Below are 72,089 nucleotides of genomic sequence, written 5' to 3' on the forward strand. Positions count from 1 at the left end.
AGTATAAATTTTATATTTTTAATTTGTCTCTTTTTTTTTTTGACAGTATCTCACTTCAGGATGGCCTAGAACCTAAGGAACCTAAGGCAATCCTCCTCACTCAACATTTTAATTCCAAGTTGAACCAACACATCTAGCTAATTTATATTTTAGAAATAGAGGTTAAACCAATAAAATTGAATGTGTTTAATGGACTAAATGTCCATCAACATAGACCAAAGTAAATTGATTTCATGTCCAGTGATTCATTTAGATGTCTAAGATGACAATAACATATATTTTCAGTTTTGTGAATTTTAGAAATAACTTATATCTCCATTCAGATGTCTAATTTTATAAATATGAATATAGTTATTACATATTTTTTTTGTTTTTTCAAGGTAGGGTCTCACTCTGGTCCAGGCTGACCTGGAATTAACTCTGTAGTCTCAGGGTGGCCTTGAACTCATGGCGATCCTCCTACCTCTGCCTCCCAAGTGCTGGGATTAAAGGCGTGCACCACCACGCCCAGTTTAATTATAAAATATTAAAAAAATAAAATTTGAACTGATGTTCCCAAGATAATACAAGGCATATTATTAGCTATCTTACTGGAATTGCCCAGAGAAATTAAAATAATAACAGCAATAATTTACTGCTTATCATTGATGAGCTAATGCTAACCTAAGCCATAGTTCTAACCCATTAGGTGCATAATGGCAAGTCTAATACTTGAAAACAATTGAGGTTACAGTAACATAAGAAACCAAATAATATTAGGAAACATGAATGCACCTGAGCTTCAGCAAATGAGCCATGTGCTGTGCAATCAAATGCTTTGCCTATCCTAGCATGGTCTGTTGAATCTACTGGTAGAATACTCTGGTGTGTTTTGCATGAGGGAAGGGCAATCATGGCTATAGAAACAGGTTCAACAGGGAACATTATCACCAGAGATTGCATGAGATTAATAACAAATTAAAGAATGTTGATAGGGAACAATTTGAACAAAATGATTAATTTGAGCTAGTCTATTATGAATTCCTTTGCTATCTCCACATTTTAAAAAATCAATTAGACCTTAGTATGTGATAGTCTGGGAATAAGAACTGAGCAGTAAAGGGAAAAATATATCCATGTGGCAGTTTAAATGAGGAATGTTCTCAACTGACTCACATGCTCAATTGATAGTTGGTGGCAAAGTGGGGGGCGGAGTCTTGCCAGAGGAGGTGTGCTGCTGGATAGGAGGCCTTCAAAGTGTCAGAGCAAAGTCTCAAGCTGCTCTGCCTGTGTGTGTCCTAGGAACTTTGAACCTTGCCTTTAGCAGTGGAAATGAGGACAGATTCAGATTCTGGGCAGAAAGATTGCATTTCCTTCAACTTAGATTGGGCCAACTGTTCTTCAGTAGCCTGGTGGGAATTCTGACTGTTTATAAAGAAAGAGACCTGATGGAAGAATACTGAAGGAGTGTTCTGTTCCTTACAGTATGCTCACCCCACCCCCTTCTAGATTAAGGAATTTGCTAGTGTTACCAAGATGGTACTGCTTTTGGAAATAAAACAAATGTATGGAAGAGAAGATTATTATAGATGGCCCTTAGGTGATGTGGAACAAGTCCATGGACAGGGTTTGCAGGCTAGACAGGGTCTTGGGATGGCCCATGAGTAAGAACCATGGTGACAACAAGATGTTGAAGAGGACTGCACTATGGGATGGCTGCCAAGAACTGCTGGCTCTCGTTGGGGTGGATCTATCTGGAAAGCAAGCAGGTCTACTGGGCAGAGTCTGAAGACTGTTGCAGCATTTTATTATGTGTCTCAGACAATGCACATGGAGTTGCAAAACTTCATGCTTGCCTGCGGACTTTCAGTCTTGCATTGGTTTAGTCTTTCCTTGATATTCCTTTTATTTATTTATTTTTTTATTCTTTTTGCAGTAAGAATGCCCACTCTGCTCTATGATGTGTTGGATGCATTATATTTGTGTTTTACTTTTACAGGCTCACAAAGAGAGTTTGGATTCTCAACTTTTGAATAGTGTTGGGACTTGTAAAAACTATCAGGATTTTAAAGAGAAGCTGAATTCATTTTGCATCATGAAACAGTCATGAATCCATGGGGGCAAAGGGCAGAATGTGGTAATATGAATGTAGAATGTCCTCCATGGATTTGTATGTCTTCAATGCTCAAGCCTTAGCTGGTAACACTTGATGAAGTGGAGGCTAGCTGGAGGATGTGTGTTACTTGGGGTGGGTATAGCAGTGTTATACACCAGTTCTGTGACCAGCAGTAGCTCAGCTCACCATGCCTGTTTTATGACAGCTATAGCAGCAATATATGATATTCAATCATTTCTTAAGACAATGACAATAGTTCTCCAGGGAATAAATTTTCACAAATAATAGCAAACAATTAATATGTTCATCAAAAACATGGTAAGCATAGTAGTCGGTGGGGGAAAGAATAAAATAGTTACACAGTGAAAAATGACCTTCTACATTGTGGAGAATCAATGAAATCCACTTGTATACTAAATAATACTATGTGTCATATACTGTGAAAAGGGATCAAAAGGTTTATATTTATTTTCAGTGCTCTACTTTCACTGTGTATAATAACTTAAAGTTAATAAGATAATTAATTTCGATAGCCAAAAAAATATAATGGATAGAATTAACTCAGTCTCTCTCAAAAGAAATATTTAAAAATAAATGAAAGAATATGTCATAAGAAGAAATGTAGAGAAACAATAAACAAATAAATGAAGAATAACAGACATCATGCAAAATTACAGTCCCCTGACTTCCAGTTAAGATGGTGGCAAAGTAACCATGACAAAGTAGCCTAGGAGAGAAAAACCAAAAAAAAAAAAAAAAAAAAAAAAAAAATCCTGCAAAATACACACTTTTACTAAAAAGTGAGGTGTATAAGAAATTAAAACAGCAGCAGAGAAGTAGAAGAGATCCAGAGCATCCAGAGCCCACACAGGGAGGCAGAGCAGCTCCAGTAGCAGTAGAGGTGCCACGTCCGAGGGAACACAGTGGCCAGGCTCAGCTTGAGCCCCAGGAAAGGCAAGTTGAGGGGATTTTCCACTCACACTGGAGCTCTTTGCAAACTTAAGAAATGTGAAGGGAGAATGGCAGTGAACAACAGAGGATCAGATCATGAGGTGGAGGGTCACATAGACCAGCAAGAGAACTAGAGCCACCATCTATAGATTCCCCTCCATTCTCCGCCATTGCCAAGCTTAGGCAAAAATAGCAGCAGTCCAGCAACCCAGCCAGTCTGCTTGAACCCACAGTGCACCAAAGAGGGACCCAAACAGGAGCGCAGCATAGCCGAAACCAAAATCATCCCAAAAGGTAACTGGAATTACACCAGGTCAGTGCCTGCCTAATAAACCTGGTATATAGCCCTGAAAAGGAAGTGCTAATTGCACCTCTCATATCAGGATAAATTATATGTTAAATCTGATGGATGGTCAGATGTGCCATTCTTAATTAAGCTATATTTATAGCTTGTTATTTGTGCTTCTTGATTTATAGTGGCTTTGTTTCCTCTTCTGTTATATAATAGGGAAAGTTCTCACTGGGTCACAAGATGACTTGGAACCCTCTACAGACCAGAAATCTTAACCTCCTAGTTGGTGTTATTAAGTGTGTGGGGCACCACATGCCCTAAGGGACAGTGACTATATTAGAGGATCTGTTTATCATAATACCTACTCTTGCATAAATACTCTGTACTGTTTTTCATTAAATGTGTACATTGTTTAGTCAACTTTTAGAATCCATCTATGCTTTGTTCCACTCAGCCTACTTGAATACTCTCATAGTAGGCAAACCCAACATCTAGGGGTCACTTTTGTAGATACTCTGAGAGTCCTGAGAGCCACACCTAGCACCTTAAGCTCCTACCCTGAAGGTATATAACATCAGATTGATTAATACATCTAATAATACCTAGCTAACTAGAAAATCCATGCATTAAATTAATCAAAGATACAAAAATATATACATTGTAACACAAGAAACACCAAAAGCAAGACAATATAAATCCACCAAAAAGTATTAATGCATCAGAAATGGCCTCTGGTGAGAACAAGTTAGAGGAAATGCCTGAGAAAGATTTCAAAAGAATGATTATAAATATGTTCAAAGAAGTCAAAGAAGAAATCAAAGGAATCAAAGAAAACACAGGAGATCAATTTAAGGAACTAGAAATATTAAAGATAAACCAGTCAGAATTACTGGCAATGAAGAAAACAGTTAATGAAATTTAAAAAGCAAAACAAAACAAAAAACAAAAAACAAAAACAAAAACAAAAACAAAAACAAAAACAAAAAAAAAACCTCTGTAGAAAATCTCACCAGTAGAATGGATGAAGGAGAGGACAGAATATCTAAGCTAGAAGATCAGGTGGCAGATCTAATACAGTCCAACAAAGAGAAAGATAAACTAATAGAAAAGTATGAATGGGAATTTCAAGATATTCTGAACACTATGAAAAAATCAAACATAAGAATTCAGGGTATAGTAAAAGGAGAAGAATTCCACTCCCAAGGCATAGTAGGTGCCTTCAACAAAATCTTAGAAGAAAACTTACCCCAAATTGGGAAAGGGGTGCCAATGCAGATACAGGAATCCTTTAGAACACCAACCAGACAAAATTACAGCCCCAAGAAATTAATAAGAATATATTATTAAACATGAAATCATGAAGGCCTTAGGTCAAATTTTCAGATGTTAGGTTTGGGGATTATCCAAAAATTTACAAGCAAATCTTTTAAAAAGCAAATGTATGAACAAATCTAAGTTAGTTCATTTTAGTATAGAGTAAAACACTACTTAGACATATATTGTGTTTTGTATTATTCTTAACAAAATATATGATTCTAGGTGCTTTATGAAGACAAGAGTTTTATTTAGTTTATAGATTTGGAGACCTGTGGGAATAGCACTGACCCCGTAACAACAGAGGTCAGGTAATGGCCTCACTCATGGCAGATAATAAAAGTGTAGAATACAAGGAAATAAAAATAGATTTTTGACAGGATAGATCCAGATGGAGATCTAGCAATAAAACTCATAACTACTCTCAGATCTCATGTAAAATACATCAAACATTTTGGACCCAATAACCTAATAGTGTCTCATTGGGTCCCATCTCTTCACTTTTTTCTTTTGAATCATATTCCAACCATAGCACTAACGTAAGAGATTGTTTATGTGAATAATAAGCAGTTTTATCAGAGGGAATGGATCAACATCAGAGAAAAAACCTACAATGTATCATCAAATACATCATTCAGTGTTATGATATGAAAATGTACAGGATGAGTCAAGGCTTCAGAGAAGGTAATCATGTTTCTATGCATGCAAGGAAGTTATAGAATATCAGTGAGTTTTGAGAATTTGACAACTGTGCCTAAGTAGATGGCATTGTAATAACAGCACTCCACAGGTGGCAGGCCATTATCCTAAGCCAACGTTCCAATTGTTTTGTTAAAATTAAAATAAATGAAAATAGAACTGTGGAGGGGTGATGCTTACATTTAAATACAAAGGAATAAAATGGTTATTAAAGTAAAATACCATCTCTTCTGCAACTTCTATGTGGGACCTTTCCAGTTTGCCATCTGGCTTCTGGGTGACAGCAGAGTTTCCAGGGAGGTCTGCAGTTTTAAGAAAAGATTGGTATCTTTGTCTTCCCAGTCACACTGATTGCTAACTGATATACCTGTCAGGTCACTTATCTCTGAGTTAATATTAACCATCTACAAACAATGGATTAAATACCTGGCCCAAGGAGACTTAGGAATATGTGATAGGATATTTGAATTGGCAACAAATTACTTTAGTTGAATAACTTATTATTAATAGAAAAATTTTATGCTTTATCTATCCATTAAGAAGATGACTTAATAAATATGTGATATTTCAATATAAAATGCATTTATATATTTATGAATTAATTAGTTCACTCATTCTTTTCAGGAATTTCAACCAAGAACCATATGCATGGTAAGGAAACATCCTACTATTTAGCTATACTTGAAAGTTGGATCTGCTTTTATATAATTCTTATACACACTCCAAATGAGTCTTGATATAATGTAAAGACTTTTCATACAGTGAAAAATGGACTAATCCAGGAATATTACTGCATTCCAAACAGACAGGAAATGTTAATACGCACTGCATCAATATAAATTTGCCACTTTAGATACATTTGAATTAATTAGTTATGTCTACTTGGAAAGAAATTCTTTTCCAGTGAATTTCTCCTTTTTCAAAACTATTTGTTTTGATTCTAATAATAAGTCTTGAAGCAGCTGAAAAGCCATGTGAATGGGAGTCACCTGCAAGAATATACACTTGAATTATTTTTTCCTGATGTTTCTGTTAGTTACCATGGTGACAATCTGTTCAAACATTTAATGAGAAAATAGTGGGTCATACTTTCCCTTCATTTAAATAACAACAGAACTTCTACTTTTAATTTGAAAAAGGATTTGTACAATTTAGCTTAGAAATTGAGTAAGTTTATGAGGCTTTTACATGTTAAATACTGATTTTGCTGCATTTTAAAATAACTTAAATTAACAATGAATTTCACTAAAATTATTAGTGAATTAATTATAATTATATAAGTATACATATATATTATATATAAATTATATAATTATAAATTATATATATAATTAGTGAAATAATTATAAATTATATTTTTTATTTATTTGAGAGGAAGATAGAGAGAGAAAGGCAGGTAGAGAGAGAGAAAGAATGGGTGCACTAAGGCCTCCAGCAACTACAAATGAACTCCAGACACATGTGCCACCTTGTGCACCTTGCTTATGTTGGTACTGAGGAATTGAGCCTGGGTCCTTAGACTGCAGGCAAGTGATTAAACCACTAAGCCATCTCTCCAGCCCACTATAAAGTATCTTCTATGAGATCCTATCTTAAAAACAAAATGTTACAAAACAAAAATACATTAGAAATTATTCAAAAATATCTATTATATTTTCAGTACTTGTACACTGAGAGGAGTTATGACAGGTAATATGCTCATGAATGTAATATGCAACATGTCACATGCAATATGGTACCTTACCTTCAAAGAAATATACGCTATAGAATCTTGACAAAAGAATGAATTGACAGTAATAACATCAGGTAAACATAGATTTTATTTTTAACGTCATGAGTTACTTTTCAAATAAATATGAATTTTCTCATTGAATAGGCTTATGATTAGAGATAGTTTTAAAGCAGTATTAGTGTTTATCTGAGATGACTGTTTTGGCGTGTCTAAGTAGTGTGTTTAGTGTGCTCAATTACAGTTTATTGGTCAGTTTTACTGATACTGTTAAGAATGTGGGTGATTTTGAAGATTAAAATGATTATGAAAAGAAAACTGCATTGAATTCATGTTGGTACAACTAGAATCTAGAACCTGGAATAATTCCAATAACAAAAAATTATGCAATCTATATGTCAACATTTTCAATTTCATGTAGTCTCCTTTGCTCAGAACACTCGCTCTTTTGACAGATAATGACCACTCTGCTAATTTTTAACACAGTGATATCACAATGATTATAGGGATGGTACTGGTGACCTACTAGACATCTTGTGTTTTACTGATAGGATTTACAGTTCAGTAATTGGTTATAATTTATTTATATATTTATATTTATGTATTTTGGCTTGCTTCACTTTCCACTCTTTCCTTGCAATTTTGCTTCTTTTAAATTCACTTTAATATGTTTGTCACTTAAACATTTTCTATCTCTTTTGGTCATGTAACCTATTCACAGGAAATTTTCCTTTTTCTTTTATGGTGTGTGTGTGTGTGTGTGTTTGTGTGTGTGTGCGTGTATCAGAGAACAACTTTCAGGGGTTTTCTCCTTTCATCTCATTTGAGGCAAGGTTCCTATCTTCTTCCTTGCTCTCTCTCTCTCTCATTTTATTTTAATTTTTGTTTTTTGTTTCTTATTGCTGCTCTCTCTTTTGGTCCTCAAGCTTCAGAGATATTCTTCTGGGTGCACTTCCCTTCTCATTCGTTCTGTATAAACCCACAACAGTTTGTGATTTCCACATGGGTTTAGGGATCTGAACTCTGGTACTCAAACATAAGCAGCAAAAGCTTAATCCACTACTCTTACCACCTTTATTCTATTCAAACTACTTTTATTTGAACCAATTCCAAAATTATATGAGGTACATTAAGCAGATAACGTTATGAATGTGTATTAGAGCTAGATTGAGCGATACAATATTCAATTTCTTAATCCACAAAATTCTTTTAAAATGCAATAGAATTGCATAAGAACCTCCAGAGAGCTGAAAGTGTGACAATTTTACAAACATTCTCTTAATATGTAACATGTTTTTCATATGAAATGATACTCACTTTAAGAAATTTGTCAATATTTGGTTTTGTATTCTCCCTTTCTCCAAAGTTTAGACACTGTTTCTCTGAAAATTTTGCTGTCTATCCTTTGTAATTAGTGCATTAGTGTTTACATCCTCTGCCAAACGTGTACTTCTGCAGGGGCAGAGCCAGGCTTGGGGGAGGCCAATAGCTCTGCTCTCCTTGTCAGAGTATTTGTGCCAACTCAGAAATCATAGGCAATTTCATTGGCTATGAGAGAGTTTATGTAGAGAGACAGCTGGTAGTTCTGGGCCCCCAGAACTTGTCAGGTGGAAAGGAGGAGACAACCATTCTCAGTGGGGTTGAATTTTTACAAAAATCTCTTATCTGTCTTATTGGATCAATAGCCCTAAATAATCAATTCATATAAAAACAGATGCAAGCAGGAGAAATAGCCTTTGCCTTTCCTTGGGATATCAGTGAGTGAGAATAAAGTATGTCGATTAGACCATTCCAAGGAGTGTTGATAATGGAAGTGAGGAGCACATATGCAGTATTGCAGTGATACTTAGTGCATCTATTTCAATCTAGAATTCATAAGTATATTTAACATTTGAAATAGATTGAGGCCTTATTCATCTGTCTCTAGGTATCACATAAATAATTTTGGAGTTATGATAAATATTCCATTCCCAAAAGGCAAATATTAGCATAAAGAGGACAATGTTCCAGTTGGGAAGAACTAACCTTTGGGAAAAGGAAGTCTAATCCTTAGGCATCACACTTATAGGAATCTGAGGTCAAAAATCTTGTCAGGTTAATACAGCATTTATTTAACAATCACAGAATTTGATTTAATTACCAGCAAAATTTGTGTTCTACAGAACATGCCTTGAGGGATGCTTCCCTAAACTATGAGCTGAGTGTCAACACCTATAACAATCTTCAAGTAAGTATATATTCCATAGAAACCCATACTCTTACACTGGATAAGTGGACATGTAGCCTCCATTTAAAGTCCACTGAATAAGCTTCATAACATAGTCCAAAATATGTTATTTAAAATTATTTTATTTTGAAAAGTCTACAATTGATATCAATTAAAGATTTTCTACGAATCTGGGCACAAGTATCGCAAGCAGTACAGTTCCAAACTGTGCTTCTGGGAGTACAGAAATGCGTCACTGTCTGCTTTATGATGGAAACCACCCAGAGAAATCCATTTCTCACTTTGCTGGACTTGTTTTGTCTCAGAGTTTTTTCTTGAGCAGAATTTGTTTATGTGACACAGACTGCTGTAAATATATAAAAGTAAAATGACTCCTAAACTCATTAGACAATTGGCCTATAGCATAGTGTATCCCAGAATTAACATTCATTTTTGAAACCTAAATGGTTTAACTTATTGCTAAACCAGTTCTTTATTTCATGGACTATAAACTTCACGAAATATTGAGCTTTGTGGACTATGAAATAAAAGCCTATAAAAATGTCTTGGAATGTGTAATTATCTGCTAGATCAGGCACTTTTACCCAACTCATAATAAAATACGTTGTGATGTTTCCTTGTTGGAATCACTTGATATCTAAAAACAAGGGAAACTAATTGGAAAATAGATAATACTATCGTGATATGCAAATAAAACAAACGAATATCAATTAATAACATCACAGCCTCCTAAATTTATTCAATGCAATTAAACTTTCCTAAACTCCCTTTATACCTGCTGCAAAATTCCAGAAAATGAGAAAACAGTTTTAATTACAGAAAATAAAATAAAATTACTACCTCTAAAAGGTCTAAATCTGATGTTGGACAGGTTTAGAAGTGATTTTACTTCCTCTTCAAAATGGACTCAGAAATTGCTTGGAGTATTTAAATGTTATCTTTTGGTGAGTATTACATTTACCTTCTCATTGTTAGGACAAGCACCAGACCAGAGCAGTTTGTGGGAGGAAAGGATTTTTAGGCTTATAGTTTCCAGGGGAAGCTTTATCATGATGGAAAAACTGGCTCACTTTATCATACATCCACAGCAGATAGAGAAGCCTGGATCTAAACACACAGGACTGGAACTCACCCCAAAGTCTGCCCTGGTGACACACCTCCTCCAGCCGAGTGCCAACTCCAAAAGACCTGAGGCTATGGGGACATCACATTCATGAACTAGGATGGTTCTCTCCTGTTCTCCTAACCCATTGACTCTCCTGAAATCCAGGTTTATCATCACAATAACCTCAGATGAAAAATGTCATTCAACAAAACCCTGAATTTGTTCTGCCCATCCAGATAGCTAGTTACTTTTTATTAGTATCTCATGCCAACCAATTAGACTAATACTTGTGATAGAGTTCACATGCAGGCCCTTGGTGATTTCAGGATATTAAGGAACTTGTTGATTTTATCCTATTCATTCATATTCTGACAACACCCTTTGTACCTGTGCTCAATATTTCCAAGAAGACATACTGACTCAAGTCTCCTTCTTGTATCTCTTAGTATAAAACTGTCAGTATTTGTTAGTTACCTCAAAACTCACAATTCACATATGTCTGGTAAGATGGCTCTGTGAGTAAGAGTGCTTGCCACATGCATGAGAGCCTGGGCCTGAGACCGCATGAGTTCAGTAGTAGAGAACTCAGGTAAACAGTGAGGTACATCCATGCATCTCTATAAACTTTTAGAGTTTTCTAGTATTCCTTCTCAATCTCCCTCTCTCTCTCTCTCGCTCTCCATATATATATATATGTATATATGTAATTTTTTAACCAAGTATCTTAGTATGGGTTTGAGGAACCCTCCTTAAAGAATAGATACTGTGTTCACTTCACTCCTTTCTTCATTCTTCATGTAAACCTTATAGCAGTGGTCATTACCAGAACAAAACCTGCATATTATTGGCTCATGAACAGATTGTCCTGGATGATACAGGGAGGCAAAAAAAAAAAAAAAAAAAAAAAGACATTAAATTATAAAAAGGAACAGTAGAAAAGAAGAGAGGGTTAATTGGACAGCGTTGGGGAGGAGAATCCAAGAAGGATGCTGAAAGGGGGTTATGTAAAAAATAAGAAGAAAAAGAAGAAGAGGAAGAGGAAGAAGAAGAAAGTTGGATGTGGGTGGTGCACACCTTTCATTCCAGCACTTGGGAGGCAGAGGTGGGAGGATCTTCATGAGCTCAAGGCCACCCTGAGCCTACAGAGTGAATTCCAGGTCAGCCTGGGCTAGAGTGAGACCCTACCTTAGAAAAAAAAAAGAAGGAAGAAAGAAGTTGTTTTTTTTTTTTTTTAATTTTAAAAAGTATTATATTGCATGCTGTCATGGTGGATGACTTTAATCCTAGCAATCAGAAGACAGAGGTGATTTTGAGGCCAGCCTAACACTATAGAGTGAATTCCAAGTCAGCCTGGGCTAAAGTGAAACCCTACTTCGAACCTTTCTCCCTCCAAAATAATCATCATCACTATTTATGGCAAGTTAAATTGAAAACTAAATTTCAGAATATATTTCTTAATGTCTTCAAAGGAATAGAAATAATTCTCTGCATATTTTAGTTTTAATTTATTCACTGAATTACTAATAAACTTTGTATTTTGATAACTATTTTCTTAATTTTTTTTTTTTTTTTTTTTTTTTTTTTTTTTTTTTTTTTAGAGAGACAGTGAGTTGGAGTGCCAGGGCCTCAGCCCCTGTGATCAAACTCCAGATGCTTGTGCCACCTAGTGTGCATATGCAACCTTGCACTTGCCTCTCCTTTGTGCATCTGACTACCTTGGGAACTGGAGAGTAGAACAATGGTCCTTAGGCTTCACAGGCAAGTGCCATAATCTCTAAGCCATCTCTCCAGCCCAACTATTTTATTTTTGATGAGCACTGAAATCTTAGTTTCTGACAATATCTGTCTAAGGATTTGGTATTGAAACTACTTGATTTTTGGCATTTACAGGTAGTTTGTAAGATGTCATGAACATGTGACAAACACAGATAAACTGATTCAAGTGATTTAGCCCTAAACTGTCATGTCTTTCCCTAATACCTCTGCTTCCCACTGTTGAGTTTTATGTATCATAAAACCTGTATATTAACATAATCGGCAGGTAAGTAGCAATAATCATCCTCTTTAGATTTATTTCTCACAAAGACATTGGTGTTACTTTCACATGACAGATACTAATATATGATATGGAGCACTATACAAGAACGACAATTTCTTTGGCTGGTCAGACAGGTAAGGGAAAAGGGTTCTTGGTAGGTGGCTATATTCTAACTGAAGATGTCAAAGAGCATGGCCCCACTTCCTCCTTCATCCTGCTCGAGAGTTGGCATTTCAAGCATTCTAGGACTTGTGCAATCCTGCCTATATCGTGGAACAATGATTGCCTTCACCTTAATTTAAGCTGTCCAATCATGGATTCTGGATGGGTGAGCCTCCCGTGTTTGAAGAAAGTCCAGCAGCCAGGGCTTGAGGCTCTCCAGCTCTAGAATCCCCTCCTCAATAAGCAGTCTGTTCTCTCTACATTCTTTTTCTCTTATTTTGAAATAACTTTTATTCTCTTAAATCCTTTCTTGCCTTTTAATTCTTTAATCAGCAGAGTAAACAAATCAAATTACTCTAGATGGTATCAGTATTGCTTTCGAATATGTCCTAGATGCCTACCATTTATGAAATCACATTTAAAAAGAAAGTACATGAGCCATGCTAGCTGTAAGCACTGGAAATGTCAGGCAGTAATGTAATTCCCTGAGTAGATTTCTGTGCCAATACATCAAACCATGGACTCAATGTATTCCATTTCAGCCTATTATCCGAATATCTCTGCCTCTTTGTTATTGTTCTTGATGATTTCATTCTTTTTTTCCCTTGCTTTATTATTTTACTCTTCATCAAGTTTCTAATTCTCTCTTTCTTTTTCTCTACCCCCCACACTCCCTTTCTCACACTGTTTCTTTCTTATTCTTTCTCTCTGTCAGCCTCTGTCTGCCCCACCCTCCTCTCTCTCTCTCTCTCTCTCTCTCTCTCTCTCTCTCTCTCTCTCTCTCTTTCTCTCTCTCTCTCTTTCTCTCTATCATCTTATGAAGCCTAGCAGGTTAGTCTCTAATATACTAGCTCAATCTAGCCTCAAGTTCATGATCCTCCTGTCTCAAATGCCAAAGTTCTATTATTATAGGTTTATACTGCAAAACAACATCCAAATCTTGACTCATTCTCTCTCTGTCCTCTTACCTTTGTCTCTTTCATCCTTTTTCTCATTATTTCTATGTTTCTTTCTTTCTTCTGTAGAGTCAATGACTCATGATACCATGGCTGGCCTCAAATTGGTAATTCACTTTCTTCAGGGGTTTCCAACTCGATTTTCATGATATTAGAAATAAATGTGCTGGAGTTTGAGTGGAGAATTAATGCCATGACTTTTCCTGTGCTTCCTCCTGCAGTAGCAGTTGTAGTAAAATCAACCATAATGTTCAAATTATATAAAGTCACTGTATGCCACGGATCAGAGCATTCATTTTCTGAGCATCCATTTATATGAATTGTCTCATTTCATCTTTATAACCACTTTAGGATTGTGCAATAATGATTTTAATAAACACAAAGTTTGTATCCATTTAGCAAATACATAGTTACATAATCAACTAGTAATTACTGCTTTCAAGCTTATCTTTACAGATAATTAGCAATAAACCAATTTTATTAAACATTAGCAATATCTTGTTTTCTTTAAGTTATTTTTACATGCAGTATTTATTTCTCCTACTCTATGTTCAAATTTGGCTCTGAAGTTAAAACTCCGTTTTTTCACTTTAAAAATGGTGACTGTGTTTGGTGGGAGCTAAGAATGAAGTTGTCATTTCACAATGAGTCTAAAGAATTATAGGATCATTCTTTCAAATCTTCAGAATATAGTACATGACACTGCTATTTTGCTTTAGAAAGTATGAGTAACACAAATGTAGGAAATATTATTAATCTATTTATCATTTAAAATGAGTTTGGATAGGATAGAGTGATGATCTAAATTTGAATAATGGTAATAGTCTGCCATCAGTTTCCAGGGGGCACTCATTAGTTATGACAAACTGGATTCTCACTTGGATGTGGAGTTCCACTATATTAAGGTAATCTACTAAAAGTGAAATACCGATTTTTTTTTTTTAACTAGAGCAGTTTTTGTAACAAGTTGCCTGAAAAATATCATACAATGATCAAATAAATTATCTTTATAAAGTACTTTAAAAGTAGTCAGCAGATTTTTTAAGTGCCAATTAGAATTATTTTCATATTATAGAAATAATCTATTAAAATTATTACTTAAAATTATATGATTATTGATTGTGTATATAAATGTAATTTTAATTTATGATAGAAACTTTTTTCTAATTTCAAAAAGAGTATAACAATCACATAGTTGAAAAATTAAGAATTTAATTTTAAATGAAAGTTATGGTATTTTGAAGTAGAAAACAAGCATAACTATTATATGAGAAACTTAACTCTCCCTATAATTAAAAATCTACTAGTAGAAAATGAAGTATTTTAAGACTCTTAACTCTTGAAGTGATAATACTCTAGAATTTGACACTAGGGATTACTAGTAACTTGAAGATAGCAATTGTTTTGTACTATTGTGTGTTCAAAATTAACATACCTCTCTGAATCTCCACAGTATGTGTTTAGAAGCTTTGCATGCAGAGACCATCAATTTTACAGACTGCTTTGTCCAGTAATTGCTGTTGTTGAATTATGCCAATGTAGTCTTGGGCATTTTTACTTGTTACTTGGACAGTGTACAACTTTCATTCTAAAGCTTAGCTAATAACCATCTGTCTTTTGGAAAGATGTAAAATAAAGCTAATGTGTTTCTAAAGTGCCATGTAAATTGACTCTCAAGTTATTTTAACTTGTTTTCTATTCATCTTAAATTTTGCAATAAATCTTGGACATTCTTTAAAATCTGAGTGTGAATTAACTATATAATTTATTGACATAAATTTAAGGTTTAATGACATATAGTCAACACTGACATCTCCAAATAGTAAGAGTAGGCAGAAGTTGGTCTACTGTGGCCTTTGTGCTCATTGTCTTCAGTGTTTCCATTCTGCTTATCTAAGGAGACATCTCATTTTCTGATGTCTCAGGCTACATTACCTAACGTTATTTTTTTTACACTGGCTAAGAATATCTCCTATATCACATTGTAACAGTTTTTTTTTTTTTTTTTTTTTTTCTCATTGCTAAGCCAAATAGCTAAGAATAACTGATGGGGTGGGGAAGGGCTTATTTCTGGCTTCCAGGTTTGTGTGCGTGTGCGTGTATGTGTGTGTGGTTTTTCAAGGTTGGCTCTCACTCTAGCTGCCCAAGCTGATTTGAAATCCACTATGTGGTTCCAGGGTGGTCTGGGACTAAAGGCAATCCTCCTACGTCTGCCTTCCATGTGCTGGGATTAAAGATGTATGCCACCACACCCAGCTCTGGCTTCAAGTTTTGATGGTAGGCTTGCAGTTTTTCTGGTAGGCCTCATCTTGGTGGGGAAAGCAAGGCATTAGTGACTAGATAGCCAGGTGTCCTATCTTCATATCATCTGGGAGGAAGTAGAAAAAGTGAGCTCAGTGTACCACTGGACTCTAAAAATCCAAAGCCCAGCTCTGTGACAAATTTCACTCACCAAATCTCCACCCAACAATGGCTTCACAATCTTCCTAAACAGTGACATCAGCTGGATTAAATATTAAAACACATGAGGCTACAGAGGACAATTTTTTAAACATTTGTTTATTTATTTATTTAAGAAAGAGTGTGAGAGAGAGGCAGATAGTAAGACAATGGGTGTGCCAGGGCCTCCAGCTGCTGCAAACAAACTCCAGATGCATGCACTATCATGTGCATCTGTCTTTATGTGGGCTCTGCGGAATCAGATCTTTGCAGGCAAGCACTTTAACTGTTAAATCATTCCTCCGGACCCAAATGGACATTTTACATTCAAACCACCAAATATGAATAAATCAATAAAAGGGTGAGAAAAAAGTATTATCACAATTACTGCATTTTTTTTCAAAATTTATCTTTATTACACATATATATTCCTAAAATAAAGGTAAAACTAATTCTTCTACTTAAGAGAAATTCAATATTGTAGAATTTCATATACATAAAAAACATTAGTAAATTGAGGATGGAACAACAGTTCAGTAGTCAAGGCACTTGCCGGCCAAGCCTGACGGCCTAGGATCAACTCCCCAGTACTCAAATACATTCAGATGTATAAAGTGACAACTGCATCTGGGATTTTTTTTGCAGCAGCAAGAGGCTCCAGAATGCCCATTCTCTCTCTCTCCCCCCTCTCTCCTTCTCTTTCTCCAAATATATAAAAATATATGATGGAGGGTGGATTTATGAGGGGAAAGTGAGGATGGAGGAGGGAATTATCATGGCTTATTGTCTATAATTATGGAAACTTAATAAAAAAGTTAAAAATGAGAAAAATAAATTAATTAATGATGGGAGGTGATTGAGTGGATAAAACACTGGACCTACCAGTGGAGGCTTTAGAGTTGATTTGCAGCACCCATGTAGATGCTTAGCAGCATGAATGTAATGCTGTAACTCAGGAGGAAAGACATGATCTCTGTAACAAACTGGAAAGTCTAGACAAAACATATCTGTGAGTCCCTACTCAGTAAATAAACTGGAAAGTGATTTAGGAAAATACCTAGTGTCAGCCCCTGGTCTCCACATACAAGCAAAGACATGTATAGGTATACTCACACATTTGTACATATTTGAACACACATACAAGGCTGCATGCACACCACATAGGCAAACAAAAGTAAATAAAATACATAAAAAAGTGAATAAATAAATATGAGGGAAAACGTATGTCATTGTACTGTAAGTAAAATCTAATACAGATTTAAAATATAATGCAATACATGTGTTAAGCCAAGAAGCCACTCTAAATCATATTACTTCATGTCACATACTGGCTGGTTCCCATTGCAACTGTTGAGTACATAAGGCAGATGAACTCTTTAAATTTCCATAAAAGAAGTGACAAAAGAAGAAATATTTACTAAAGAAATTTATGAAAATTAATCTGACAAATACCAACAGTGTTAAAAGTCACTGAAAAGGGATTATTCAAATAGATATGTTTTTGTAAAGTCTATTCATTGAAAGGTATTAGTAGAGGGGTGCTCTAGTCAGCTCCATGTTGATGATACAAATACCTAACAAGACACAGCTTATGGGATTAATAGGTTTATTTCAGCTTACAAATCCAAGGGAAGTTCCATCAGTTGTGGAAGAAGCTGGTTCCCTTTCATAGATCCAAACAGAGAGAAACCACCAAACAGCCAACAGGCACCAAAAGCAAGCAAGCAAAAACTGCCAAAGCTCAAACTGTTCTCTCCACCCTTATAGCTGGAATGAAGATCCACTGCCAAACAAACATACCTTGATACTGGACTCTAGAATCCTCCCCCAGTGACATTTTCTCTAGCCAGATGGCTGGAAACCCAAGTTACAAATTTATGCTTAATAAAACTTCTGAGACTATGGGGCTGTACATTTATACTATCACATTCAAACTACTACATGGGTTTTAAATGTTTGAATTGGCAGGAAAAAAAAATTAGGCAAATACAAGTGAACTAAAATCATACAATACAGGGGAGATTACCTGGATATAAAGGTACTGGACAGGGTGAAGAAAACTTACCCTACAGCCATGGGCTCTGGCTAATAAATCTTAGTGCCAGAATTCCATTATACTCCATGGTAAGCTATTGATTGTGGAGCTCCATGAGGTCCCCAAAACAATATAGGTTTTGCAAAGGCACTTGCTTATGCACTAGAGCGAAAAGTTAAAACCATATTGTTCAAGACAAAACAAGCTGCCAATATACGATATCAATAGGTCATGATGAATCTTAGAACAAAGCCAGCTCCCTACTGGCTAGCTCTCATAGTGCTGGAAATTCCATGTGAGCTGCGGAGTGATAATGGCCATCAGCAGCATAAAGAAGTAAGGGATCTTTCAAGGCATAGAATCAACCAGCCAGCAAGTATTATATACGTGCGCAATAGTGGCACACAGTGTATGTGGGCAATCAATGACTGTATATGAGGCCTGCTCAGGTGAAAAGAACTCATAACTGGCACTGAGAATCACATCAGAATCCTAGGGATAGGAAGTTTCCACTGCTCTTTGGCCAGGAAGAGTGGCTATCCCCATTAAAAATATCTCTTAAGTAACTATGTTTATCCCCTTTAATCCATGCTGCTCTCACTCTCAGTTGGTGTGGCGGTTTGATTCGGTTGTCTCCCATAAACTTAAGTGCTGTGAATGCTAGGTTACCAACTGATGGAGATTTGGGAATTAATGCCTCCTGTAGGGGGTGTATTCTTGGGGGTGAGCTTATGGGTATTATAGCCAGTTTCCTTATGCCAGTGTTTGGCACACACTCTCCTGTTTCTATTGTCCACTTGATGTTGGCCAATGGGTGATGTCTACCCTCTGCTCATGCCATCATTTTCCCCTGCCATCATGCTGGTTCCCTCTTAAAGCTAAATAAACCCCTTTTTCCTTCAAGCTGCTCTTGGTTGGGTGATCTCTACCAGCAATGTGAACCTAACTGCAACAGTAAAGTACTACTGAGGAGTGGGATTGCTGGTAGACACCTGACTATGTGGCTTTGGCCTTTTGGAGCTGATTTTCAAGAGGAATATGGAAATATTTTAAACCTTGGCCTAAGAGATGCCTTGCAGGTAAGTACAGCTTGATTGGCTATTCTGGTCAGAACAGCAAGACATGAATGCGGTAAGAACTATGGACTGTGAGGTTTGGCTCATAAGGATGAGAAAGAGCTTTGTTTGGACTGGGCTAGCAGTTTGTGTGAGAAGCTTGCTCTTATGCCCATGTCCTGAGAAGCTGTGCATAGTTTCTTTGTGTAGAAATGAACTGGTATGAGCAGAGGGATATGGCACAGAAAGAAAAATCTTTGGGTGAACCATTGCCAATTCAGCTGCAATTGAGAGATTACAACTTTTGAAACTGCACTAGCTGACCTGCACTGGGACAACAGGAAGAATGTAGACTCTTTTGGAGGGGCCTGAGTGCTCAAGAGGTGTCTTGTTCTTCAAAGTCTTCTTTATTTCTCCCTGGATTCACAAATCAGCACCATACCTGGTATTGTGGAGTATAAGAAATGCAGAAATGAAATTCTATTCTTTCTCACGCAGAAGGGGAAAGTGCGGGGGGTGGAGGTATTACCATGGGATATTTTTTTATAATTATGGAAAATGTTAATAAAAATTGTGAAAATAAAAATTAATTAATTTTTTAAAATGCAAAAATGAGAGGGTCATTGAGTTTACAACAAGGTTGTGTGTTTTGGAAGTGGTCATGGGCAGTGTGAAGCGGGTTTGCTGGTTTCCTACATGGAGACCCCATAGAGCCATGAGAATGAACTGTAAATTGCATTGGAGACCCAGTGGAAATGCTGGGACTACCAGATGGCTGTTAAGGAAAGCTGCCGATCATGATGAAATTTTCCAGGATTGTGAGTAGCCTAGATGGAGGAGCAGAATTGGAATACCAGAGACTTGTTGCTGTTTAGAATTATCAGACTTGGAGATTTGTCACTAGCTAGAGTTGTTGGACTTGGAGTTACAGAGTGTGATGATTGTCCTGGTTGTTTTAAATCTTGTATCGGCTGAATGTTTCTTTGTTATGCCCAGTGCCGTCTTTTGCAATGTGAATATTTTTCTAGGTCATTAGGGGACTTGGGGTGGGTTCTGTATTATGGCTCAGTTAAAAGACCTTGGACTAGAGCTGGAGAGATGGCTTAGCAGCTAAGCGCTTGCCTGTGAAGCCTAAGGACCCTGGTTAAAAGACCTTGGACTGGGGCTCTAGAGATGGCTAAGCAGTTAAGGGCTTGCCTGTGAAGCCTAAGGACCCCAGTTCAAGGCTCAGTTCCCCAGTATGCCATATGCATAAGGTTGTACATGCATCTGGAGTTCATTGGCAGAGGTTGGAGGCCATGGTGGGTCCATTATCTTTCTCTCTCTCTCTCTCTCTCTCTCTCTCTCTCTCTCTGTCACTATCAAATAAATAAATAAATAAAAATAAAGCAAAAAATAATGACCTTGGACTATGGCATTGTATGAGCATCATTGGATTTGATAAAAACTATGGGGACTTTTAAAGTTGAACTGAATGCATTATATTTTATATCATGTATGTATGTCAGTTTATGGAGGCCAGGGGTGGAATATGGTGGTTTGATTCAGGCATTCCCCATAACCTTAGGTGTTCTGAATGCTAGGTTCCCAGCTGATGGAGATTTGGGAATAAACACCTTTTTGAGGGTGGTGTTGGGGACAGGATTATGGGTGTTATAGCATGCAAATATTTAGCACACTCTCCTGTTGCTATGGTTCACCTTATGTTGGCCAAGGGGTGATATCTACACTGTGCTCATGCCATTATTTTGCCCTGCCATCATGGAGCTTCCCCTGTAAGCCAAAATAAACCTCTCTTTTCCTACAAAGTGCTATTGTTTGGGTGATTTCTATCAGCAATGTGAACCTGACTGCAACAGTTGGAGATTTTGTTTTTTTCAGATGGCAGTGAAATTCAGGGCAATATGGCAAATAATGATTCCAAATGCTTAGTGTGAGATAACTCACTTCTATTACATCTTCCAGAGCCCAGGAGACATCATGGACCAAGTGGAGATTTAAATATGAATTCTGATCTCACTACTATCCTGAAAACAAACTCTAGGGAACTAATGATAAAACTGAGAACACTAAAAATTCATCAAGCAGAAATCCAGACGTTTCAGAGAGCTAAACACTAAAATAGTCTTTATAAGATAGCTGTCAAGGCTCAGGGAACATTGTGGAAGATGGGGCAAAATGATTTTAAGAGCCACAGAATGGGAAGGTATATCCTGGCATATCATCACCACTCTCCCCTGCAGAGACTAAATGATACATTCATGACCCCAGCGTGAGTAGTAATAACTCCACTGTGCATCTTTCACAGAAGAATAGGAGCAGAGAAAAAGAATATAGAAGGATAACCCAAGAGGAATATGCAATTTGTTCACACAGTAGAGTTCACAATTAATAAAAAACATTTTTAAATACAATAAATAGGGCTGGAGAGATGGCTTAGCAGTTAAAACACTTGTCTTTGCAGCCTAAAGAACGATGTTTGACTCCCCAGGTTCCATGTAAGCCAGACACGTAAGGTGACATGGGTGCAAGGTTGCAGTTCACAAGGTGGCACACACATCAGCAGGATGGTTGCTGTGTCTGGAAGCCCTGGAATATCAATATGAAAATTGCTCCCCCCTCTTTTTCTTTCTTTCTAACATAATCTCTCTCATAAAAAAAAAAAAAAGTTAAAATAATGGAGGATTTCCTGATAAGATGATGGCATAGGAGCCATGCCAAACCAGCCCAGGGAGGGAAATAAGCAAAAACACAGCAAAACACACCCTTCTTCAGAAAAGTGAAGCTGTGTATGCTGTTATCAACCACAGGAGAGAAGCAAAGGAGACTGGGATCTTTCAGAAAAGAGGAAATGGGGACTGGAGGGATGGCTTAGTGGTTAAGCACTTGCCTGTGAAGCCTAAGGACCCCTGTTCAAGGCTCAATTCCCCAGGACTCACGTTAGCCAGATGTACAAGGAGGCACATGCATCTGGAGTTCATTTGCAGTGGCTGGAAGCCCTGGCATGTCCATTCTCTCTTTCTCTCGGCCTGTTCCTTTCTCTGTCTGTTGCTCTCAAATAAATAAGAATAAATAAAATAATTTAAAAAAAAAAAGAGAGGAGGAAATGGGCCAGAATCCTGGTGAGGCACCTGGCTGGCACAGAGCTCCTGTAGCAGAATCTAAGCGAGGGGAGATTTTCCATTCACATCAGCCTCCTCCCTAAGTCAAGAAACCTGAAGGGGAAGACAGCAGGGACCAGCTCAGCAGCTGCTGAAGAAGAACACAAATGCAACCAGCTGAGCAGCTCCAGTACAACTCCAGACACCCTGCACCATCCCCTAATTGTCAGAGCTGTGAACCTCATGAAAACTCACTCAGCCTCCAAGCTGCTGGACAGCCAGCACAACTGATCAGAAAACCAAATCCACTGTGCAACACAGAGGGATCAAGGTGAGCACTCAGCATTGGTGAGATTAGAAGCCAACCAGAAAGGTAATCAGGCTGACTGACTAAAAAGCAGGTACAGAGGCCTGCGCTAGAAGTGCTAATCTCTCTTTCCATCGCAGGGCTGGTAATGGCTTACAAATTCTTGGTTGGCTTTAACATTCTCAAGTGAGCTGTATCTTGGGGTTGATTATTGTTGCCTTTGATGCTTCCTGATTTATCGTGACATTGTCTTTTCTTCTGTCATCATTAAGAGCCAGGTCTGATTCAGACCCAGGCTGACTGGGAACCCATGTCAGAACAGAAATCTCAACCTCCCAGTTGACAGGACTAAGGTTGTAGAACAACACACCCTTAGGGACTTTTGCTTTATAAAATTTTTTGCTTGCTTAATTCCCACTCTTGCATAAATACTCTGTGATGGTTTTGACTGAATGTCTATATTGCTCAGTTGAATTTTAGAATTTGCAGTAAATTCCAGAGCCACCCTACTAGAATACTTGAAAAACAGGCAAACTCAACCATTGGGTTACTTTTGTTGTTTTCTTGGAGTACAAGAGCTACACTTGGCCCCTTATATTCCTACCCTAAAAGTATTTAAAGTTGCATTTATAAGTCTAAGAACTCTGCAGATAAGTAGAAAACCAAAGCATCAAACGAATTCAGGATTCAAAAATATCTACATTATTATGCAAAAAACAGAAAGAATCAGTACAATACAATCTCACCAAAAATTATAAATCCATCATAAATGACATCCAGAGAAATTGTTTTAGATGATATAAGTTCAATTCAAGACATAGATAAGGAAATAGAAATACTGAAGAAAAAACAGGTAGGCATAAATACCAGCAATGAAAAACACAGGAAAAAAAAAAAAAAAAAAAACTACAGATACTCTGAACACTGTGAAAATATCAAAAATAAGAATTCAGGATATAGTAGAAGTAGAAAAATTTCACCCCAAATGTATAGCATGTGTTTTCAACAAAATCATAGAAGAAAATTTTCCCCAAATGTCCATACAGATACAGGAAGCTTTTTGATCACCAAACAGACAAAATCTGGAAAGAACCTCTTCTCACTGTGTTGTAATTAAACTACCAAACATGCAAACCAAAGAAAATATACTGAAAGCAGATAGAGAGAAAAAGAAGTAACTTATAAAATTAAGCCCATCAGAATAACAGCAGATTACTCAACATAAACTTTAAAAGTCAGAAGGGCTTGGAATGATATATTCCCAGTTCTGAAAGATAACAAGTGTCAACCAAAATTACACTCATAAAAAATACAAATTGGAAATGAAGAGATCAAATTGCAAAGCTTTTGTACAGCAAGGGAAACCAGGAATAGAGCAAAAAGGCAACCTACAGAATGGGAGAAAATCTTTGTCATCTGACAGAGTATTAATATCTAGGATATACAAATAAGAAGAAATAAAGTAACCCAATGAAAATGATACAGAATATGGAGTGACATGGCTGGAAGCTGGAAGAGAGTCTGTTGCAGTCCGGTTCGCATTGCTGTTAGAAATCACCCAACCAAGAGCAGCTTCTGGGAAAAAGAGGTTTATTTGGCTTACAGGCTCGAGGGGAAGCTCCACGATGGCAGGGAAAAACGATGGCATGAGCAGAGGGTGGACATCACCCCCTGGCCAACAGAAGATGGACCACAGCAACAGGAGGGTGTGCCAAACACTGGCAAGGGGAAACTGGCTTTAATACCCATAAGCCCACCCCCAACAATACACTCCCTCCAGGAGGCATTAATTCCCAAATATCCATCAGCTGGGAACCTAGCATTCAGAACACCTAAGTTTATGGGGGACACCTGAATCAAACCACCACAGAGTCAGTCCCCAGATATTTAGCTCACCTAGTGCCAGAAAGTGATGAGCAACTGGGGGAAAATGTCCACTATCTGTGCAATCAACTCATAGTCTAAACTACTCAGCAGCAAATAACCTGACATGAAGCTCACCCAAGTGCAATAGTGGTACACAGCCATGGTGGGAAACCAACTGCTCTTGATTTGTCTAACTGATCTTTTCAGTGGAGCAGATCGCAAAGCTGCATCTGGGCTTCAAGTCATAACCATATCCAAACTGAGCCCGCTTTCCATTAACAAGCTCTCACTAATCATGGGCTACAACAAGGCCTACACTTATCATACTCTCTCTAAAAATCAAACGTTATTCAATTTATCTGGCACTAACTTGATTTCCCATTGGACAATTTGCTTCTCTTTTTCAGATGGGTGCAGATGCTAAGGAGAGAACCAGCTTATAACACCTCAAAAGGGCCCCAGTTGAAACTAAGAATAATTGGGGAAATGAGTAAGAGTGCTGCTTTCTTGGCAAACCTGGTACCAGCACAAGGGTGAAGAATATAAACACACAGAACACTCAACTCCTATCCAACCAGATGTTCAGAGACATAGAGGCTCCCAAGACCTCATTACTGAAGCAGACCTAAAATGAAGTCAACATGGCTCAGGGAAATTTGTGGAAGAGGGGGCGGAAAGAATGTTAGAGCCACACATTGGGTCATGATACACAGAGACATTGCCTCCTACCCATAACTGATTGATAACCCCACAATTCATGTCCCATATTTCCCAATGATGAGGGTCCCTGCAGGGGTGGGGGGACAGGGAGGAAACTAATAATGATACCAACTTGATTGTATACAATGAGTACAAATCTAATAAAAGAAAGAAAAAAAGAAAGAAAGAAAGAAAGAAAGAAAGAAAGAAAGAAAGAAAGAAAGAAAGAAAGAAAGGAAGAAAGAAAGAAAGAAAGGATCTGGGTGTGGTGGCACATGCCTTTAATTCCAACACTTGGGAGGCAGAGGTAGGAGGATCGCTGTGAGTTCAAGGCCACCCTGAGACTCCATAGTGAATTCCAGGTCAGCATGGACTAGAGTGAGACCCTATTACAAAAAAAAAAAAAGAAAAAAGAAAGAAAAAAGAAAACAAATTAAGTTAGAAATGAAAAAAAAAATGGGTTAAGGAACTTTAAATAGAGAGTTCTCTAAAGAAGAAATACAGATGGCCTATAAACATCTAAAAAATATTCTATATCCTTAGCCATCAGGGAAATGGAAACTGAAAGTTCTTTGAGATTCCATTTCACTCCTGTTAGAATGGCTACCATCAAGAAAATAAATGACAATAAATGTTGATAAGGATCTAGAAAAAGAGGAACTTTTCTATGCTATTGGTGGTAATGTAATCTTGTATAGACAATGTGGAAGTCAGTGTGGAGGTTCCTGAAACAGCTAAAAATAGATTTGTCATATGAACGAGCTATACCACTCCTAGGTATGTATCCCAAGGATTTTTCTCACTACGTTAGAGATACTTGCTGCTCTATTTATAGTAGTTAGGAAATGGAACCATGCTAGATGTCCCTCAACTGATAAATGGATAATGAAGATGCAGTACATTTAGCAATGGAAATCTATTCAGTGGTAAAGAAAAATGAAATTATGAAATTTTCAGGGAAATGGATAGATTTGGAAAGGATTACAGTAATTGAGGTAATCCAGGCCCAGAAAACCAAGCATCACATATACTCTCTCATATGTGGATCCTAGTTACAAATGTTCAGCCTTTGTGTGTGAGTGGGAGTAAAAATCACTATCAGAGGCCAGTAAGATAGGAAGGGGCTATACGAGAGGGAGAGGGGAGTACTTAATAGAATGGTATTGTATGTATATAAGTAGACAAACAGATTACTGTGGGTGGAATGGCCTAAGTGAGGTCAGGAGAAAAGATTGAGTAAAAGAAGGGTGGGGGGGTTATAATAAAAATTCAAGATATTGTGAATAAACCACATGATAACATATTTTTTTGGACAATGGCACATCCAGAAGCTGATTTGCTGATTAGTATTAATGTTTAGTCACTAGTTTGTATAATATTTAAATTTGTTTGATTAGCTACACACATATTTTAATCAGTACTCTAGTTGCTTTGATACATGCCTGAGTCTGCCTAGGAATTAGAAAATGCAGTAAGGAAGTTAAAGCTTCTTTTAACTTCGGCAAATGTTTCTAAATACTATGTTCATGTTCCATTTGGCTCTGCTAATGCCATTTGAAAAAAAGTTGAGCTTTAAGTTGAATAATTACTATAATAATTTGACACTTCGGTGTTTCTTCTAAAATATAATTCAAAATATCCTCTTACTGTATTCCCTCCCACCCCAGAATTTGTTTACAAAAAGAACATTGTGCTTTGGGTAAATCAAGCAAATATGAAAACAAAATCATGTAGCATACAAGTAACCATTGCATTCTTTAAATATTCTCATCTATGATGTGTTTGTGAATAGATAATGCAAGCAAATACATGAAAAAAATACTTACTAGACCTTTTTCAGTACATGAACCAAAATTATATGCTTGATCAGCACTGCATTGCTCCCAACACTCTCTTGCAATGCCAGCCGTGATGATGAATTTGATCAATAAGAGTCAATGACTTCTTAAGATGAAGAGATGAGATGCTGCCTCCATTGCTCTTAGTTTGAATATTTTTTTATGTTTATGTGTCTATAAAACCATAGAAAACTAATGTGTGTGAAGTAGTGTCACAAGAAAATTCAACAGAGTATTAATTATCTCAAATAAACAGAGAGACAGATGGAAACATTACAACTTCAATATGAGGCTCAATATTACTAAGGTATGTGATATTCATTATACCATTACTTTACCTGGTTTTATTATATGTGATATTCAAAACTATAAACTGTTCAATAAAATGCCTTAGGAAGAAATCCAATGTTCTGTAATGAACTACCTGAATCAGAAAAAAAATACATATATTATGATGTTTAGATTTTTTTTAATCTATTTGTCATTGCATTTTAGGAAAACATGTTTCATCTTTATTTCTCTCAGTGTGTATCATGTTCATGCATTTGTTTATGTGTGCCTGTGCATGTGTATGAATGAATCAAAAAGGCTGGGACTCTCACTGCAACCCAGAGCTTGCCAATATGGCTAGTATAGCTATCCAGTTTGCTCACAAAATCCCTGTTATCTGCCTCCCAAATACTGGGGTTGTAGGTGTTTCATAACATCAACCAGCATTAAAGTGGGTTCTGGATTTCCAAGCTGTAGTCTTCATCCTACCGAGTTAGGGCATTATTAGATGAGCCACAATACAGCCATTGTGTGTGTGTGTGTGTGTGTGTGTGTGTGTGTGTGTGTGTGTGTGTGTTAAATTTCACAGATAGATTTGATGAAACAATATAAATGGTAATCCATATAACACATAAATCATAGCTTAAAAAAATCCCAGTTCTATATAAACAGAATTGATTTGGTTGATTTCAAAAAAAATATACCATGTTATGATCAATTAGTATGCTAGTAATATAGGACAATACAAATTAGAATAATCAACCTTGAAAGTGATCTAGAGCTCTACATGCAGAATTACTAAAAGTAAAAATGAGATACTTACTGCTCTTCTACAGCCTCATTAAACAACTACCATGAACAGGGCATTGTTTAGACATTTAACATACATTTTATTTCATCTTCATATCAATTGCAAAAGTAGGCATTTCTATTATTTATTGATAAATAAGATCCAGTAACCAAACAATAAATTATAAGTCAATAACTACATAAGATGTTGAAATTCTTGAGTACCTGTATTCTAATTGATATGTGGAAAGATTATTTATAGCTAGTTTTTTAAAATTGTTTCTTCCTGGGCTGGAGAGATGGCTTAGCGGTTAAGTGCTTGCCTGTGAAGCCTAAGGACCCCGGTTCGAGGCTCACTTCCCCAGGTCCCACGTTAGCCAGATGCACAAGGGGGCGCATGCGTCTGGAGTTCATTTGCAGTGGCTGGAAGCCCTGGCGCACCATTCTCCCTCTCTCCCTCTATCTGTCTTTCTCTCTGTGTCTGTTGCTCTCAAATAAATAAATAAATAATGAACAACAAAAAAAAAAATTAAAAATTGTTTCTTCCTTTCTCCTCTCTCCTTCTCATTTATTTATTTACTTATTTATGTATTTATGTATTTATTTACTTATTTTGAGATAGGTCTCATGTAACTCATGTTGGCCTCACTATATATTTGAGGATGGCCTTGAATGCATGAGCCTCCTGTTTTCACTCCATGCATACTGACAATAGAAGTGCGAGTCACCACAATGTCTATAACTAATTTTAAATATTTTATTAATTTATTTATTTGCAAGCAAACATAGAAAGAGAGGGTATGGGTGTGCAAATGAACTCCAGATGCATACACCACTATGTACATCTGACTTTATGTGGATAGTAGGGAATTGAAACTGGGGCAGTAGGCCTTACAGGCAAGCATGTTAACTGTTGAGCCATCTCTCCAGCCCTGTAATTTTTTTTCTTAAAATACAGACAGGGTCATTTTTTCAGGGGAAATTAAAATATTAAAATATCAGTGTCTCCTTAGCATGTTCTGGGAAAAATACATTTCAGGATATATCTTCACTCAATCACAGTGAAGATGGTTTATAGTAGAAGGTGAAATAAATTCCAAGATCTAAATGTTCCTCATTGGTATAATGCAAATAAGTATTACTTGGAAAGTACTTTTGTTCTGAGATGGCAATACCAAGATTGACTTTTCTTACCAGACACCTTACGTCAAACAGTTGTAGTGGAAGTGTGAACTAGAACAACCTCTTACAGTCTTTGCAATTTATCTTCAGCAATGCCAATGGCAATAGTTTACATTATCTAATTTATAATTTAGTATATGTTCTGAGAAAGGAGTTGATCTGTTTAGGATATTTAGTTATGAGTGCTTCCATTATAGGATGAAGAATCTTCATTCAATCTTTCCCAGTGCTTACACCAAATTATAATCTCTGAAAAATGAAAGACTGCCGGTATATATACATGCATGCACATTCACATGTATACACACATTTAAATTTTCCTCTTGAGACATTTTGGAAGCCTCTATACTCCCTTAATGTTCACATATTTTGTGCCTGTGATGAAATAGTTCGTGTCCTGTATGGTGCTTCCTTTTCCTGCTGCAAGCTCGTGCTGTTTTCTGACCCTTTTGGACCATGGTTGTGCTGACCCTCATGTTCCTCTCAGGATGACCCTGTGGAAACTCTTCACTAGGTGGTTGTTGTTGCAGTTACCTTCACATAACCATACATTGAGTATAGGATGAAAGGGATTATATTAGGTTTATAGAGTCTGGTGGAAGCTCCATCATGGCAAAAAAAAAAAAAAAAAATCTGGCTCAGTCCAGCATGCATCACAGCAGAGAAAAAGTAAAAGCCAACACCAGTCAACATGAGCAGCCACAGCTCAAATTTCCCTGAACACATCTTTGGGCTGAACTGCAAAATTCAAAACCAGTAGCATGTTTCTTCCCCAGTAAGACTCTGCCTATTGGAGACTCAAGTTGAAAGCTCAGTCTTAATAAAAAAAAAAAAAAAAAGTCTGTGTCTTGGGACTATACATTCAAACAACCAATCGGACCACCATAGACTGATTATTATCTCACAATGCAAACTGCATCCACACCCATAGTCTTTATCAATTTGAACAATGTTCAAGAGACCCAAGTCACATCTTAACTGTGAGCCCTATAAGATCAAAACATAAGTTATTACTTCCAACACATAATGGCACAGAGTAAACAGTTTCTTTTGTGAAAAAAGAATGACAAGGACAGGCTGGATCAAATCAAATAACAAGTAGGTAAACGTCAAACATCCGAAGCTCAAGTCCACTATCCATATCCAGTGACAAAAATATTAGATTTCAAATCCACCCCTCTAGCTGGAAGACATTACACAGTCCTAGAGTATTCAAAACATCGTCAGGTGTGCACTATAAACCACAGTTCATCTTCACAGGTAGAAATAATGACCTTATGTGTCCTCTATTTCAAGAATTTCAACATTGATTTCCTTGCCACATCTCAGCAGCAGCTTCTAGAACCATGTTTCACATCCAGTGCCTCCCACCCTTTCTATCCCAGCATTTGCTATGGTTCCAAAACCATTACCACATAAGAAGGGTAACCAAATTTGCAAATCCAGAAGGGAAATAAATCTTGACTTTGAAGAGCAGGCTACTTCTTCATATTCTTCCTTTAAGTCACCTTCTTGCAAAATAAATAAACACACACACACACACACACACACACACACACACACACATATATTATTCTTACTAATTTGAGCCTTTCTGGGTGGATTTTACCCTCAGGCACATTTTCCATTGCTTCCATGAAAAACAGTTGGCCCACCCTGAAGGGTAGGAATCACTTAATAATTTCTAGCTTTGGTAACCTAAAACCATTCTTTGTACCTGTAACTTCAAACTTGCTGTATTTTTTAGGATAAACTTTGCATCCTTCATATCTTTCTATTTTATACCTTCTGCCAAGCACACTAGTCCATTACTTTAAAATTTAACCTTGCTCCAATTCTTAGGGCTTGGGCAAAAGCAATCAGCCTTTCCACAAGAACTCAAGTTCCAACAAGATTCTCCTCTTTGCTTCCCCTTTAAAAATTCATAAGCTAACCCTTCACTGTCTAGAATTCTCTCAGCATTTATCATTTCATTTTCAAACTATTACCAAAATATCCCATAAAGTTTGTTTATGTCACTGTGAGGCATCTCCAGACTCTCAAATTACCAAGTTCTTCCACTTTCTCCCTGCACACAAGTTCCAAAATACCCAAATCCATATGGTCAGATTAATTGTAGCAATGGCCTGATTTCTCAGTACTAATATTATCTTGCAGTTACCTTCACATTGCTGGACTAACACCTGAACAGAAGCAGCTTGTAGAAGAAAGGGTTGATTTCAGGATTACAGAATCCAGGCATAGCTGCCCTGTGGCAGAAGAAGCTGGTCATTGTAACATGTATCAGAGCAGAATGAGAGACACTAGCAAACACCAACTCCAGAGCTCAAACTGCACTTTACAAACCTTAGGGCTGTACTAGAAGTTCCACCCCCCACCCCAGTGACATTCCTCTTTCCCAGAAGAGCTCTACCAACTGGAGACTCAAATTGCAAACTTAAACTTAATAAATGATTCCTAAGCCTATGGTGCCATTCAAACCACCACTCCTGTTTTCCAGCAAGGAAATCTTTTAATGGAATTCTTGGTTTAGGTTCTCTCCTTTTGAAAGAATGATAATTCTCACAAGATGGAGCCTTCCCTGCATGGGGACATTCCATTAGCTCAGTTTTCCTATTGTCCCAGTGTTTTCTATTATAATTCCCACCTCTTTACCAATGATGGTGGCTTCATCAGTGCCAGCTTTGTCTAGAACTCTTAACTCTTTCCATATTCTGCTATATCACATAATTCTCATTGTATTTTGCTCAACTTATTGGTCTCTCTTACTGAGGCTTGGATAAGATAAGTGAGCATCATGCCCCATGAGTAATGATGGTCCAGCTTGAATGCTATCCTATCTTGACGTTTCCTATGCTAAGCAAGTTTGGCCATTGCTTTTGGGTTTTGCCTTACTCAAGTTCTCAGGACATTTGCAGAATTCAGCCACATTCTTTCCCATAATATAATATGAATGTCTTCTAGCTCTGATGTCAATGGAATCCTAGTTCCACAACAAGATGAGCCAGACCTCTAACTATATTCACTTTTTTGGCATTCTGATCTTTATAACTTACACCATCATGGTCTAATAAGCTCTGATTACGGCATTCTTGAATTTTTATAGACCAATATTCCAAACATTTACACATTCCTCCAGTGCCAAATGCTTAACTCACATATTGTAAGGTTAATCACAGCTACAGCTTAATTTTCATTAACAATGTACTATCCATTATGTTTCTTATTATTTACCATGATCAAATACCTGAAAAAAGACATTTAAAGGGTGAAGGCTTTATTTTGCCTTATATTTCAAAGGATATAGTCCATCATGATGGAGCAGACATAGTAGCAAGAACATAAGGTGACAGTTTGTTTTGTATCCACTGTTATGAACAGAGAAAGATGAAATGAATGCTAGAGTTCTGCTGGCTTTATGCTATTTATCCAGCTCATAACTTCGAATCATGGAATAGTACCACCAACAATAATTAGTGTGATCTTCCCAACTTAATTAAGCCAAATTAGAAACTCCATCGCAGATACACCCAAAAGTTTTTCTCTTAGATGATTCTAGATCTTTTCAAGGTGGCCATCAATATTGACCATCATATTCCCTTTTCTTTTTAATTTTTTAAATTTTCACCTTAAGCATTGCATTTAACATAACTAAGAATAGGGTTATTATGCAAGACATAAAGAACAGTGAGTCAGGAGGACCATCCAAATCACCGTGACTCCATTCAAAATGTGGCCTTCACAAAAGAATAAAGAGAGCCACAGAAGTGTCAGAAAAACTGACAAACAACAAGTTCTGGAGTTGACCTAATATCTTGGAAAACTTTCAAGGTTCATCAGGGTATAGTCCCATGTCACAGTTCTTACTCCTAGACCACATGCAATCTAAAGTGCTTGGTTTACAACATGTTCTGTTAAACTATCTAGCATACAAAGAGTGCTACTTGCCAAACACTATTCTAAATGTTCACATGCCATTGAATAAGTATGATATGATTATGACAAAAATATTGTAGCACCTGAACCTGTTGTTACCATATAGTGTGGAAGGTTTGGGAACTATTTTGTTGATTCAAATTCTGTTTATGTTACGACCTGGCATTGTGGCTGAATGCAACTAAACAGCAACTTGTTCTCTTGGGTTCCTCTTCTACAAACAGAGGAAAGGTTTTTTTTTTTTGTTTTTTTTTTTTTTTTTTTACAAATGTTCATAGTAATATACAAAGTTGTGTTAAATAAATTTTTTTTTAATTTTTTTGTTCATTTTTATTTATGCATTTTTGAGTGTGACAGAGAGAGAAAGAGACAGAGAGAGAAAGAGAGAGAATGGGCATGCCAGGGCTTCCAGCCACTGCTAACGAACTCCAGATGCATGCGCCCCATTGTGCATCTGGCTAACATGGGTCCTGGGGAATCGAGCCTCGAACCAGGGTCCTTAAGCTTCACAGGCAAGCACTTAACCGCTAAGCTATCTCTCCAGCCCAATAAAAATGTTTTAATTGAGGAAATTAAAGTACAACCAGTATGTATTCATCCAAGATTAAAGTCAAAGTCATTTTAGACAGTGATTATAAGCTCTATTCATATTGTTATCCCTATCAGAATTGATAACCCCTGGCAGCAGTCAGAAGCATGAACTTAAGAAATAACTGTTTGAGTTCTGGGGATATTATTGTTGCTCTCATCTGTATGTATTCATGTATATACATATACATACATATGTATGTGGGAATCATGTAAAAATCAACAGGCCTTTATTTATAGTAAGTTTCCTATGTGGCTTGCCAACATTTTATTTTATTTTTTAATTTTTTTAATTTTTTTTTAGTTTTTTGAGGTAGTGGCCAGGAACTCACTAGGTAGTCTCAGCGTGGCCTTGAACTCATGTTAATGCATGCCAAGTGCTGGGATTAAAGGCATGAGCCACTTTGCCTGGCAGCTTTCTTTTGTTCTAAGTATCTAACCATCATGTATCACAATTATCAGGGATCCCTTGTGTGCAAAGTTCACAGTCTGAAGCATCCTTAGGCTTTCTCTTGACTGATAACATTGTGATATGCCTTGTATATATGCATGGAAAACTATATTTAAGGATTATTTATGTGGCTATTAATTGCATTTACTCTCTCAAAATGGTCATGTGACTTAACAAAGTCCTCAGTGAAATCAAAGTGGATGCTAGAATAACAGTGGTCATAGGAAACCAGGAAGGATCGACCACTATATCCTCCCTCTGCTCACTCCAGAACAGCCTTGTGGTTGCTCTTTGTGCACATTCATGTGGTGGCCAGAGGTCAAAGTGTGGTGTCTTCCAGAATTGTTTGACCTGTTATTATTTTGTTTAGACTGGATATTCCAGTGAACCTGGAGCTCAGCTATTGTATTTGTTAGTGTCTCTAGAGGAACAGAATCATATGAACGATTTTCATTGCCTTAGTTTCTGGCAGTCCTGTATTAGGAGTATGAAGGGTTGAGAGCAAAGAAACACAATAATTGCTCAGTTCCTGTGGCTGGATGTTTCAGCCATTCCAACCCAGCACTAAAGGTCTGAGGAATTTTTGGAGAGCTGCTGGCCTTCAGTCCATACAAGAAGACTGAGGAAATTTTGTACCAATGCCTTCAGAGAATAGCCTGTCGGGATAAATGCATGTTCAAGTGAAAGCACTCACTAGCAAGCAGCCCAGGCAGCCAGGTGTGAGGAAGGTATTCATTTTAAGCTTACAGTTCCACGTGTGTGTGTAAATATATATTTGGTTTTTTGAGGTAGGGTCTCACTCTAGCCCAAGCTGACCTGAAATTCACTATGGAGTCTCAAGGTGGCCTTGAACTCATGGTGATCCTCCTATGTCTGCCTCCCGAATGCTGGGATTAAAGGCTTGCACCACCAAGCCTGGTTTATTTTTTACATTTAAATAATTTCTTCCTCATAATTCTCAACTGAAACTTCTCTGCATTATCATTGCCAACATAAAAATATTTCCCCTGTGAGTGCAAATTATAGTCACTTAGTCTGATGCAGGTCTGTATGCAAGGATTTAAGGATCACAACAACTAGCTGCTCAAAAGTCTGTGGCAAGGATGGCAGAAGCCATCAGAGTGACTCTAAAATTCTAACATTTGGCCTAGTGAGTTTCATGTTGAGTCCCCCTAACTTAGCTGCTTGTGCCTAGTGGGAAATTTATATATGGAGAGAGGACAGTCAAGACAGGATGATTTGAGCCAGAGGTATTTCATGAGAAGTGCTCACCATATATATTGACTGAAATATGTTGAATTAGTTCAATAAGACTATATGTGAAACAATATCACAATCATATCTTAAGAACAATAATGTACCCAAAATGTTGATTATATAAGACAAAGTGTGTAAAGAAAATTGAGTATGTAAAACATCAAGATATTGCTAGTTATATGACACAGTCCTCTCTAATTAACATCATTTTAATTTTTTTTAAACGAACATTTTGTCGCTTGTATTAAAGCTTCTTATTCCTTACTCTTTCTTCACTTTCCTCCTCAAATACTTTCTGGTAAAAATCCCAGTGCTTGATCCAAAGATAACCCCAGTTGCAACATCAGGAGGAGAAAACTTGGATATATAAAACTTTAAGAAGGGAACACCCTTCTGTTCCACTCCATAAATTTTTTAGAGGCTGACATCTAATGTGTCAACAAAATTCCATGAGCAAGGAAAGGAGATCCCAAGGGGACTGCAAGAATACAGATGATGATAATAAAGATACTATAAGAGCATGGTACAATATATTGTCAGAATAATTCCACATTCTAGAACTCTGAGCAATTTTATATATTCTGTGCTACCTTTGTAATTTTATCTCAGACATATGTTGTTTATATTAGACTTCAACTTTCAAAACACATACCATTTAAACCAGACCTGAAAGATCAAACAAATCAACTCATGACACAGTGACAATCTATTTACATGAACAGAAAATAAGAAAATATATATAGTCCTATGACTTGTGAAAGGAAACAATCCAAAGTACCTAAAATGCCAGTTTCCCTTTGTTTGGTAGAAGACAATTAATATGGAATAAAGAATGAACAATTCAAAGTACCTAAAACACAATATACATATATTCACCCATTTCCCACTGTTTTTTAGAAGATGAGTACTATGGAATAAAGAATGAATAAACAACATAATTATAATATGATTTAAATTATAATACTTTAGCTGGGCATGGTGGCACATGCCTTTAATCCCAGCACTTGAGAGGCAGAGGTAGGAGGATCGCTAGTAGTTTGAGACCACCCTGAGACGACATAGTGAATTCCAGGTCAGCCTGAGCTAAAGTGAGACCCTATCTTGAAACACCAAGAAAAAAAAATTATAATACTCTATTATAAAATGAATAAATTAAGCTGGAGAGGTGGCTTAGAGGTTAAGACTCTTGCCTGTAAAGCCTAAGGACCAAGATGGGATTCCCCATGACCCATGTAAGCCAAATGCAGAAGGTGGCACATGCATCTGAAGTTGATTTGCCATGGCTTAAGACCCTGGTGCACCCATTCTCTCTCTCTCTCTTTATATACATACATATATATCTCAAATAATAAATAAATGAAATGGAACATATTAAAATGAAGAAATTTCTAAATGTTAATGACTAATAACTATGTTAATATTATAACTAAATTCATAAATAAAAACTGTAATAGGTGCATAAGCATCACTGTTTTTATATAAATTGCTACTCCAGGAAAAATAAACAAAGTATTGCATGGAGTTAAGAATAAAATGTTTTATCTAATCATAAAATACTTTAAAACATCTGCAATAATTTATAGAAAAAAATCATAAAAATATGTTAAAAGGAATTTTGGTTTTACTCTTTCATGAAAATATACAATTGGAAAATTGTTCTTTAGCTGGAGAAAACTCTTTCAAGCATAAAACTTTTTTTTCAAAAGAAGAATTTAAAGTTCCCAATCTTAGTAAGAAAGGTTGTGGACCTAGATCATATTAATTAAATACTTAATTCAGTGGATATATTTAATCAAATACTTTGACTATGAAAAAATTAGCTAATACTCTCACTTTTGGTAGAGAACCTTCTCTTTTCAGATGGCAGTGGCCTTGGGATGACTCAGAAGGTATCATGGTGCAGGAAAGAAGTGGCAGAAGAATGCTCAGCACTGCAATATCCCTATCACACCTTCCAAGGCTCAGGGTCCATTGCAGAAGAGGTGGCCATAAGAATGTAAGAGCCAAAGGAAGGACAGGACTCTTTAAAATGTGTTCCTCCAGACACAAAATGGTCTGGATAACCATGACCCCACACTTCCTGACACTACCTACACAAAACCATCATAAAAGGAGGAAAAGATGATGACATCAATATAAAAGGGAGACTGATTGAGATGGGGAGGTGATATAATGGAGAGTGTAGTTTGAAAGGGGAAAGTGTGTGGGGGGAGAGGGCATTACCATGGGACATTGTTTACAATCATGGAAATTGTTAATAAAAATAAATTAATTTAAAAAATAGCCAGTAATCTAAACATGTGCATAGAAAAGTGACTCAGTTCTTACCACACCAATGCAAGTACACAGCACACAAAAGTGTCCCTTAAATATCAAACACTTGATTTGAGGTTTTGTTGTCATTAAGTTTCAGGGATATTAACTTTCTTTGTTTTATACATATCTTCTGTTTTCATGAGAGTAGTACCTCAAAAAGCTCAACAATATTTCTCCACAAATTTTATAGATATAACATATATATGTATAAAACATATCTGTGTATATATAGATGATATTACATGAGAACATTCAATTATTTTAAATATTTTATTTATTTATTTGTGAATGAGAGAAAATTAGGTACAGAGAGAGAGAATAGGCACACCTTAAATAATACAACAATACACTTTGGATGTGGTTAGAGAATATATTTCTTTTGAAGTTATTTTATGTATTTATTTAAGAGAGACAAAAGAAGAGAGAGAGAGAGGGAGGGAAAGAAAGAAAGAAAGAAAGAAAGAAAGAAAGAAAGAAAGAAAGAAAGAAAGAAAGAAAGAAAGAAAGAAAGAAAGAAAGAAAGAAAAGGTCAAGCCAGGGACTCCAGGGACTTAAAACACAATCCAGATACATGTACTACCCTGTGCATCTGGCTGATGTGGATACTGGGCAATCAAACATGGTTCCTTAGCCTTTGCAGGCAATTGCCTTAATTTTAGCCATCACTACAGCCCAAAAGATAGAGAAAGAACATTGTTTTAGTGGTGGAATATTTACTGCAAACTAGATAATAGAAATAGAATATAAAATTGTTAGTGCTATTTACCTCATATTCCTATTTATATCCTTTTGAACAAGTCACCAAATTTTCTTTCATGACTGCCTGTGACTAGTTGAGACCATATAATGATTTATGTTTACTGGATTATGGGTAGGTAGTGATTCTAAATGTTGTCATGAAACATCTATACTTGTCATGATTTTCCCAAAATGTTTCAGATTAGTTCTTAATAATCTGGTTCTTACTTCCATAGGTACTAAAACAAAAGGTTTTTCAAATATAATTAGAAAAATCAGACTAGGTGAAAATTTTCTTGAATCATAGTTCAATTTTGAATATTTTAATGTTAGCTTAACTCTTCCAAAGTTATTTTTAAACATTATCCATTGACCATTTTAAATGTGTATATAATTTAATAATACCCATCTTCCACGGCCTTCTTTTTTCTCACCTGCCACCCATGAAACCACTTCTTCACAAGTTATTCCTTTTCTATTTGTTGTCTCTCTTATTGTGTGTATGTGGGACCCTCAGGAATTAATTAAGGTTCTTTCATGAAGATGGATGTTGCATTATTTACCAAAGCATATAGAACTGATTAGTGGCAAAATCACTGAAGAACATATATCCCCTACTGCATTAACCATTATCTGCCAATAACTCTTAATAGCTTAATATTGATGGGTCCAAAATTCTATAGATCTTGTTTGTGTAATAACTGGACAGTTGCTGTGAGGTCATTAATGAAATGCTGATATCATGTCCAGAAGAAGTCTTACATAGTACTTCTCTTCATATTCTGGCTCCTAAATTCATCCACTCCTTCTTCAATATTCCCTGAGCCTTTTATGGAATGATATAGATATCTCATTTGCCGCCCAGCACTCAATAGTCACTTATTCACAACACTTATTAGAAGCCATTGTCAAGTACAAAAAGAAGCTTTACTGATAATTACCAATCTATTTTTATAAAAATAAATATGTAAAGAGCAATTTAACAGCCAAAATGTACATATTTAACCAGAAATCATTGTACATATTTATTGAGTACATCTGCTAATATTTTATATTATTTGGTGAATATTATATTTATATACAATGTGTAATGGGAAAATTATTTCAATTAGCATTTTTATGTTGTTAAATATTTATTATCATGTTGAATTTTTAAGTATCAGATTTCTGTTTCTTCTTAATTTCTCCTTCACATGAAGATGATTTATATACAATGTGTCTTTGCCCAAAATATGACTTGCAAATATTTTTCTTTGTCCTATATTATTTGACTTTCCTATGTTGGCTCCCAAACTATGGGTTCACTTCAGCATAACACAGTATGTTTATGTTCCTTTACATGCCAGTTTTTATTAAGGTAAAATCTGCAAAGTTTTCATCACTCCTTTTTATAAATCTATTCTAAATTTAAATTTTTGATCAATTGGGAATTGATTTTATAAGAAGTTGTGAGTTAGGTGTCATGTTTCATTTTCTTTTTATTATAACCACCTATAACTAGCATTTAAAATTTACTCATATAAATTCATGCAATATTTCTTACTTTTTATTTCTGTGTTATTTGGTACTTATAGTAATTACATTACATATTTTATATAAATATAATATTTAAAATATTAGCACAGTGTACACAATAAATATGTGCAATAATTTTGATTTGGAATAATTTTTTAAAATTTAATTTATTAGTTTTCTTTTCAGTAAATACAGGCAGTTTGGTACCATTATTTAGGCTCATCTGTGATCTACCCCCTCCCATTAGACCCTCCTTGTTAATGAAAATGGGTCGTGCATTGTGGAGTTAGCCCCCAGTTATTGGTATGATAAATGTCTCTGCAAATCATGACCCAACATGTGACTCTGACATTCTTTCCGCCCCCTCTTCTGCAAAATTTCCCTGAGCCATGTTGGGTTCAGTTTTGGTCTGCTTCAGTGCTGAGGTGTTGGGGGCCTCTGAGGGTCTGGCTCTCTGATTTGGTAGGAGTTGATTTTTCTCTGCGTTTATCTCCTTCCCCGTTGTGCTGGTATCCGGTTCACAGGAAAACATTACCCTTGCTTATTTCGCCAGTTGTCCTTAGTTTCAGTTGGGCCCCTTTTGAGGTATGTTGGGGCAGCTCTCTTTTTAGGATCTGCATCTATCTGGAAAAGAGAAGCAGATTCTCCAACGGAGAGTAAGTTGGCACCCGGAAAATTGAGATAAGACTTACTTTTTTGATAGACAGTATGGTAGGTTTAGGCTCTCTTATACCCCGTGATTGATGGTAGCTTGATATTGTAGAGTGGGCTTGTGTTTGGGTATGGTTCTGACTTTTTTCCCAGCTCCAGCTATGGGTCTAGTACCACTGAGTGGATCAGTTAGCCAAATCAAGAAAAATTGATTCCTCACCATGGCTGTGTACCACTATTGCACTTGTGTGGCCATCACATCCGGTTATTTGTTGCTAATTAGGTTAAACAATGTGTTGCTTGGACAGATCTTGGTCATTTCCCCCAGTCGCCTATGTAGCGCCTTCTGGCACTAGACAGATTTGGAATAATTTTGATGATGGAAGTACACTGCTAGGAATGCCTGTGGGAATTTCCAGACAGGTTTATCTGGAGTAGCAGTATACTTTCTGCTAAGGCTTATGTGAGCAGTAGCAGCCTATGAGCTAGAGTCCTGGGCTTCATTAACAGAAGGAAGTAGCTGAACACTAGCCTTCCTGTCTCCCCGCTTCTTGACTCTTAGTCAATGGACTTCCAAACTCAAGGTCATGTTTTCCTCTCCACATTAGACTGTATCCTTTGATAAATAGGGACTTAAGCTCTTCCTTCCTTAAGCTGCTTATGACAGTTACTTTGTCACAGGAATGAGAAAGATTATTATTATATATTATTATTATAAGAAAGATTATTATATATTATTATAATACATCATTATTTTATTTGCTATTCAATTTTCTGAATGATGATATATGATAATAGCATGAAATTTGGGTAACAGGTTGTCCTGCTTTTTTAAACTAGTATACACAGTTTTGTTTTCCTGGCCTTCATTCAATTATTTAATGTGACTCCTCAAACAATGTTCGATAGCTATGAAAATAAAGCTAAATAATTTCTTCCTAATAGCACTTGAAATATGAAAGTTGCACTGAACACCTTAGAAGCCTTAGCAGAAAGATTCATACAGGTGTATTAAAAGGTAAGCCCATAAGTAAATAAGTTTATATTAAAAAATATAATATTGATAACACTGCACACTTGATTTAGTTACATAAACATATATATATGTATATATATGTTTATATATATATGTATATATATATGTGTGTATATATACGTTTATATATGTATGTATGTATATATATATATAGATAGATAGATAGATAGATAGATAGATAGATAGATATAGCTTTTGTGACAGTCTACTTGTCTCTTGTTTTATTTTGTCAGAGTTGACAACATAAATGTAATTATATGAATATTCAACTTGTTTTATAAAATTCATTGGAATTATTCTTTTTCAATTTTTTAAATTTTTATTTATTTATTTGTTAGTGACAGCTATGTGCAAATTTCTGTATAAGTTCCTGAGACAGCTAAATAGATTTACTGTATCATCTAGCTCTACCACTCTCTCTTCATGACTTTAGATACTTTCTCATCACTGTCTACATGCTCTTCAACAAATGTATGATGAAGACATGGTACACAATGTGGTTTTGTTCTGAAGAAAATCAAAATGAAATTTTTGGGGAACTGGATGTATCTGGACATGACGAATGAACTCCAGATTCACGTCCGACCTTGTATATCTGGCTTATATAGATAGTGGGGAATTGAATCTGGATCCTTAGGCTTCACAGGTGAGCATTTTAACTGCTAAGCCATTTCTCCAGTACCCACTCTCACTTTTGATTAGCAAAGCTTCTCTTTTCTGATGTCAGTGACTAGTAGGGCGACTCAAACATCATCATAGTCCTGAGAAGAAGTGGCAGTGGAGTGTTCAGCACTAAGTGAAACATCTCTATCACACCCTCCACGACTCAGAGTTCATGGCAGAAGAGATGGTGGAAATAATATGAGCTAAAGGAATGGTACTAATGCTTACAATGCTGATTTCCAGATAAAAAATGGCCTTGATACTTATGACCTCACCATGCCTGACGCTACCTATGCAAGACCTATGAAAAGAAACAGTGATGACATGAGAATAGAAGAGAGACTAATTGGATAGAAAAAGAAATTTTATGAAAGGTGGACTTTGGAGTGGGAAGTAGTTTATTGTATATAATTATGGACACTGTCGATAATTTTTTTAAAGATGGCTAACTTAAGAGCTTGTTATTTACACACTTCATGCTGATAAAATGCCAAACTCTCACATGAGTATTAAATTCACACATACCTAAATATATTAAAAGTTCACAGAAATCACATAAATTAACATTCCCAAGGAATCTATTTTTATGAGAGTCATATATTTGTTTCTATGGGGACCAGAAGAACATTGGATGACCTTATTACTTGTGGCATATTTTAGTGAATTTTTTTGGGGGGTGGGTTCTTGACTGTGAAATTACCTAGTGATAATGAATGTAGACAAAAGCATACAATTCTGTGTCTGACCCAGTGCTACAAAGGCATACAATAGGACTTTAGAAGATCCAGGTAGTAGATGCATATTGCATTGTCTGAGAGTGAGATCATGATAGCCAAATGGCTTGAAGTGACTCTATACCTGACACTGTCACAGCATGTTTACTGAATATGTTACATAATTCAACGCTAACCAAGTCTGTGAGTAGTCTACTTATGTCTCCATTTACTCATTAGTAATTGGAGGTAATTATAGCTTCCAACTCATTCAATTATTGTAATAGGAAAATGGCTTACTAGCATTAAATATTGCTATTCCAAATCTACAAGTATCTGTATTCTATACATGTCTCTTATTCATGGTGGGCAGTTATACTCATAACTCTCTTTTTCATATTCTTGCCCTCTTCTCTTCTGATGGACTTTGACCTCTGATAGCCATTACTCCTATAATAGCTATCTTCCCTCTACTCATCGCTTCAAGCTGCTACATACTGAAATTAACATGTCAACATCACAGCATTTATGTCTTGGAGCAATAAGTTATTTGTATTATTTGCATATATTGTATAGAACCTCAATATCACTTCCACATTGATTTATCATTATATTTTTCAGGTTTCTAGATGGACCAGTGAGGACACCTTACTTGGGAGATTGTTGGTAAGTTAGATTCTTTTTTGTTAATAAGATTCCCTATTGTACCTTTGGTTATATTTATAGAAACAATTGAATGATGTGTGTTTATTCTATCTACAAAGCCTCTGTGTGTGTGTGTGTGTGTGTGTGTGTGTGTGTGTGTGTGTATGTGTGTGTGCATGCATGTGTAAAAACTGAAAAATCATGCTACTGCTCATTTACCACTGAAAAACATTATTGTAAGTACATCTCTATGTAATCTAATTTTAAATCTTTCAAAATAACCCTATAAAATAGATAACATAATTTATCCTATTTTATAGATCAAACACTATACATTAGGGAAGGTAACTTACCTAGAATTATGCAGCAACATTGTTCTATCAAAACACATAGTTTCAAAGTCTTTTTTAACCATTTTGTCATTATATAAGCTTTTTTTGAGGTAGGGTCTCACAATAGCTGAAGCTGATCTGGAAATAAATAAGTAATCTCAGGTTGGACTCAAATTCTTCTACCTCTGCCTCCCAAGTGCTAGGATTAAAGGCATGTATTATCATGTCCAACTATATACATAAATCTTACACTGGGATATTTTGTATTATTCTGTATTGCATTATCTTGCTGTATACCTTTAGTACTCAAAAATATTAAATTTATATATTAGATTAAGTTTATTTATATATTTGAGCGACAAAGGAGAAAGAGATAGAGACAGAATGGGCACTCCAGGACCACCAACTGCTGCAAACTAACTTCAGACCCATGTGCCCCCTTGTGAACCTGATTTATGTGGGTCCTGGGGAATTGAACCTGAGTTTGTTGGCTGAAGCAGGTGAGTACCTTAACCAATAAGCAATATCCCCAGGCCTTGTTTATTTTTCTTAAATAAAGTTTCTGCAAACACTGTCTTTTATAAGCCTAATTTCTTTGTGAGAAAAGTTGTGGTATAATCTTTTGCTATGGTGGTGCATTGTGTAATTTTTTCTGAATAATTTATAACAGTTAAATTTACTTATTTAAATATGCTGAATTGAATTGTACCAAATTACATATGAATTACATATTAAATTTATTATTGGTAATATTATAATACTGAGTTATATTTTGTGAAATCATTGGTTTTACTAATGTTGGCTTGTGTTTTCATCATGTATACAGAAATTTATGCTGTTTTGTCTGATACTAGTATTGCTCAATTGTGAATAGCCATTCACTTTGGCATGACCTATTCATCAGATGGGCAGATCATGAACATGCAAGACAGACCATCTGTGGAATTAAGTCTGTGCTGTTCTGTCTGATGCTTTCAGCTCCCTGGGGGTGGTAGAACTCTCTATGCTGTATCTATATTTACCTCTGTTCTGCCCATGGCTTAGTCTCCTCTCCAGTTCTGCTTCATACTACTTTGCATGTTTGTAGCTCTGCTTGATGAAATTCCATACTTTGTTCCATACTTTCTGTGTCAGTATGAGAATTCTTCTAGTTTGAAGTTGAATGGAATCTTAGGTCCCACTCATTTTCACTAACTTCTGAACTCATCACAGTGGAGGTTGACTCCAGCACATGCTCAGTGAACCTCATTGAGATCTGGCACTCCACAATCTGCATCACACTTGAAAATAATCTATTCTTCTTTATCCAGCCAGTACCATCAAGTATTATTTGAACCTGAAAGAAGAACTGAAATCCTTGTTCCTGAAACCACAGCCCCTTCTAAGGCATAAATGGTTGCAAGAGTCATTCTTTTACTAAATTTCATAAAATTATTGTAAATTTTGTGTTCAATCCAATGACACCATTCTTTTTTGTTGTTTATTTTTATTTATTTATTTGAGAGTGAAAAACAGAGAGAGAGAAAGAGGCAAACAGAGAGAGAGAGTGAGAATGGGCGTGCCAGGGCTTCCAGCCACTGCAAATGAACTCCAGATGTGTGCACCCCCATGTGCATCTGGCTAACACGGGTCTTGGGGAATCGAGCCTCGAACCAGGGTCTTTAGGCTTCACAAGCAAGTGCTTAACTGTTAAGCCATCTCTCCAGCCCCGTGGCCCAATGTCACCACTCTTAATAGCAGTTTCACTTAGAATATTTCTTTCTACATTTGGATAATTCACACATTTCTAACCTAACTAAGAGTTCTGAGCATAATATGGGATTCTTGATCTTAATGAGTTTTCTTTAAATTTTCTACATAAAGGAATCTAACCATGAAGGAAACTTTGTGCCACTATTTGAATAACAAATTCTATCAACTTAACTCCATAAATATTTCATAATTATAATTATGATTCTTTTTACTATTCTTATTTTGTTTCATATCTATAATTCATAGTTTTGTGGTAGAAAAGAAGATAAAAGTTGAACTGATTCACTGAGTTACTATAAGTTAATTGCTGAGGAGCTAAAATTTGTCAGCAGATAGAAAAATCTGCTATGAGCTGTGGTTGCATATTATAGATATATTAGACTCTAAAGTTCAACAAGAATAGAAAAAAAAAATAAACTATGACTTCTATCATGGAAAATTCCTTCCCTAGGGTTATGCAAACATACCTCTAATCAACAGATAGAGCATGGTTGAAAGACCTAAGGATGATTATTCCAAAACCAGTTTGGGTGAACCAGCTTTATTGTGGTTACTTGCAGAACAGGGTGAGGGGTTGCTTATAGTCACATGGATGACTCAAAGGCAGATACATCACCAAAAACCCACCCCAACCTTAGTGATGACACAGGGAAGCTGACTCTTTGGCTCGTACTGCACACCCTGTAGGCAGTTCAGCTGATCAGAGTCCCCACACAATGCATAGCTTGCAGGCAGCTCAGTCAGTCACCACCTCTCCAAGCAGTTGTTTTGCATTTATGTAGCTCTAGAGCAGGGTCCTGCAACCCTTTGCCAGATTTTTGGACCTCATAAGACTCCAGAACTTCCTTCCCACTATCCTCAGGAAAGAATGTTTCAGTTTCTAATTAACATGATCTTGGGCAGTAGTTATGTAGTCTTTAAATTTCAAGTCTCTAAGACTTCACTTCCTGAATCAGACCCTCCTTCCCCCTTCAGTAGAGAATATGTCAATTCAGATATGCTGCACAATAACTTCATTTAAAAAATTAAAGTATAATTTTAAATTGATTCTCCTTTTTAAATGAATGCTAGACAACCACTTGCTGCAATTTGGTCTACTTACCAGTTTATTTATCACCCAATTCTGTATTAGCAATCACAAAGAATTCAAAGTAGCATATTTCCTTAGTCTTTCCTAAAGGCTTAATCCTTTCTAACAATCATGTTTTTTAGGCAACTTTATCAAGATTTCTGTGGGTACTAAACAGGACATAGTAGTCTCAAATGTTTTCATCCAAACTTATTTGATTGCCTTGACTTGAAGCTGTTGTTTTCTTTTACTCATTAGGTATTTTACATAAAAATTTAGAAACTCCAGACCAAAACAGAGAAATTTCTCAACCTGAAGTCAGGTAGATAGGGGAAGAAAAACTCTATAACCGACATTATGTCTCTGAAAACTGCACTCCTTTATGCTCACAAAACCTGACTTCTTGTCTGGAAGTAAAGGAGGAATATTCACTTTTGGCTTGTCTGTAAGGTTGTTCTATAAGAAATCAGTAAGTAACTTATTAAGTGTTTGTTATATGATCCAAATCAGTTACAATTTTCTAGAATCAGATATTCTTCTTTGAAATACAGATGTTTTGTTACTTGTTGAATTCCAGATAAAAAGATAGCAATGAAATTTAATTGAAAGCATATTCCTATTCATTATAAATAAATTTGAGCCCTGAAGAAATGAATGTCTGATAATAAGAGTTAAATATTTTGTTTTGCATATTTGGCATGGAGAAAAAGTTAATCAAGAGGAATAATTTTTATTTCCCATGGGCCAAAAATTAACATAATTATCAGAATTTTGTATTTATATTTATCCAACATCCTAATTACTTACTATTAGCATATTTAGAACTTAATAAAACATATTCTTACAAAGTTTCTGATTTACATATATACATAAACATATAATCAATAAGTTTGCCTATTGACTTTAGAAGATGTGCTTAACTTTTTGCCATTAGTTCAAATTCTTTAATCTTGGATAATTACATGTTCCTCAGTATTACTAAAAAAAAAAAAATTAGACTAATGTTTCAAAGTTAGTGGACTCAGTGGCATATCTGGGTACAGTCATCCTTTTCTCTTCTGAACTATTACTCCACAGCTTCCAAAATGAAGTTTCTTTTTCAATTTTAACAAAATATTTGAGGATATTTTACAATAATATCAGGTGAATTTTAAATTTATCAATACTAGTCCTTGTTTTTAAGGAAAGTATATTTAGGTATCATGTAATTTACCTCATTGATTTTGCAAAGTTTCCTGACAGTTCTTTCTATATAATTTATCATATTAAGATACTGTGTTCACAATCAATTTTAAAAGACTTGAGTAACACTGGAAACCTGAGGGATGGCTTATTAGTCAGTGTGATGGTATATATTTTCCACCTGATTAAGTTATGAGGAGCTTCATTATTAGAAAGCACAGTTGTGCACACATTCTGGATGTGACCACTAGCATCCAATAGGCTGGGTCCAGGATGGGATAAAATGAAAGGAACAAGCAAGATTACATAGGTGTTCTCTCTCCTTCTCTCTGTGCTTTCTGGCCATCACTGTAGGCTGCTCTCTTCCAAGCACCCTCTCTGCCATGGTGGACCAAAACCTCTGAAAATACCAGACAAGTTGAATCATTTCTTTCATGGTTTGTATTATGTCAGATAATTTATCAAAGCAACAAAATTGTCTGACAAAATTCAGACTACTTATGAACCAAAATCTGTATTGAAATTATGGTCTTCATCCTTCTATCACAGATGAATAATGGTGTCATTGCTTTATTCATCGGCACTAGCAGGGCTAGAGTATGCTATGTCTCATAGGAGGAAATGTCTGGTTCACTGAACACATAGAATCACATGACATGTCCTAAAACTGATCAGCTACTTACCCACTTTGTGAATAAATGATGATAAAATATTTGAGACAAACAGGACTATGTATGCTTAAAATAAATAATATCACTATATTGTTGTCATAACCACCTCCTTATTTAAGGATCCATTGATTTTTACACATTTTTCTTCTATAAAAGAATTGCTAGGTTTTTCATCGACAGTACTAAAGGAATGATTATAAGTGAGTGACTAAAAATAATCAAATAGAAAATATTCTCTTTATGTTTGATAAATTTTGTAAACTTTGAAATAATCAATAAACAATACCAGAGACCCATGGGCCCACAGTGATTACCATAATCCAACTGAGGATGGCCAACGGGGCAATGGAGAGTTGGAGTGAGGGGATAAAAGTGTATAACTTGTTATTATATATTATATATAATTAAATAACAGAGAGTTTAACTTAATCTTGTGTTTATAAGCACACAGGTTTTCCTTAATGTCAATACCAAGAACAAAGCATGAGAAGATGTTGCTCAAGAAAATGCATCGAAGCTGATCAAATACAGATGGAAGAGTCATTCCACTGGTAGAAGGCAAACCAGTTATTGTTCTGCTTCCATACAACTGACTACTTATGAAACATTAAAGTCAAATCACTTCAGGCAAGTGCTTTGTAATGGATTAACTTGTCCATGACATAATCAAGCCTTAGAATAATATTACAAATGCCAAACAAGAGATTCAAACAGCAACATTAAGACCCTTTGCCAGCTGAGTCCATTACTGTAGAGAGAAATCCTTCAGGCAATGTTAGGTCAGTGATTACAGCAATTTATTTCTCATTAGCCTGTAACTACCTGACCTCTTCATCTGTTTCTGCTCTATGAAATTGCACTTCAGAGTTTATACAAACTCTTACTTCAGGATCCATTTTATTTCTTTCACTCAAAAATGTGAGTAAAATGTAATGAAGTGGTTACTTTCCAGAATTCTAGTTAGAATGCTGACCAATCATTTTTGTAAGAATTTTGCAAGGCAACAATATTACATAGGAAAAAAAAAAACAGAACAAAATCCATTAGTCCATTTTTATAACATTCAGCATATTATAGCTATTAGAGAATTTGAATTGACATAAAATTTTTAAATTTAAGATTGCTTTAAATAAAGGTTTAACATGACAGAAAAAAATCTAAGTAATAAGGAATCACTAATTATCAGCATTAAATATTTCAACATTAGAAAAGATGGTTAAAAGTATTATATTATCTATAAAACCAGAACAGACCTGCTATTAAAAGTTAATACATGCTTTTAAATATTCTAAATTGAATCAGTTTCCTATGCATTGTACAGTAAAATTACCACACATATGATGACCTAAGTGATGAACTATGTGGATAAACTAGTGTTTTGTTTTTTTTTTAAGCTGTTATCAACTGAATATATTTTTTGTCAAGTACTTGAATTTTATACCCTACTTTCACTATCACCAAATAGAAAGAACAGGAAGAAAGTATGCAAGAGGGAAAGGGACAGAGTGAAGGAAGGAAAGAAGATCATGAATACTCTGAGGACTAAAGAGAAAGGGCTAAATCATGTGTACTGCTTCACTTAGTCAATCTTCCGCTAACTAATCGCTCACCCAGTGCTTATGAGTGGTAAGTGCACTGAACTTCCTTTTCTTTCTCAGAGGACAGTTCAGACATGGTCTTTCTAAACAAAAGGCATTTCCCTAGAAATAGGAAGATTGCCATGAGTTTGAGGCCACCCTGAGACTACATGATGCATTCTAGGTCACCTTGGGCTAGAGTGAGACCCTATCTTGGTTTGGCGGGGGTGGGAGGCATTTTCCTGGAGATATTTTCAAACTACTTCCTTGGGGTATAATGTAAATGATTGTGAGTCTTTAAAACTGGTAAAAAATGTATAAAGTAGAAGATGTAAAAGGCTGCACATGTAAAACCCATCGGTACCTAAGGACATGATTTTATTTATTTTGCTTTAGCTTTAAAATACTCTACTTTCTCAAATTTCTACTATTTTTTTATGTATCATTTCCATTGCTCTGTCAAGCTCCCTTTTCACATCATTTTCTAATTTTCTTGATGATTCTTGGAATTCATCCTTGCATTTCTTTATGTCTTCATTTAGTATGACCAGCTGATTTTTAAGATCTTCTTTTTTTTTTCACTCTCCCTCAAATATCTTAACTCTCTCTGAACTATTTTCAATCTCTTATCAAATTATTCTAGCTTAGTGATGGTAGCATCCACACGATTATCCGTCCTTTGTTGCTTTCCTGCAAGTTCTACCAGTAGGTTCGTCAGAGTTGCATTGCTCATAGCTTCAATTTGATGTTCTGATCCTAATAAATCTTCTATGTTTTGGTTCGATGCATTCATTGTAGGACTGGGTGGTCTATCTGGGATTTCTTGCATTTGATTTTTCATGTTATTTCTTTTGTGCTGTGGTCTGCCCATGACAGTGTATGGGCACCTAGGTGGGTGTATCAGCCTGGGCTCTAGCACAATGGGAATCCGAGGCAGCCTTGGTTGAACTTTCACCAGGCCCTTACAGGAAACACCTAAACTACAAGACACAGGAGAGTGTAGGATCAAGTCTAATCTAAACCTTCTACATCTTCCCTCCCTCTCCCCCCCACCTCTCTCTCTCTAATTCTTGTATATTAGTTATATTTTTCCTCATCTTCTTAGTGGGCACTGACCTGTAACTCCTAGGACCAGCATGGGGCTATCTCCACAATGAGCTTTTGATCAGAGAAACCTACAAGGTTTCCTAAAATAATGGCAGACTTCTGTCAGAGTACCTGATGACCCACCAAAGGTTAGTGGTAAGACCCTATTGCTGAAGACACCATATGCAACTGACACATAAAATGGACCTACATGACTGGAAGCTAGGAGAGAGTCAGTCCCCAGACAGTCAGTGTGTCTAGTGCCAGAAGGTGCTACATGGGCAACTGGGGGAAATGACCAATATCTGTCCAAGCAACTCATGGTCTAACCTACTTAGCAGCAAAGAACCTGCTGTGATGCCCACACAAGTGCAATAGTGGCACACAGCCATGGTGGGGTACCAACTGCTCTTGATTTGGCTAACTGATCCCCCCAGTGGTACAGGACTTATAGCTGGAGATGGGAAACAAGTCAGAATAATATCCAAACATAAGCCCTCTCTCGAATATCAAGCTACCATCAATCATGGGCTACAAGAGGGCCATAAATTCTCCAATTTCACATTTGTTAGAAATTAAAATGGTAAGATAAATAGCTCATTGACAACTGATGAAAAACACACAAACTAACTAATTAAACTAACTAATTAAACTGAATGAAAATATCATTAAAAAGCCCCAAACAAACAAGGTAAACTAATGTATGGCAAGGAAGGAAAGTTAATTCAAAGAAGGAATGCCAGTCTAGTGATAGATGATTCTAGAACAATTGAGTATCCATAAGCCCCCTGTTGCAGTCAGGTTTACATTGCTGGCAAAAGTCACCTGACTAAGAGCAGGTTGTGGCGGGGAGGGAGGGAGTTTACTTTGGCTTACAGAATGAAGGGGAAGCTCCCTGATGACAGGGGAAAAGGTGGTATGAGCAGAGAGAGAACTTCACCTCCTGGCCAACATCGGGTGGACAACAGGAGCAGGAAAGTGTACCAAACACTGGCAAGGGGAAACTGGCTATAATACCCATAAGCCCAGCCCCCAACAACATATGCCTCCAGAATGCCTTAATTCCCGAATATCCATCCGCTAGAACCTAGAATTCAGAACCTCTGAATCAAAACACCACCCCTGCCCCCGTACAAACTTATATAAAACTTTATATCTCACATAAAATCACTAAACTTTCATTATAAACTAAAAATGCAAACTTTAGAAATGTAATTGTCCACAGGAATTCTGGGCAAGTGATGGGTTAGAAATTGTCTCTGTGTGACCTTGTGAAGGAGAAAAGCCAGGATAAACAAGAATATATTATATTCCTACTGAGAAAAAGAGAAAATGAAAGAAAGGGATGAAGAAAAAAATGAAAAATAGAGAAAGAAGCCTAACCCAAATTTCCACAGAGAAACAGCCTAGACCCCAACCCAGAGGCATACATGCTGCTCACATCTCAAGGGGGGTCAGTGTTGCTGCTAGCGAGGTGCTGCCTCTGGGACATGTAAGTAGAGCTGCAGAGGCTGTGGGGATGTGCGAACCCAGCCTTGTGTGCATCCAGCGCAGGGGTAGAAGTCCAGAGCTGTGCTTGCTGTGGCAACTGCAGAGATCTCATTTTAAGATCTGAACCTTGAAACTGTGCAGATAAAGTGCTTGAAGGTACAGACACAGAAAGCACTTTCTGAAAAGGACTTTTATTTTATTATTATTATTAATTATTATTATTATTATTATTATTATTATTATTAGTGGTGGTGGTTTTTCGAGGTAGGGTCTCACTCTAGCTCAGGCTCACCTGGAATTCACTCTGCTTTTTCAGGGTGGCCTCGAAGTCACAGCAGTCCTCCTACATCTGCCTTCCAAGTGTTGGGATTAAAGGCGTGTGCCACCATGCCCAGCTCTCTAAATAGGACTTTAACTGGACAGCAAACAATTCTGAGGCCTGACCAATGAGATTATATAAAATTAAATAAAACTTTTGCACATCAGAGGAAATGATCATCAGAGTAAAGAATGGATAAAATGAAGTTGTTCACTATATATCAGACAGGGAAATAGTATTTTTTTTTCTTTTTTTAAAATTTAGCACAAAGGGGAAGGAGACCAACGCAGAGAAAAATCAACTCCTACCAAATCAGAGAGCCAGAGCCTCAGAGGCCCCCAACACCTCAGCACTGAAGCAGACCAAAAACGAACCCAACATGGCTCAGGGAAATTTTGCGGACGAGGGGGCGGAAAGAATGTCAGAGCCACATGTTGGGTCATGATTTGCAGAGACATTTATCATACCAATAACTGGAGGCTAACTCCACAATGCACGACCCATTTTCATTAACAAGGAGGGTCTAATGGGAGGGGGTAGATCTCAGATGAGCCTACATAATGGTACCAAACTGCCTGTATTTACTGAAAAGAAAACTAATAAATTAAATTGAAAAAAAATATTTTCAAGGAGAGAGAAAGATAATGAGAGAATGTGTGCAGCAGGGCCTCTATCCACTTTAAACAAACTCCAGATGAATGCACCACTTTGTGCATTTGGCTTTAAGTGGGTACTGGGAAATCAAACTCAGGTAATTAACTACTGAGCCATCTTTCCAGCCCTGAAAATGAATTTTTAGATATAATAACTGAAAGCAATATCAGTGAAGGAAAAATGGATATGTTTATTTCAAAATAATAATTTCTGTGAAAATACTATCAAGAGAATGAAGAAATACTAGTTTTGTGACTAAAATATCTAATATTTGATAAAATGTTTGACAACTTATTTTAGTTATAAAGTAATCTTTGTAACTCAGAAGTTGAAAAAAAACCTACATTAAAGACATATGATAGGGCTGGAGAGATGGCTTAGCAGTTAAGTGCTTGCCTATGAAGCCTAAGTATTCCAGTTCAAGACTCAATTCCCAAGAACCCACATTAGCTAGATGCACAAGGGGGCACACACATCTAGAGTTCATTTGAATAGTTGGAAGCCCTTGTGTGCCTATGGTCTCACTTTCTATCTCTCTGCCTCTTTCTCTCTCTGTCATTCTCAAATAAATAAAAGTAAGCAAAATTTTAAAAAAGAATTATGAGTCTTGGAGACTTAAAAAATATGATATAACTATATCTAAGTATACATCTGCATCTGTCACTATATCTAATCTCTCTTTCTCTCTCACTCTGTGTGTGTGTGTGTGTGTGTGTGTGTGTGTGTGTGTGTATGACCAAAATCTTGAAGAATGCAAACAAGGTATCGAGGCTGGTTATGTAACTAAGTTGTAAATCATTTACCTATTACCCATGAAGCTCTAGGTTTTATCCTCAGTTCAAGGTAAAAGAAAACAAGCAACAAATAAATAATAATTTTTCATTAGGAAGTTGCACATTAAAGCAATTATGAGGGTCTTTAGAGATGGCTTGGAAGTTAAGGCACGTGCCTTAAAAACCTAGTGACCCAAGTTCATTCCCCATTACCCACATAAATCCAGATATACAATGGGGTGCATGCATCTGGAGTTCATTTACAGTGGTTAGAGGCCTTGGTTTGGCCAGTCTCTCTTTTTCTGTCTCTATCTGCTTGCAAATAAATAAAATTGTTTAAATAAGAAATAATGAATAGCAGTATGTGTATTTGAATCAGCAAAAAGAAAACAAATAAACAAACCTCCCAAGATAATATGCTGAGAAAGATGCCAGAACAATGAATATTTTAAAAGACAAAAAAATGGGGCTGAAGAGATGGCTTAGCGGTTAAGCGCTTGCCTGTGAAGCCTAAGGATCCCGGTTCGAGGCTCGGTTCCCCAGGTCCCACGTTAGCCAGGTGCACAAGGGGGCGCACGCATCTGGAGTTCGTTTGCAGAGGCTGGAAGCCCTGGTGCGCCCATTCTCTCTCTGTCTCCCTCTATCTGTCTTTCTCTCTGTGTCTGTTGCTCTCAAATAAATAAATAAAAAAATTTAAAAAAAAATAAAAAATAAAAGACAAAAAAATGTATATGATCTGAAGAGAAACCAAAATATAACCCTGGTTGTTTTTTAATTCCTAGTGGAAAGAAAAAAAAGGTAGCCACTTTGGATAGAGATTTACATAGTACTAAAAACTCACTACTTGGGTTAGTTGCTGTGCAAATATGAAGAATAGAGTTTGATCTCCAGCACCTTGGTAAAAACACCTTTCCTGGCCACATTCATTTATACCACCAGTCCTGAGTGGTGTGGAGACAGAGAATTGCTGGGCCTCGCTCATCAACCAGACTGAGTAACATCAGCTACATGCCTGAGTAAGAATAGAAGAGAACACCCATCATATTTCTCTGTCTTTCATTGTGTATACACTGAAGACATATATACTACACACACACACAAGGTGAGAGAGACAGAGAGAGAGAGAGAGAGAGAGAGACAGAGAGAGAGAGAGAGAGAGGGAGGGAGAGAAATGTAGTAGATGACAAGGCAAGATGATAGCAATAAATGATGAATTTGCAAGTGCAATGCATTTCAGTGTAGAATCCAGAAATCTATAATATCTAAAAGTAGTAGAGTATGAAGAAGTAAATACGATATAGTTTGTCGGATAATTGAGGAAAATAGAGATCATCATAAAAGCAGCCATGTTGGTACCATCGTTAGCCTCCTTCCTGTCCTCTCCCATTGTCAGGAACCGTCCTCTTGAGGGTTGTGGGATTGAGGAATGTGGGTCGTACAATTTGGGGTTAGTCATCAGTTATGGGAAAGAGCCAATGTCTCTGTGCAAAATGTCCCAACAATCTAACAGTCTTTCTGTTGCCTCTTCCAGAAATTTCCCTGAGCCATGTTGGGTTCATTTTAGGTCTACGTCAGTGATGAGGTCTTGAGAGCCTCTGTGTCTCTAGATATCTTGTTTGGTAGGAGTTGAGTGTTCTCTGGGTCTATCTCCTTCACTCTTGTGCTGGTACCGGGTTCACCAAAAAGCAGCACTCTTGTGTATTTCCCAGTTGCACTTGGTCTCAGCTGGGACCCTGTTGAGATGTGATGGGCTGATTCTCTCCTCCGGATCTGAATCCATCTGAATAAGAGAAGCAAAATCTCTAATGGAGAGTGAAGTCAGCACCAGATAAATGGAATAATCATTATTATCTTAGAGAGAATTTTGTAGGTGTAGGCCTCCTTGTAGCCCACGATTGGTTGGAGCTTGATAATGGAGAGCAGGCTCATTTTTGGATATGGTTCTGGCTTGTTTCCCAAGTCCAGCTATGGGTTCTGTTCCACTGAGCAGATCAGTTAGCCAAATCAAGAGCAGTTGGTTACCAACCATGGCTATACAACCCTATTGCACTTGTGTGAGCCTCACATCAGGTTGTTTGCTGCTGAGTAGCTTAGATGATGAGTTGCTTGGACAGATGTTGCTCATTTCCCCCCAGTCCCTCATGTAGCACCTTCTGACACTAGATGAGCTAACTGTCTGGGGACTGACTCTCTTTCAGATTCCAGCCAGTTCGCTCCACGTTATGTGCCAACAGCATTTGGTGTTTTTGGCAGTAGGGTCTTACCACTAACCTTTGGTGGGTCATCAAGTACTCTGATGGAAATCTGTCTTCTTTTGGGAAACCTTGTAGGTCTCTGATCAAGAGCTCATTGTGGATATTAACCACATGCTGGTACTGGGAATTACAGGCCAGTGCCAAGGAAAAGAAGGAAGAAAAATTTAGGTAATATAAAAGAGATAGAGAAAGGTGAGAAAAGAGGGAGAGAAAGAGTGAGAAAGAAGATAAGAGAAGATTAAGGTTAGTCTTTATCATAACCTCTCCAGGGCTCTTTGATTCAGGTGTTCACTGAGAATGATTTGTTCCGGGGTCTACTATTTTTCTTCAAATTTGATTCTGTCATTTTTCATTACTGCTGTGTAGATTTCCATTGTGGAGATATATCACATCTTCATTATCCATTCATCTAATGATGGACATCAGATTCCAGCTCTTAGCTATTATGAATTGAGCAGCTATAAACATGATTGAGCAAATCTCTTTGAACTGAGGTGTGGAGCTTTTAGGGTAAATGCCCAGTAAGGGAATAACTAGGTCTGTTGGTAACTCCATTGTCAAACTTTTTAGGAGTCCCTATATTTCTTTCCTTAGTGGTTGTACCAGCTTACATTCCCACAAACAGTGAATGAGGGCTCTTATTTGCTATCCATATTGAGGTAAGGTGGAATCTCATATTTGTTTTGATTTGCATTTCCCTGATGATTAATGATGATGAACATTTTCTTAAGTGTGTATTTGCCATTTGTTTTTCTTCCTCTGATAACTCCCAGTCCAGTTCTTTGCCCCATTTTATGAGTGGGTTGTTTGACTTTTTATTGCTTAGGATATTGAGTTCCTTGTAGATTCTAGAAATTAGGCCTATGTTAGTTGTTAAAACTCAGATGGTTGTAGCTGCCTTTGTTTACATATGTGGCCTCTATTATGTTCCACTGATATACTTTTCTCTTTTGTTTCCAGTATATGCTGTTTTGTTACCATGACTCTGTAATACTTATTACAATCAGGTATGGTGACTTGCCAGCCTTATTTTTGTTGCTCAGAATTGCTTTGACTAGTTGTTGTCTGTTTTGCTTTAAAATGAATCTTAGCATTTTTTTCTAATTCCATGATAAGTGCTACTAGAATTTTTTTTAATATTTTTTGTTCATTATTTATTTATTTATTTGAGGGTGACAGGCACAGGGAGAAAGACAGATAGAGGGAGAGAGAGAGGATGGGTGCGCCAGGGCTTCCAGCTACTGCAAACGAACTCCAGACACGTGAGCCCCCTTGTGCATCTGGCTAACGTGGGACCTGGGGAACCGAGCCTCGAACTGGGGTCCTTAGGCTTCACAGGCAAGCGCTTAACTGCTAAACCATCTCTCCAGCCCGCTACTAGAATTTTGATGGTCATTGCATCATTGCATTAAGTACAGCTACATTGTTTTTGTTGAGATATATATTTTCACAATATTGATTCTCCCAATCCATGGGATTTTCTTCCATTTCCTAGTGTTTTTTTTTTTTTTTTTTTGAAATTTCTCTCTTGATCGGTTTAAAGGTTTTATTGTAAAGAGCCTTCACATGCTTCATTAGGTTTATTCCAAAGTACTATTTCATTTTATATTATTTGAGGCAGTTGTGAATGAGAATGTTTTAGTGGGCTAGGTTTTGTATTCTTTCCCTTCCTGGGATTCTTATTTAGCAACATGCCTTAATATGGAAGATGCAAATAACACTTCCAGTGAAGGCCTATATACCTGGCTTTGGGGTAGCTAATGCCAGTCCTGTGTCCTGTTTCACCTTTGCTGAGTAAGAAACTGGTTCTCTCTTTGTGGCACTGTAGGCTTGATTTATCTGATTAGATCAGTAGATATGCTCTCCAGATCAGATGTGCTTGATGTATTGGTGAGGGTATGGCTCTGAACTCTTGGTGTCCTGAGATCCCAGTGATTCCTGGTGCTGGCAGTTGGAAGAGTAGAGACTGTAGAACATGTCTGAAGTTGTTCTGAGTTCCAGAATTGCTCAGCTGGACTCCTTATATTCCTTTTCAGTATTTTTAAAAGATATTTATTCATTTATTAATAAGAGAGAAAGATGCAAATACACAGAGAGAGAGAGAGAGAGGGATGGTGGGAGAAAATGGATTCACCAGGGCCTCTAGCCACTGCAAACGAATTCCAGATGCATGCACCAGGTTGTGCATCTGGCTTACATGGTTACTAAAGAACTGAACCTGGGTCCTCAGGCTTTTTAGGCGAACACCTTAACTGCAAAGCCATCTCTCAAACCTTCCTTCAGGACTTTGATTTTTCACAGCTGGTGGGATAATTCTTTCCCTGTAGTTTTGCTCCGGCAGATCTGGAATTTAAGAGGCACTTCCCTATGGAATGCTAGATCCCCACACTGGTGGAAGCAAGATTCTGGCATTTGTGTGATTGCTTGAAAGGAAGTGTGAAAACTCAGAATGTCCATATACCTTTGCAGTGATTGCCAGGAAGACAAAACAATCCTTTAGCTAGTATAAGTGATGAAGCATAGTTGTTAATCTTTTATAAGACCTTCACCTCAGTTTGAGGAGTCATTTAACATGGCAAGTTATCTTAGTGCAAAGGATGATTAACATAATACATATATATATATCATCCTTCTTTTCTAATGATGACAGGAAGCTTATCACATATCATGTAATGAGCCAAGTATTTTGGGCCCAAATATTATATTCAAAGTTCTTAATTTATATAAAACTAATTTTAATGAAGTTAAAATATAAAAAACATTTCTGATCAATAACCTATCACTAAGCCTCCTTTTCTTTGCATCATTATGACAAAACAAAATAAAACTAGGAACATTTATGAAGAAAAATTTTATGTATAAAATGTGCAAATCAATAAAATTTCAATGAATAAAATTATTAGTCTTCTATACTTAATTATTTGCTATTTGTCTTATCATGTATTAAATCAGGGCCTTGCATGTCATGTCCCAGGGGATAGAAAGATGGATTATTGGTTAAGGCACATACCTGAAAATCCAAAGGACCAAGGTTCAATTGCCAGGACTCAGGTAAGCCAGATGCACAAGGTGAAACATGCATCTGGAGTTCATTTTCAGTGGCTGGAGTTCCTGGAGTGCCCATTCTCTTTTTCTCTCTCTGCCTCTTTCTCTCTCTTTTACTCAAATAAATTAATAAAAAAAAAATTTAAAAACTTAAAAAAATACCAAGTCACAAAATACTTTTAAGTGGAAATATCAAAAGGATAAATAGGGGAAAAAAGATTGCTTTGGGATAAAACAGTGGAGTATAAACCACACCAAAACAACCTGGGAGGTGGGGGAAGAGTAAGAATAATGCACACTATACTCTCCTACAGAAAAGTGGAGGGGTGAAAGGAATTGGTAGACACAGCAGAGCAGCACTTTTCATTTGAATTTTGTGTGTTGTCCTTTAACCTTTATTATATATATTTTTTCCTGGTACCATGGTTCATTCCTATAATTTTCACAACAGGGAGGTGGAGGCAGGGTATCGGAATTCACGGTTATCCTTGGTTACACAGTAGTTTAAGGCCAGTCTAGGCTATAATGACTCTCACAAAAACAAAATCAGGGCTGGAGAGATGGCTTAGCGGTTAAGCACTTGCCTGTGAAGCCTAAGAACCCCGGTTCAAGGCTCGGTTCCCCAGGTCCCACGTTAGCCAGATGCACAAGGGGGCACACGCGTCTGGAGTTTGTTTGCAGAGGCTGGAAGCCCTGGCACGCCCATTCTCTCTCTCTCTCTCCCTCTATCTGTCTTTCTCTCTGTGTCTGATGCTCTCAAATAAATAAATTAAAAATTAAAAAAAAAATCAACACAAAAGGGATGTATGTTAATTATAAATGCTTATTTAAAGATGTAGTCAGTTATGTTAATGATAGCCAAATATCCAATTGTTCTTTGTTTTGGCACATGGTGAATTTGCATTCTACTAGTTAAAGTAAGGTAAAATGATGTACCATATGGTACAAGCATTTAACACTGGTAGGATCTTCTTCAGGGACCCAATGTTGATGAATCACACATCAAGTGGCTACCCTGAACTGTCATAAACAGTTTAAACTAGATTTTATGAGCAATAAATGCATTTTGCTGTTACAGTATATCCAATTGTGTTATTGTCTGTCACACCATTATATTTACGTATAAGTCAAAAATTATTTTGTGAAATTCTGTCAAGCTATGAAAAGATACTATTTTTAAAAAATGCATTTATTTATTTATTTGACAGAGAGAAAGAGGGAGAGGGAGAGCAAGAGTGAGAGCGAGAGCAAGAGAGAGAGAGAGAGAGCAAGAGAGATAGAAAGAGAGAAGGGGTGCACCAGTGTCTTTAGCCACTGCAAACAAGCTCCAAGCGCATGCTCCCCCTTGTGCACCTGGTTAACATGTGTCTTGGGGAATCGAACCTGAGTCCTTTGGCTTTTGCAGGCAAATGCCTCAATCACTAAGCAATACCTCCAGCCTGAAAAGATATTCTTAAATTAAATTTGAATTAAATTAGAATGCTATGGTTTCTTAATGATATGAATGTTATTATTCACTGAAGATATACATAAACTTTTAGTTATTTGTTTTGATTACTATATTCTTTTAGCATGGTCTTTGAGTATTGTGTTTAAACAGGTAACTATGAAATCAGCAATCCAGAATAACATCATTTATGTTAGTTAGGAATTGCAAGTGAATTTTTGCCATGAGAAACATCTATTTCAAATATTTGTGTAATTCGTTCCACCTGTGAGAGATAATTGGATAAACAAACACAAACATTCATGAACTCAGCATTTTAATACTAAAACTGTACTTTAGCTACCATTTTCAAAAATATTGTTAAATTTTGGCTGTAAAGATGGTTTAGCAGTTAAGGTGCTCTTAAATCGAAAAGATAATATTCTAAATTTTGTATTCAATATTGTATTGGAATTCTTAGCCAGAGAATAACACCAGACATAAAGGGGACACAAATACAACAGAAAACAACTCTTTTTACTCAGGTGTCCCCCATAAACCTAGGTATTAGCTATGTTCCCAGCTGATGGAGATTTGGGAAGTAATGCCTCTTGGAGAGAGTGTAATGTTAGTGGCAGTCTTATGGATGTTATAGCCAGTTTCCCATGCCAATGTTTGGCACATTTTCCTGTTGCTATTGTCCACCTTATGTTGGCCAGGGAGTGATGTCCACCCCCTGCTCATGCTATCAATTTCCACTGACATCATGGAGCTTCTCCTTGAGTCTGTAAGCCAAAATGAATGTTCCTTTGTTTGTTTATTTTGTTTTGTTTTGTTTTGTTTTTTTTCCACAAGCTACCCTTGATAAAGTGACTTCTGCCAGCAAAATCAACCTAATGGCACCTGCAACAACAATCAATATATTTCTACTTGAAAACAATATGATCCATACTTAAGACCCTAAAGATTTCCTCAGAAAACTCAGGTCTCATTAGTGTTATCAAAAATGTAGCAAAATACTAAATCTGAATAAAAAATTAATAGCTTTCTGTGCTGGCGTGGTGGTGCCCACCTTTAATCCTAGCACTCGGGAGACAGAGGTAGGATGATTACCATGAGTTCAAGGCCACCCTGAGACTACAGAGTGAATTCCATGTCAGTCTGGGCTACAGTGAGATTCTACCTCAAAAAGCAAACAAACAAACAACAAAAAAGTAGCTTTTTTATATACTTATGACAAAGATACCAAGAAAGAAGTAAAAAAAAAGAATCGCATTCATTATAGTCTCAAAAATTAATATCCCTAGTGATAGAACAAAGTAAAGAAATCAAATATATCCAGAATGAGAATTTAAGACACTACAGAATAATGCAAATATAACCAACTAGAAAATGTATACATATCATTTTCTAGAACCACTAGAAATTCCTGGCATGAAAATGGCTTGGACTACTATTCTTAGCAATATGCAGATTCAGTGCAAGACCCACCATTTTCCAATGACATTCTTCACAGTAGAAAAAAGATCTAAAATTCTTATGAAATCACAAAACAGCATAAGTTTATTAAGCCATGGCACACTACACAAGATGCTGAATTTATAATAGTACATGTTCCCTACTCAAAGGACCACAGAAGAGCCATCATTAAAAAGATATGTGAAGATTGCTTTAGGTAAGATTGCCATTTTCACGATATTGATTCTTCCAAGCCAGGAACAAGGGATGTTTCTCCACTTTCTAGTGTCTTCTGCAATTTCTCGCTTGAGTGTTTTAAAGTTCTCATTGTATAGATTCTTTACTTCCTTGGTTAGGTTTATTCCAAGGTATTTTATTTTTTTTGATGCAATTGTGAATGGGAGTGATTCTCTGATTTCATCCTCTGTGTGTTTGTTGTTAGCATATACGAAGGCTACTGATTTCTGTGTATTTATTTTGTATCCTGCTACATTGCTGTAGGTTTTGATCAGCTCTAACAGCTTGCTAGTAGAGTCTTTAGGGTCCTTTATGTATAGAATCATGTCATCTGCAAATAATGATAACTTGATTTCTTCCTTTCCAATTTGTATCCCTTTTATGTGTGTCTCTTGCCTTATTGCTATGGCTAAGACTTCCAAAACTATATTAAATAGAAGTGGAGACAGTGGACACCCTTGTCTTGTTCCTGATTTTAGTGGAAAAGCTTCCAGTTTTTCCCCATTTAGTAATATGTTGGCTGTAGGCTTGTCATAAATAGCCTTTATTATATTGAGATATGTTCCTTCTATTCCCAGTCTCTGTAGGACTTTTATCATGAAGGGATGTTGGATTTTGTCAAATGCTTTCTCTGCATCTAATGAGATGATCATGTGATTTTTGTCCTTCAACCCATTTATGTAATGTATTACATTTATAGATTTACGTATGTTGAACCATCCCTGCATCTCTGGGATAAAGCCTACTTGGTCAGGGTGAATGATCTTTTTGATATACTCTTGTATTCTGTTTGCCAATATTTTGTTGAGAATTTTTGCATCTATGTTCATGAGGGAGATTGGTCTGTAATTTTCTTTTTTTGTTCTATCTTTGCCTGGTTTTGGTATCAGGGTGATGCTGGCCTCATAGAAGGAGTTTGGTAGGATTCCTTCTTTTTCTATTTCCTGGAAAAGCTTAAGAAGCAATGGTGTTAGCTCTTCCTTAAAAGTCTGGTAAAATTCAGCAGTGAATCCATCCGGGCCTGGGCTTTTTTTAGTTGGGAGATTATTGATAACTGCTCGGATCTCCATGTTTGTTATAGGTCTCTTTAAGTGATTAATCTCATTTTGATTTAATTTAGGTAGGTCATATAGATCAAGGAAATCATCCATGTCTTTCAGATTTTCATACTTTGTGGAGTATATGCTTTTATAGTATGTCCCTATAATTTTTTGAATTTCTCTGGAATCTGTTGTGATGTTACCTTGTTCATCTCTGATTTTATTAATTTGTGTCTCTTCTCTCTTTCTTTTGGTCAGATTTGCTAAGGGTTTATCAATCTTGTTTATCCTTTCAAAGAACCAACTCTTTGTTTCATTAATTCTTTGGATTGTTCTTTTTGTTTCTATTTCATTAATTTCTGCCCTAATCTTTATTATTTCTTCCCGTCTACTACTTTTTGGTTTGCCTTGTTCTTCTTTTTCCAAGGCTTTAAGGCGAAGCATTAGGTCGTTTACTTGCGACCTTTCTAATTTCTTAATATAGGCACTTAAGGCTATAAATTTACCTCTTAGAACTGCCTTCATTGTGTCCCAGAGATTTTGGTATGTTGTGTTCTCATTATCATTTGACTCTATAAATTTTTTGATTTCCTTTTTGATTTCTTCATTGACCCACTCATCATTTAGTAGTGTATTGTTTAGTTTCCATGATTTTGTGTATGCTCTATAGCCTTTAATGCAATCCCTATCAAAATTCCAAAGGCTTTCTTCATGGAAATAGAAAAAACAATCCAAAAATTCATTTGGATTCACAAAAAACCTCGAATATCTAAAATAATACTGAGCAACAAAAAAGAGGCTGGTGGTATCACCATACCTGATTTTAACCTATACTACAGAGCCATAGTAACAAAAACAGCATGGTACTGGCACAAAAACAGACATGTAGATCAGTGGAACAGAATAGAGGACCCAGATGTAAGCCCAAGTAGCTAAAGCCACCTGATATTCGATAAAAATGCCAAAAATACTCATTGGAGAAGAGACAGCCTCTTCAGCAAATGGTGTTTTGAAAACTGGATAAATATCTGCAGAAGGATGAAAATAGATTCTTCTCTCTCGCCATGCACAAGAATTAAGTCCAAATGGATTAAAGACCTTAACATCAGACCGGAAACTTTGAAACTGCTAGAGGAAAAAAGTAGGGGAAACCCTTCAACATATTGGTCTTGGCAAAGACTTTCTGAATACAACCCCAATTGCTCAGGCAATAAAACCACAGATTAACCACTGGGACCTAATGAAATTACAAAGATTTTGCACCGCAAAGGACACAGTGAAAAAAGCAAAGAGGCAACCTACAGAATGGGAAAAAATCTTCGCCAGCTATATATCTGATAGAGGATTAATATCTAGGATATACAAAGAACTCAAAAAGTTAACTAATAAGGAATCAAACAGGCCAATCAAAAAATGGGCTAAGGAGCTAAATAGAGAGTTCTCAAAGGAAGAAATACGAATGGCATATAAGCACCTAAAAAAATGTTCTACGTCACTAGTCATCAGGGAAATGCAGATTAAAACTACATTGAGATTCCATCTCACTCCTGTCAGATTGGCCACCATCATGAAAACAAATGATCATAAATGTTGGCGGGGATGTGGAAAAAAAGGAACCCTTCTGCACTGCTGGTGGGAATGCAATCTGGTCCAGCCATTGTGGAAAACAGTGTGGAGGTTCCTAAAGCAGCTAGAGATTGATCTACCATATGACCCAGCTATAGCACTCCTAGGCATATATCCAAAGGACTCATCTCATTTCCTTAGAAGTACATGCTCAACCATGTTTATTGCTGCTCAATTTATAATAGCTGGGAAATGGAACCAGCCTAGATGTCCCTCAACAGATGAGTGGATAATGAAGATGTGGTACATTTATACAATGGAGTTCTACTCAGCGGTAAAGAAAAATGAAGTTATGAAATTTGCAGAAAAATGGATGGACCTGGAAAGTATTATACTAAGTCAGGTAACCCAGGCCCAGAAAGCCAAGCGCCACATGTTCTCCCTCATATGGGGATCCTAGCTACAGATGACTGGGCTTCTGTGTGAGAATGAAAATACTTAGTAGCAGAGGCCAGTAAGTTGAAAAGGAGACATAAAGGGTGGAGAAAGGAAGGGAGGAGGATACTTAATAGGTTGATATTGTATATATGTAATTACAATGATTGTAATGGGGAGGTAATATGATTGAGAATGGAATTTCAAACGGGAAAGTGTGGGGGTAGGGAGGGAGGGAATTACCATGGGATATATTTTATAATCATGGAAAATGTTAATAAAAATTTAAAAAAATAAAAAATAAAATAAAAAAAAATAAAAATAAAAACAAAAAGAAAAAAAAAAGATATGTGAAAACAGTAACACCCACAAAAATATGTAAACCATTGCAATGGAAAAAAGGAGTTAAAATTAAGTCCAGGCAACTGTAGACCAATGATTTTTGACAAATGTACCAAATTAAAAATAAAAGAAAAATTGATAAGAATGGGAATCAAACTAGATCCCTAGTTGCCATCCTGTAGAAAGTAAGTTCAAAGTAGGTCAAAAAGGTTAATGTAATACCCCAATCATTAATATTACTAGAAGACATAGGGAAAACAAGCCAAAGTATAAATATAGTAGTTTTTTTGTTTGTTTGTTTGTTTGTTTGAGTAAATATCACTGTCTGTGATCAATGTCTGAGATCATTTTGTATGTTGAGATGTTTAGTTTTGAACGAAACTGCAACCCATTTCCAAAGTGGATTAACATCATCTTCAGCATTTGATCATATCAAAAATTCTAGATGTTGGTCTGTATTTCAAGTGTATAATGGTAACTCTGTGCTAGTTTCTTACTCACATACAATATTGCACATCTTTAATATACTTTATTGGTCTTTTTTTTTCCCTGAAAACCTCTTTTTGGAAGGCTCTAACTTATTTATCAAGTATTTATTTTCTTGCTTTTTGAATATTGTGGATGATTCATTTAGTAAGTAAGGCTTCTGCAAGTTCTGCTCCTACTAGAATCATCTTCTTATTGTCTTGGCATTGTCTTTCCCAGAGCAGGTAGGTTCAATTTTAATAAAGTGAATTATTCCTTCCATTGATCTACTCCTAACCCTGTTCCCAGTACCCTTGCTGCTGTCTTGGGGCACTCTGGTCACCACTTATGTGCTGCAGAAGCAGGTCCTTTTCTCTGGCTTCCTAATTGACCAAATCCTGGGACACTAAATCCCTGTTACCCTGAGACAAAGGGTACATGGGCCACTCTGGGAGCTGCCCTCTTGTCCCCAGCTTCCTGAGTCCTGTTTCCTCAGTGCTTGGTTTCCTTCTGCTGAAGAGTGTGCAACCAGAGTGAGTAGACCAGAGTTCCTAGTTCCTCACCTACTAGTTCGCCAGGTACCTTTGATGGATTTGTGTCATCCACAATCTGTACAGCTGGATTACAACCCCATCCTACACCAAACAGGTCCACATTTAAAACATAACACTTATTGAAGATCGTACAAGAACAAAGACTTGCTTCCTCCTCAACGAACCAAGGCTTTTCCCCAAGATAGGTATGCCACAATGCAAAAATACCAACAAAGGTCAGAAAACTGAGAGATCTCCACCAAGGACACCTAATCTCACAATGGAAGCCACCAATAAAATCAGAGAAAGCAACAGATATTGAATCCCCAAATGAAAAGACTAAGTGAAAAGCTATGTGAGCCTGATCAAAAGAATTGCTGAACTGGAGGCAAAGGATCAAAAAACCAGCAATCACATAAATAAAATTGATCAGAATCATCTCTTATAGCAGTCATCTTTTCTTAGTAGGCTTAACTTAATTGAAGAAAAAATAGAAGCCTCAAAAGAGATATAAATGAGTTGAGGGTGAGTCAACAAATAGATGACCTCGATAGCCAAATGATTAAGCTTAATGAAGATATGTTCAAATTCAAGAAATAATTTCAGGAAGCATTATGGAAATCAGACTTCAAACTGAAACCATACCTCAAAAAAAAGATGGAAATAATGCAAAATAACATAGCAGAAAACAAAAATCAAATAGAGCTTTTAAAAACCTCTCTGGAACCCCTCACTAACAGAATCACTCTGTGGAAAACAGAACATCTGACTTGGAAGACAAGACAGAAAAATTTGAATGGGAGTCAAAAAACATTGCTAAGTTCAAAAAATCATGTGAATAGAATACAGTGGAACTGTTGGATTCCCTAAAATGACCAACCATCTGGATCATGGGTATACAAGAATAAGAGGAAATTCAGGCCAGAAGCATAGAGAACATTTTCAACAAAATTATTAAAGAAAAAATTTTAAATATCTCAAAAGAGAGGACCATCCAGATAAAAGAAGCTTACAGAACACTAAACAGACAGGACCAAAGAGAACCTCTCCAAGACAAATCATAGTTAAAACTCTTACCACTGAAATCAAAGAGACAGTGCTAAAAGCAGTAAGAGAGAAACAACTCACTACATAAATCCCATCAGAATGCTTTGGATGTCTTAGTGGAAACCCTGACAGCCAGAAGGGCCTGGAAACGAACACTATGGCTTACACCCCAAAGTAATTTACCCATTGAAATTTCCCCTCACAATAGATGGTGAAAGGAAAACTGTCCATGAAAAATGCCAGCTCTATGATTATATAAATGGAAAGCCAAACCTACAGATAATAGTTCATGGAATAATCCACACAGAACAAGAAAACAGCCAATTTCAAGAGCCAAAAAGAAGAAGATCACAATAACCAAAACTAGACCAGGCTCAGAAAAGTGCAAAGCTCAATCAAGCACCAAACCCCATAAAGCACCTCATCATGGCAGGGAATATTTAGTCGTGAGGTGGGTTTTTTGAAGACAGCACATAGAAGGGTTTATTTTACTAATGAAGTCTGTTGACCTGTGTCTTTTTATGGGTGACTTAAGACCATTAATGTTGAAGGTTATAACTGTGAGGTTTGATTTATTCACCTTCTCAGGGTGAAGGGATGGAAACTGATATTCCAAGCAAATGGAAATAAGAAACAAGCAGGTGTGCCTATATTAATATCTGATAAAATAAATTTCAAACCAAAAATAATCAAAAATAACAAAGAAAGCCACTTCTGTCTCATCAAGGGATCAATCAAACATGAGGACATCACAGTCATATATCTATATGGACCAAACACAGATGCACCACAGTTTATTAAGCAAAACGTACTTGACAACAAAATAAAAATAAACACCAATATCATCATAGTTGGAGAGTTCTGCACAACACTGTCATCAATAGATTAAGCAGAAAATCAACAGGGAAATAATAGAACTCAACAAAAATCAATTAGACCTAAAGGACAACTATAGAACTTTCTATCCCAGTTTTACAGAATATACATCCTTCTCAATGGCTGATGGAGCCTTCTCTAAAATATATTATAACTTAGGCCATAAAGCATGCCTCCATAAATTTAGGGAAATTGATATAACTCCTTGCATCATATCAGATTACAATGCTTTGAAGCTAGAAAGAGACACATCAGGAATTCCACCAGATCCTGGACACTGAGCAGCACATTTTTAAAAAGGAATGGGTTGTGGATGAATTTAAAAAGGAATTGGAAAGTTTCTAGAATTGAATAATAATGAAACACGACCTACCAAAACTTATGGGACACAATAAAAGCAGTCTAAGGGGAAAATTCATAACACTAAATGCTTTCATAACAAAGATGGGGTGATCCCAAATTAATAACCTAACCTTACACATAAAGGCATTGGAAAAACGAGAAGAATCCAGCCCAAATAACACAAAGAAATTTGTAGAAAAATGGGTGGATTTGGAACAGATCACACTCAGCGAACTCACACAATCACAGAAACGCAATCACCACATGGTCTCACTCATCTGCAGTTCCTAAACTGGATCAGCTTGAGTTGCTGGCATACCTGATAGGCAACTGCAGGTCCAGACAAAGGGATGGAAGGATTTGGGGGTAGGGGAAGAGTTAGAGGGAGCAAGAAACTAAGCCTAAAGTTAATGAGTACCATAGAGACCTTTATTCCTGAAAATAAACTAAATGATGGAAACCTCAACAGGAGCATGGGGGGGGGTGACACATGAAAAGAAGGTCACTGCAAAGTCTGGCAAGAAGTCTAACCTTCAAAAGTTTCTTATCAGGGCTGGAGAGATGGCTTAGCGGTTGAGCGCTTGCCTGTGAAGCCTAAGGACCCCGGTTCGAGGCTCGGTTCCCCAGGTCCCACGTTAACCAGATGCACAAGGGAGCGCACCCGTCTAGAGTTCGTTTGCAGAGGCTGGAAGCCCTGGCACGCCCATGCTCTCTCTCTCCCTCTATCTGTCTTTCTCTCTATGTCTGTTGCTCTCAAATAAATTTAAAAAAAAAAGAGGCCTGGTGTCTCTCTAAAAAAAAAAAAAAAGTTTCTTATCAGTCTGGAGATATGGCTTAGTGGTTAAGGCACATGCCTGTGAAGCCTAAGAACAGCAGTTCAATTCTCTAGGTCCCACATTAGCCAGATGCACAAGGGGGCACATGCATTTAGAGCTTGTTTGCAGTGGTTAGAGGCCCTAGCATGCCCATTCTCACACAGTCTCTCACTCTCTCCCCATCTCTCTTTTGTCTCTAATTAACAAATGAAGTAAAAAAAACATTATTTTTAAAAAAAGTTGTTTATTTCTGGCCTGTAATTCCCCTTTCCAGAATGTGAATGCACACCAAAACAAGACAGCTTTCTGTCAAAGCACTTGATTACCTACCTCAGGTTAAACTTAAGATCCTATTGCTAAAGATGCCACATGCTGATGTCACAGAACATGCAGAGATCTGGCTGCAATCCAGAGGAGAGCCAATCCCCAGACAGTTGGCACATCCAGTGCTAAAATGTGCTACATGAGCTACTGGGGGAAAATGGCCAACAGCATCTGAGGAACCAGGGATTCAAACTACTCAGAAACAAATGCCCTGACAAGATGTACATATAAGTTCAGTAATGGCACACAGTCTTGGTGGGTAACCAGTAGCTTTCTGATTGGCTAAGAGATAACTTCAGTGGGAAGGAACCTACATCTGGAAGTGGAGACCAGATCAGAATACTATGGAGACTAAGAATATGCTCTCCAATGTGAATCTCCCACTATTCCTTGGCTAAAAGAGGGGCCATACCCATCAAATTCCCCCTAAATTAACAAGGTCTATCCAATTTAACCTGTTCTGACACCATTCTCCATTCAAGAATCTGCGTTCTCTCACATAAGGCATGAGGAGATAAATTACCCCTCACCCTTCAGCCAAGCTTCATTTGAAACTACAGAGGAAAAGGGGTGATGAGCAAGAATGCAGCTGCCATGGTAAGCCTGACAAGCAGTGCCAGGGTGAAGGAGACACAGACTGAGGATACTCAATACTTACCAAAGCAGAAATCCAGAGGTTCCTAAGAGCAAATCACTGAAGTAGACTTAAATCACATCCAACATGGCTCAGGGAATTTTTCACATAACCCACAACCTCAAAGGAAATACCTGCAACCCCACTGAGGAAGACACCCAGCAGAAGGAAGGCAGGGACAAGAGAAAAGATGGCACCAACTCATGATATATCCATACTAAGTAGGTCCATAATTAATTATATTAAAAAAGAGTTACATTAATTGAAAACTAAGAAAATCAATGAAATGAAAAGCTAACTCTTTGAAGAAATAAGCAAGATTGATAAACCCATGGCCAATTAGATCAAACAAAAAAGTCTCAAATTTACAAAATTGGAAATGAAAGGGGAAAGCTCACAATAGACATGAATGGAATTGGAAGAATCATCAAGTCATACTTCCAAAACCTCTACTCCACAAAATTAGATAATCTGGAAGAAATGTATGAATTCCTAGACACATACCATCTACCAAAACTGAACTTGGTGCAGATTAATCTCCTAATCAAACTTATCTCATTCATCGAAATTGAAAAGGTTATCAAAACCTCCCCCTCCCCCAAAAGAAGAGTCCAGGACCTGATGGCTTCCCCACAAATTCTATCAAATCTTCATTGAAGAATTGAAACCAATTTTTCTCAAACTG

This window comes from Jaculus jaculus, chromosome 4, assembly GCF_020740685.1.
Source record: "Jaculus jaculus isolate mJacJac1 chromosome 4, mJacJac1.mat.Y.cur, whole genome shotgun sequence".
Lineage (NCBI taxonomy): Eukaryota > Metazoa > Chordata > Mammalia > Rodentia > Dipodidae > Jaculus > Jaculus jaculus.